The sequence below is a fragment of the Hydra viridissima genome, unplaced genomic scaffold, assembly GCF_058129835.1.
Source record: "Hydra viridissima isolate aposymbiotic clone 2 unplaced genomic scaffold, HvirCarnegie_v1 scaffold_6, whole genome shotgun sequence".
Lineage (NCBI taxonomy): Eukaryota > Metazoa > Cnidaria > Hydrozoa > Anthoathecata > Hydridae > Hydra > Hydra viridissima.
In genome coordinates, this window is record NW_028324305.1 from 6663391 (window position 1) to 6735479 (window position 72089).

General features: G+C 27.7%; 4 protein-coding genes across 19 annotated transcripts in view; all 4 read right to left on the reverse strand.

The window, feature by feature from the left end:
• Window positions 1–4380: 4380 nt before the first annotated feature.
• LOC145190332 (N-chimaerin-like) lies at window positions 4381–19185 on the reverse strand. 3 transcript variants are annotated; one of them, XM_090090690.1, is made up of 14 exons: window positions 18999–19185; window positions 17597–17706; window positions 14196–14240; window positions 14022–14074; window positions 13704–13738; window positions 12522–12635; window positions 12356–12420; window positions 11917–12074; window positions 11759–11836; window positions 11042–11126; window positions 9140–9391; window positions 5005–5142; window positions 4758–4863; window positions 4381–4604 (listed from the first exon to the last, which is right to left on the reverse strand). In XM_090090690.1, exons 2-14 carry the CDS (start codon window positions 17691–17693, stop codon window positions 4427–4429), a joined length of 1404 nt encoding a protein of 467 aa, XP_089946816.1. In that variant the 5' UTR covers window positions 17694–17706; window positions 18999–19185; the 3' UTR covers window positions 4381–4426. The 3 variants fall into 3 exon arrangements, with proteins under 3 accessions (XP_089946816.1, XP_089946817.1, XP_089946814.1); XM_090090691.1 differs by lacking the exon at window positions 18999–19185 and adding an exon at window positions 18457–18600; XM_090090688.1 differs by lacking the exons at window positions 17597–17706; window positions 18999–19185 and adding an exon at window positions 14655–14850.
• A 6056-nt stretch (window positions 19186–25241) lies between these two features.
• LOC149886794 (uncharacterized) lies at window positions 25242–32054 on the reverse strand. The gene is made up of 7 exons (XM_090090162.1): window positions 31055–32054; window positions 28073–28331; window positions 26876–27159; window positions 26567–26749; window positions 26319–26488; window positions 25896–26108; window positions 25242–25611 (listed from the first exon to the last, which is right to left on the reverse strand). Exons 1-7 carry the CDS (start codon window positions 31412–31414, stop codon window positions 25350–25352), a joined length of 1731 nt encoding a protein of 576 aa, XP_089946288.1. The 5' UTR covers window positions 31415–32054; the 3' UTR covers window positions 25242–25349.
• Window positions 32055–46066: 14012 nt separating this feature from the next.
• On the reverse strand, window positions 46067–70738 carry LOC145190282 (uncharacterized). Of its 4 annotated transcripts, none has more exons than XM_090091198.1 (22): window positions 70610–70738; window positions 66763–66901; window positions 66021–66194; window positions 59056–59089; window positions 57945–58083; window positions 57654–57715; window positions 57354–57452; window positions 56998–57170; window positions 55711–56808; window positions 55565–55614; window positions 55383–55426; window positions 55257–55306; window positions 55033–55086; window positions 54834–54943; window positions 54628–54715; window positions 54194–54313; window positions 54061–54118; window positions 53812–53970; window positions 53153–53222; window positions 52921–53069; window positions 52679–52832; window positions 46067–46262 (listed from the first exon to the last, which is right to left on the reverse strand). In XM_090091198.1, exons 2-22 carry the CDS (start codon window positions 66886–66888, stop codon window positions 46214–46216), a joined length of 3060 nt encoding a protein of 1019 aa, XP_089947324.1. In that variant the 5' UTR covers window positions 66889–66901; window positions 70610–70738; the 3' UTR covers window positions 46067–46213. The 4 variants fall into 4 exon arrangements, with proteins under 4 accessions (XP_089947324.1, XP_089947323.1, XP_089947325.1 ...); XM_090091197.1 differs by lacking the exon at window positions 70610–70738 and adding an exon at window positions 68253–68373; XM_090091199.1 differs by lacking the exons at window positions 66021–66194; window positions 70610–70738 and adding an exon at window positions 68253–68373.
• An 865-nt stretch (window positions 70739–71603) lies between these two features.
• The window catches only part of LOC149886795 (uncharacterized), a 6021-nt gene continuing 5535 nt past the window's right edge, over window positions 71604–72089 (reverse strand). For all 11 annotated transcript variants that reach the window (XR_016453573.1, XR_016453569.1, XR_016453567.1 and 8 more), the window contains 2 exons: window positions 71896–71982; window positions 71604–71773 (listed from right to left, as the gene is read on the reverse strand). The gene's annotated coding sequence lies outside the window, so the exon portion shown is untranslated. The remainder of the gene's footprint in view (window positions 71774–71895; window positions 71983–72089) is intronic.

A 72089-nucleotide genomic window follows, 5' to 3' on the forward strand; every position in this document is an offset into this window, starting at 1 on the left:
ATTATGATAAATAATTTCGAAACCAAATTATGCGTTGTTATTTAAAAAAACGCAATTATTCAAAATCTCCACCACCCCCTTCCTTTCTAGCGTGCTTTCTATCAATGTATGCATCTCTTTTGTTGATTTTACTAGATTCAAATTTCGGTCAAAACTCTTTTCCAAACGGCTTACACTTCTTATTTTTATGTTCGAATTTAAGCTGATCTTAAATAATTCTTTATCTATCTAATACCAAAAAGGTTCAGCTGAGTCCAGATCTTTTCACATCCTTGCATTTTATCATCGCGTTCAGAATTTTTGCAACATTTCTGAACGCGATGTTGGAATGCAAGGAGGTTCAAAAACTGGTGTTGTCCAATTAAAAACTATTGATATTAGTACGGTGCAAACCTTAGGTGTCGAGCAACATCAATACGAGTAAACTAAACTGGAAAAACAAACTGGAAGACAGTTTTAAATATCAAAATTGGATATAAAAGGTGCTTCCAGTTCCGTATCATTATGTCAGGATGATTTTTGGATCTAACTAGAGTCAGTTGGTGCACTCTCTCACAAGCATGAGTGGTCACTAAAAATATGCTGGGAAAATCTTTCTAAATTTCAACCAAACTTCATTTTGAAAGACCATTAGCTAACAAATAGTCCAGGTTCGAACCTCTTAGACTATTGCATAAATCTCCGAAACAAAACAATCCACTTAAATTACAACTAACATGACACCTCCTCAAGATAAATCTTTGGAAATTTTAAAAACTAATCAACCAATTAACCAACTAACCAACCAATTCCTTCTACGATTAGGAGTATTCACTGAGGAACTTTTCGCCTATCGAAATTTTCTTGAGATTCAGAATTAAATAAGGGGCTAAAATTTCTTCAAATGTTACTACAGTACAATCTCTTTAATTCGAATCTCCTTAATTCGAAAACCTCTATAATTCGACTAAATGTAAAGTCACCGTGAAATGCGCTTAAGAAACTTTCTTGTTTAACTTTCTACAATTCGAATCTCTGTAATTCGAAAACCTCTATAATTCGAATAAATTTTTCAGACCTGTCGGTAAAATTCTCTCTGTAAATCGAACTTTTTAAATTTTTAACGTTTAAAAAGCTCGTTAATCATCGAACTCTTTTTTCAAATTTCGAATCCTTTGATTTTTTGTTAAACAATTAGCGTGAATTATTTTCTTCTGTTTTAAAAAAATCATGGCATCAAGAAGACTGCATAAAGAAAACAATTTAAAGCTGAAATACGAAGCTCTACTGGAATTGGAGAAAGGAAAAACAAATAAAGAGGTTTCGAAAATCTTTGATATTCCACCAAACACTCTTTCAACCTGGAAAAAGCTTTTCGTCAAGGAAATTTGGCTAAACGGGTGAAAGTTGATACGTATTATCAAGTCAACAAAGCTGTACTTAAATGGTTCAAACGAATGAGAGCTGATAATGTCCCAATCAGTGGTTTGCTGGTAAAAGAAAAAGTTTTATATTTTGCAAAAGAGTTAAGCTTCGAAAATTTTCAAGCTTCGGGTGGATGGCTAGACAAGTTTATGAAAAAGTAAATTAATTTCTTATTTTATTCTCTCCAATTTGTATGATTAATGACTTTACAATAAATGATTATTCTTCAGCTTTTTCTTTAATTGCTTTGAAAAATAAAGTAAATATTTTCCAGAATTAGACATTCTGGAAACTTGCAAAGACGTCAAAATTAAATTCAAAGGTACGTATCGCACGTATTAGTTACGTTAAAGCAATTATAATTTTTTTTTTTTTGTAGATATGGTATATCTTTCAAAACCATTTCTGGAGAGGCAAAGTCTATTAACGATCAGATGATCGCTCCATGGCTCGAAACCACACTGCCAACAATTCTCTCTCGATACCCACTTAAAAATATTGTTAATGCCGATGAATTCGGTCTTTTCTACCAATGTTTGCTTGACAAAAGTTTACAATTAAAAAATGAAAAGTGCATAGGAGGCAAGCATAGTAAAGTTCGCCTGACTGGGATGGCCGCAGGTAATGTTAAAGGAGAAAGACTTTCAATGTTTGTAATTGGAAAATCGAAGTCTCCTAGATGTTTTAAAGGTGTGAAAAATACTCCTTGTTGCTATCGGGCCCAACCAAAAAGTTGGATGTCGGCAGAATTATTTGAGGAGTGGGTTAAAGAAATTGATCTAAAGTTTAGTTTTCAGAAAAGAAAAATTGCTTTAATTATAGATAATTATTCTACCCATCCTAACGTGCAGAAACTTGATTGGGTGGAGCCTATCTTTCTTCCACCGAATACAACTTCGATCACCCAACCTATGGATCAAGGAGTTATCCGATCTCTTAAAGCCTAATATCGCTGACTTGCAGTGAAAAAGCAAATTGCTGTCTTAGAAAAAGAGAACAAGATGCTTAAGTTTTCTATCTTAACTGCAATGTTTATGCTAACAAAAGCATGGAATTCCATTCCAGATCAAACCTTTATAAATTGTTTCAAAAAATCAGGAATATCATTAGAAGCAGTTGACAAGCATGTAAATGATGATAACGACCCTTTCTGTGGCTTAGATGTAGACGAGACTGTAATAGAAAACTTAAGAGATGATCTCGAATTGTTAAACAAAATTCGATGCAGATTTTAACCTCACGGCCGACGAGTTAGTAGACATAGATTTCGATGTTTGCATTGCCAACAAATCATCAGATGAGGACATCATTGCAGAGGTTTCTGAGCATGATGCTATTAAAACTGAAGAGGAATCCGATGATGAGTGCGTTGGTGTTTCTGACAATGCTACAAAACCAAGTCTGAACGAAGCGATGCATGCTGTCACTGTAGTCGAGAATTACAGTCTTTATTCTAACTTTGGAGATGATTTGGCGAAGGCTCTTAAAAACATAAATCGTGTTATTGAAATGGATTTAAAAGCCTCAAGAAGACAATCTACAATTACTGACTTTTTTTTGAAAATGTAAAAGTTTAAATCACATAATATATATTGCATTTAGGCCTAAGAATCACTATTTGTTTGTTTTTTTCATTTCTATTCGTTACATTGACCAGAATATTTGAAAAAAGTCAACTTTCTATAATTCGAAAATCTCTCTAATTCGAACTTTTTTTTTCCCCGTTAAATTCGAATTAGAGAGATTCTAGTGTAAATCAATAATGGAGATAAAAACTTTGCCGTGAAAGAAGAAACAAAGCATCGGTGCATATCTACAATAATGCTGTTAAAAGAAACGTGTACAGCAGCAGTTGGATCTGGCAGTCAACGACAACAACTACTTAAAGAAAGGTTTTAGCAGTAGATGGAGCGGCTTTAACTAACATTACATTTTTTAAATTATCAGTTCATATTGCAAGATCAGCTGACAGAATAGAAGCAAAATCAATTGATGAAACTTGAATTCCATGTCCTTTTTCGGAAAATTATTGAGATGGAAAAATGTCTAAGCGATATTGCAGGGGATCGAAGTAACCTATTAGATTTTTAATTTTTGGCATTTATCCTCTGTAGATCAAATCCCCATCACTCGTATTTTAAACAAAAAAAAAAAAAAGAAAAAAAAAGAAAAAAAAAGAAAAGCATACCAATATATTGACAGTTGAAAGGAGAGCAAATCAATTTAAGTCTGTGTGTCTGTTTTAATATTTTATCACATTTTTCAGCATTTTTTTTTTTTTTTAATAGATGCTTGCTAAAACTCAGGTTATAATTATTAAACTTGCGAACTTTAAATTCGCGTCAGTTATAAAAATATTGTCTAGAATTAGTTATTCTAACCCTTACACTATCCCACTAATTTAAGCCTGACTCAAAACCCTAATATCCTGTATCATAAAGGGTTACTTTTTTCTATGATGCTTAAATAAAAAATTAAAACAATCCGTAAGAACCGATGTTTGATGGACAGTCTTTTTTATATATAACGATCTAATGACACAAAAAGGTTCAAAAATTAAAAATCATCTCAAAATAAATTTACTGAAGTTTAAAAACAACCTAAGTAATAACTCTAATAGAATTCCGCAGTAAGAAAAAAGGGAATAATAAGAAATATCATTATTTTTCCCCTTCTCGAGATTTCATATCAAATCGAAAAAACTGCTGCACCTAGAACGCTACAATATATTCTTTATAGAATTTTTAGTATAAAACATTTTGCTATGTTTAACGTAAATAAACGAAGGAAATTTAGAACGAATAATTTACAAAAATTATATAAAAAAATAAAATAAAAAAATAATACTTAACAGCTAAGAAATATATTAAATAAAATTTGAAGAACCTATGAATGCAATCCGCATTCTCTAAATGTGTAAATTGGAGACGAATTAAAAAAAGTCGGTGAAAAAAAAAAAAAAAAAAAAAAAAATCCGAGTGAAGAGCTCTTTACAACATCAAGAGAGAAATTAGAAAGACTATCAGTTATCAAATAAAACATCTTGTTCTTCAATGAGTAATTGAACTATACGTTTCTGAAAGTGAATATTTCCTACAGCCATAAGAGCTAAATGATCTGGGGCACGAATTAACGTTGGTCCAAATATAATACCAAGATTTTCTGCTGACATAAGATTTTTGTCTTTATACTTCGACAACCTTGTATTTAGAAAAAAAACGAAATCTTTATGTATTTTATTAATATATTAAAAATTCATAAATGATATTTTAAAAAAGCTAATTAAATATATACACTATGAACCGCGTTTTATTATCTAACGGTGTAAAAAAAAAGAAAAGCAGCAGACTTACCGTTGCAAATGCCTGCATAAATATTTCAATGTTTCGTAATGTGCAGGAGGCAACTCTTTTATAACACTGCTTAATGAATTTATTTGATCATATACATCTTCGTGTTCTAAAAATTACGTTGCATTTATGTTAAAAGAAAACAATAATTAGTAAAAACACACACTTGCTCATCACGTGCATTATGTGAAAAATAAAAACCATCAAAAGATTAAACAACTGAGATTTAAACAACTCCTAGATTACTTACTGATTGCCTCTATGAAAGCATCGTAAAGATCGAACGTTATTATCGGTATTGGTAGCATTCGAAAATAGAGTTTCAGAAGACCGCACAAAACGTTTACATCTTTCACTGAATTAGCACTTATATCTGGTACCACGCCATCTTTAAACGTAATTTAAAAAAATAATAGTTAGAAAACTTCGATGCCTTTATCACACAAATTATCAAATCGAATAGTTAAAAGCAAATTGTGGTAACATCAGCCATATATTATTTTGGCGTCAGTTCACTCATATAGTTTAAGGCCAGTCTCCGTAAATTTCGGGTTTGTTTCGTTTATCTGAGGGTGACGTAAAATTGTGCCGTTCAGATCCCGCGGGATTTTTCTAAACGTTTATAATGAAGCGGTGACTAAAAAAGTCCGAAAAGAAAGTTTTCTAATTTTTTGAGTATATATCTTGAGTTCATAACATGTTATGAATTAGTATATAATATAATGATTTATAAAGAACCACATTTATTATTCAAATCTTGAATACTTATTATTTACAATAGATTTTTTAAATTGGATGTAAATTGTGTTAGCGTATTTTACAAAATTAGTACTCAATGTTCAGAACAGAACATAGAAAATAGAAAGTGCTCAATGTTCTTAAAGAACAAGAAAATAGAAGGACTTCTTGACGATTCTGAAAAAAGAGAAACTGGCAGCAAATATATGTGTATATACAGTATTGGACAAAACATTTGCAACCAACATCGAACAATGCTAAAAAGTGTTCCTAATTTTACATGTCTTAAAACAGTTCAAGAGTCTGGAGTCATAGCATGCCATGACATGAGCAATCAGCTGACAGGTGACAGCACACAGGCAGAATTTTGTTGACAAGTGCCATTTTGCAGCGGACAAAACAAGTGCAACTTTTTTGGTTTGTTTCATTTTATTAAGTCTGGTCCGTGTCAACGTCACGGAAGTTTTTTAATAATTAAAGGAAGTATCCAGAAGTTTCCAGAAGCATGCAGAAGCTTCCAGAAGTTTCTAGAAGAGGCATCTGGAAGCATCCAGTTGCATCCAGAAATATCCAGAAACATTCAGACGCATCCAGAAGCTTCCAGAAGCATCGAAAAGAAGCATCTAGAATCTTCCAGAACAGGTTCACACAGGTTTATTTTACTATATAAGAGACATGTAAATCAACATGTAATTCAGTCAGTATATGGAAGTCAATCAGTCAGTATTATCAAGACAGTTTATCGAAGTGAGTTTTAACAAAGTGTTTCATCGAAGAACATCAATACAAGAAGTGAAATACAACAAGTGTTTCATCACATCAATACAGTCCACATCCAACCAAGACGTTGTGTTCCACAGAGCATTATTGTATCATCACAAGGTAAATTTAATACGGTAAGCCATGAGAAGCGTGATTATTTATTTTTATCATTTTTATGACTTCAAGTGCAAAAATGGCTCCCGACAGTCTTGGATTGGAACTAAGAAAGAAAATTATTGGCGATTATGTAAGTGGAATGTCACAAAAACGTTTGTGACATTCCATTCCGTTTGTGATAAATATCGCGTGAAAAAAGAGACCGTATCAAGACTATGTTCCAAATATCGTCTACGGGGAAGTTGGCAGCAGATAACAAAGGTGGAAGACCGCGTTCCACCACTTCTAGAGAGGATTCTATGATCGTCAGATCCGTCAAGAAGGATCCCTGGATATCATCAGTCGAGATACAAAAGCAATTAGAGCTGCCTCTATCGGACCGAACAATCAGACGACGTGCTGTTGAAGCCGGATTGTTTTCTGCTAACGGTCTAGGTCCAATACATCGAAACGATGGAATAATGGACCGTTTCATGTATAAAAATATCCTGAAAGATGTTATGTTACCCTCATACTGAATGGAATATGCCAATAAAATGGGTTTTTCAGCAAGACAACGATCCAAAACACACCGCAAAAGACAAGACAACCACCTATCGGTGATAGATTGGCCGCCTCAATCTCCGGATCTCAACCCTATCGAGAATCTGTGGGAGATCGTCAACCGCAGAATTAATCGTGAAGGTGCTCGTAATAAGGATCAACTGTTTGAACAAATCCAAAAGGCCTGGGCAGCGATTCCACAAAGATTCATTGATTACCTGATCGAATCTATGCCTCGAAGATGCAAGGCTGTGATCGACAACAAAGGATTCGCCACGAAATATTGATAGCGAAATACAGCTTGGTCAACATTTTGTCGAGTTGCACTTGTTTTGTCCAGAAGGAAATCAACTTTTTTTCATACTTTTGATTAATTTATTAATTTTCGTGTACAAGTAATGAACTTTGTGATGAATAAAACTTGAAGAACTTTGTCTCTAAACAGTTACATAGTTATTTCTCTAAATTGAAAAAATGCAGCACTTTTATATAAAGAAACTAAATTAGCATTATTTGGTTGCAGATGTTTTGTCCAATACTGTATATGTATATATAATGACCACACGCTCTATTTTGTTTATTACGAATAAATTCCACCGACAGAAACCATTCTGTTTATGAGGTCATCAAAAAGCTTTTCAAAACAAAATCGTTAAGTATTACCGAGTTCTCGACACTTCAGTGTTCGTTGTCGAAAGAAATAATTAAACGTCGGATTTTCTACCCTACCTTCTGAATCAAAGTATGAAAAAACAATATAATTCAATATCGATGCCTTTTAGCTTGTAGATAATTAGAAAAGTTGTACTTAACAATTTAAACCCTTATTTTTTAAAACATTCATCTTTAAGTTTAAGGACAAAAAGCGTCATCCACTATATTTTTGTCAATATTTTTTTCAACTTAGCCCAACTTTTGCTAAGTATTATTCACCTTAGACAACAAATTTTCAAAAACAGTTTCTTTTAAAAAGAAGTTATAGAAGGTAGGACGAACTACCATAAAAATTTGGACTGGCCTTAAATCACCTGAGCAGTGACATCAAAAAGAAATTGTATAGGAGCAACATCGTTTTTTATTCTTTAATAACTTTTAGTTTTTGTTATATGAACTCACTTAGATTACATTCAAACAAGAGAAAGAAAAGAATGATCGATTGAATGTGAAGAAAAGAACATCATAAATGGGTGGAAATCGAAATGTGAAACTGTCTACCTAAACTATTTCAGATCTGTTAAATAATTTGTGAAAGCTCTGGATAAACAAGAAGTCATTTGATTACATTTAGAGATTGTTTCTAAAGTGAAAACCATTATTTTTGATGGATTATAGATAAGCTTGAATAAAATAAGTACAAAATGGATTTGTAAAAATTATCAATAAATTAGAAAAGATTAGAAATGATATTTATGCTGATATTCCTTCAAAAACCTGATAAAATAATAACAACAAATGTAAAAATTACATCAAAACAATATAATACCAATTTCCAGAGGGGTTTACTATAAAGCATAACAGGCAAATTTTATTGGGCATAAGTTTAAAATAGAAACTCTCTCCTAAAGAAACAGTTTTTGTGATGTTTTGTTATAAAACTATTTTTTAATTTTAATAAAATGCTGGTATTCTCAAAATCAGCAACTTTGTAACAAACCTGATTTTGATTGCGAAAAATTAAGATAGAAGGACATAAATAACAAAAGTTTTCTTCAAACACTATTTTAAATGTATTTAAATAACTATAATCCAATTCTAACCATATAAAAATTTAAGATTATCTTAAGGATGCTATTAAACATTCATACTGAATACCAAATAAATTAGTAGATAATGCTTTAAATTTATATATCCAATATTGTGAGCATCAAAGATTAGCAAAACCTAATAAAACATTATATATAACATAATATACATAATTAAATTATATATAAAGATTTTTAAAAAAAGACGGTTTTATTTTATTTTTTTCATTAGTGTTGTTTTCATCATTATTAATATTATCATTACCATTATTATTATTATCATTACTATTATTAAATATTATCATTATTATTATCATTATTATTAGTATTATTTTTGTTATTACTACTTCAATCATTCTATTATGATTATTATTAGGATTAGTGAGATTAACAAAAGCGAAAGTAAAAATTCACAAGTAATAAAAGCTACCACTAACGCTGCAATATATCTAATCGGAAACTATTTGAATAAGAAAATCTGACCTTTATCAATAAGATTTTGTAAATATGTTATGTCATCAGCAAATCCTGAAATTCGATATAAACCTTCAACTTCCATACCACGATTTTCTATTTCTGCAATACACAAGTCCACTACCATTGGTCTTCTAACATTGTGGGCTTTGATTAAAGTTGTAAGATCAACACCAAAAACCCGTTTAATAAGCTTTTTATCAGGTGAACAAAAGTTAGGAACCTCTGTACTGCACTGTCGATGGCAATCATAGGAGCAGTCTATATTTTAGATTGAAACATAACAAGTAAATCCAATTATATTAAAGGTAATAATCTTAATTTTCAGTGAAGTTAAGATTATTAGCTCTGATATAAAGTTTTTTAATTTGGGTAATGTAGGTTCATCCTGTATATATGTAATCTATATATACAGGATGAACCTGCTGAAATTTTTTAAGGTCATTCTTAATTAAAACTTTTTCTATTCTTAATTCATTAAGAATAGAAAAAGTTCAAAATTTAAGTTTTCTGTTCCCAAGTTTTGACTGATCAAAGGTTTAATATAATTTCTCAAATGGTTGCTATTTTGAAACTTAAAACTTTATTAAAACCTTAAGTCTTCTCAACAGAACATCCATGTTCTTATAAAATGGCACCTGTGTATTTATATTGTTAGAACAACTTGCCTTAGTTATTTACAATCTTAAAACAACTATTAATGCATTTTAAAGTTAGAAGATCCTTATTTCTGAATAAATTCAGTATGGCTAGAGCCACAGTTCTATTATAGAAGGTGCATAAATAACTGTGAGTTGATATTTTCCATTCATGTATAGATATACTAAGACATTTTGGTGTAATTTTATTTATTTACAAATTCGAAATTTATCTTAATTTGAAACAAGTATTGATTTGGAATGTAAATTTGGTGTCATGTCAATTAGTAAATGCCACCATCATACTGATAGCCGTCAGTATGATGGTGGCATTTACTGCTAGTAATGACACCAAATTTACATTCCAAATCATATTTGCTGAGTATTCAATGAGCATTTTGTAACAGTTGTTAATTCTCCTCATTTACTACTTGCCACTGGCACAAGTACTGTCTGCATAAAAAATCAAAAAAATTGAAACTACAATAAATAAAAGATAAAACTTTGCTATATGTATATTTTTAAAAAACTCTTTGTATAAAAATGTAGTAAAGGCTTCTTATCCTCAAAATGTGTTTTATTTTTTAACTTTGAGCCCTTTATCAGAACTTCCTAAGGAGTGAAAAAAACTCTTTAAACTAAATATAGTGATCTATTTACCTTCAACTTTATCATATTCATATAAATGTAATTAGTTAACTTTATAGAGAAGAAAAATATTTTTTTACAAAAATGTCCAAGTATACTTACCTAATACTTGGTAAGTATTGAGACAGTTACTTGTTACATTCTTCAATAAGAATGTGACCCAACCGTATTTACCTTTCTTTTTCTTTTTTTTTTTTTTAACTTAAAATGCATGAATGACTGTGATAAAATTACAAAAACCTAGTTCTCTCCAAATATGAATTTTGCATTCATTTAAATGTTCAATTGACAGTTCTGAGAGGTTTGGTGTACAGTTGAGAAAACTTAGAGTTTTTTTTTTGAAGTTATAATTTTTGAAAACTGCCGTTGCTTAAGTTTTGGGAAGTCATAATTATCGCTAGATGACTAAGCACAGAATGATCTGTCCTCCCTGACACCACCAGAGTAGATTTTTATAACTTTTATTTAAAAAGAGTTGCACTTTTTACCTTAGTGTTTTTAATTGCAAAATTGAATTTCATTGTGCCAAGAAATGACAATAAAAAACTTTTTGATATTGTTTTCAAACTTGATAATTTTTTCTTTTTTAAAATCATACTGCAGCAGGGTATCAAGCAAACTCTACCTTGACAACGAACTCCTTGTGCTATCAAACCCCACATAAAATTACGACAGTAATCACACCAATGAGGTCCATAGTATGTCTGTGTCTAAAAAGTTTTAACACTTTCTTGTAGAGAAAAACAAATATATAAAATTTGGTTGAAAAAGAATACAAATAAAAAAAGGAAAAAAAATTATTTTTATCATTAGTAAAATTTTTTTTAGAAAAAAACTAAGGTTATTATTCAAATTATTTCATAGAATCAAAAATTATGTCGAGACATAACTTTTAATTTCACAAAATAATTAAATCATTACATAGCTTAAAGTAGATTTTATCTAAATATATTCAGTTTTTAGATAAATTTCCTAACAAAAGGTTTTGCTCAATTAAAAAGTAAAAATAATTCTTCTATTTCTAGGACTAAAAATAGTTCATTTTTCATCTATTTCAAGGACTTAAATTTGTTTTTTTTTCAATTTATAAATCTGTTTCGTGAACTTTCAATAGGATGTCCTGACATTGACTGTCTTTCTGGTATTAATACGTCAAAAAGCCAGTAAATTGATTGAATCAAAATATATCATTAGTTGTAAATAATATAGTAGGAGAAATTAAAACTCATAGTATAAACTTCAACACCTTCTTTTCAGTAAGTCAACATTCTAAACGACCAAATTCTAGGAAGAAAAAAAAAATTTTTTTTATATATATTATAAGGTATTTATTGAAACATACTTTAAAATTATGTTTTTTTGCACATTCTGATGCTTTAAAGTTGCTTCTTTTAATTTCTTTCCTATGAGTACTGATATTCTAAAATAAGAATACATCATTTGTTAGATTGTTTACATAAACTAATAAAATGAAAATATGAGATATCAAATTAACAATACTTCGTTTTCATCTGCTGCACTGTCTGGTTCATCAATAACTTGACTTTTTGTTACATTAGTTGCCATATGTTCAATATAATCTTTTGCATAGGTATCAACATACAAAGTAATTAACCCATCAGCTACTAAGTCGTGTATAGTTTCAAACTGTTTCTCTCCTAAACAAAAATACATATTTAAGAATGGTAACAGTTTTTCTGAAACTTTTTACTTCAAAATTGTACATAATAGGTGCTTAAGAATTGGTTTTGTTTGTTACAAAAAGTGACAAAAATATAAAGACTTCATTACACAAAGTAATGATAATGATATTGCAAGAGATATTCAGTTTGATTGAGAGATAAGTACAAAAATATGGCTCAAAATTATAAAACATTAATAACATAAATTATATTTATAATAGCTAAAAAACATTACCAATTATAATAAAGCTACATACCAACAAAATGCATTTTTTCCTCTGCATCATAATATAGACGATAATTCTTGGGAGCATTATTAAACCTAAAATTGTTATATTTAAACTCTTTGGATTACACAACTGCTATTTCATTTACAGTAAAAATTTTAATGGCAATCTAGTAATATTAAAAACAAAATTTAACCTAAATGTAAGTGCATATGTTCCTGGCTGACGTTCACTCTCCCTTGTTAGATAACAACCTTCAGCTTTCATTACCAGTTTTTCAGCTTCTTCACGTGATATAGCTCCATGAAATCTTTTTAAAATATACACAATTTTACAAACAACCAAAGACATTTACAAAACTTAAAGCAAGAACATCAGTGTTTATTAAAAGACAGTATAGTTGAAACTAATTCTTTTTGTTTGTAATGATTAACTAATAATGAACTAAAACATATGCTGCTTCTTAATGACAAAATTATTGCATTTACACCATACAAGTATAATTCCATTGTAACAATTTGGTGCATTAAGCTTCAGATGTTGTAATGTTTGCATTTTTACACAACAATTCTATTTTAAAACTTTCTAAACTAAGAATTTACAAAACTACTAAAAATTGTTGTTAAGTATTGAAAATGCTTCAAAGATTCATTTTGTTATATTTATTACATATGTTTTTACATGCATTTAAGTATTGGTTTATTGATTGATAGATTAAAACTTTTACATTGATTTATGCCACATATGATGTTTTATTTATGCATGGACAATCTAAATTACATGGCTCTATTTTCCATTCAATCAGAGATAATACAGAGGAAAGAAAATGTGTGATATTTTCATTACATACAATGTGCTAAAATGTGGAGGATTTTAAAAATACTTACACAAAATTTTTTAGCAAGAATCTAAATTTAAGAAGTTATCAATTTGTTATACAGTTTCATGCTTGGGGTCATTCTATTTTATTTAGTTCTTTAAAACTTTTTTAAAAATATCTAAATGAATTTTTTGAAAGAATTGGTGGAATGGAAAAAATCATATTTGATAAACACTTATACATTTTTACTCTCATTTGATGTTTGATACTATAAAATAGAGTTACAAATGGCCTAACAATTTTACAACAATTTTATATTTCTGCTAAAATCTATTGATGACAATAATTGTTAATTTACATTTCAAAACTGTGTAAAAAAATTTGTGCTAAAAAAAAATCTACAGAACAGGAGAAAAAAAAAAACAAAAAAAAACACAAAAAAACAAGTCAGCTCAAGAGCGCAGACAACAGATGTTGATTTTAATGTTTGCATTAGCAAATACTTAATTTGCTCTTCCATTTTTACACTATTAATCATAAATATCTTCAAGCACTTACTCTTTTCCATATATTGAAGGTTTATTCTCAAGAATCTAATTAAAAACAAAAACACAATTGTTAAAAATAAAGTTTCACCAAATATAAAAAAAAAAGTTCAATATTTTTCATTTAAGTCCCTGTATAATTCTTAAAAATCATTTCAAATAAAACTTAATTTTATTTAACAGAAACTGCAAGAATTGATTTTACTCAATTTATTTGAAGATATAATCATAATAAAATTTAGTTTGAGCCTTCAAGAAAATTAAAAATATCTAATTATTAAATAAAAAATTATTAAATATCCATCTTAATACTGAGTGTTTACATTCTTACTGTATTACAAACTATTCTTTGTGGTTTTGGTGCCTTCAGTTGCATCTGATATACTGCAATAAGAATTATAAATATGTTACAATCTCTTGATATCAAGATTAATCAAAATTATAAACTTGGACATAAAATCAATTAAAAATGGGATTAACTATGAAGAGCATAAAAAGTTCTTACAGTGTGATTTCCATACTGGTTCAACCTGATTGAAAGCTATCTCCTCTAAAACCAAGTAAAATAGCTAGACATAAGCAATAAAAGAAAGTTGCTACAACTATTATTTCACTTGCATTATTTTGATTATTTAGAATAAAAGTTAGTGTTGTTACAATATCATAGTTTATTGAATTCAAAATACAATTTTTTCAAAATTTAGTAAATCTTTTTTAAACAACTAATAAAATAATAGATATTCTTATTTTTAAACTAACTAGCCTATCAGAAATAGCGTACTCACTTCAGGCACTACAATCAAATTTAAAATGTATTGCCAAATGGGCACATGAAAATTATACTTTAAATAATCTGCAAAAATGTACACAATTACAGTCTGAACTATATCAATTTTTATATAGAAAATAGAAGCAAAACATCACATTTCAACATCTTATAAGATTTTTAAATTAAAAAGCTTACCACCCTCAAATTTTATAAGAAAATTTCTTTTTGGCATCAATGGTTTCAATGGTTTTTCTGAGAGCAAAGTACAAGATTGTTTTTTCTTTGATGACTGTCGACGCAATGAACGTCTTACAAAACTTGAAAGATTACTAAAACCATTTGCTTTGTCATTCTCCTCAACCATCATTAAAATGTTAGCTTTTAGGATGAAAATGTTAGCCTTAAACACTTTTACAAAAGCATAAAAACAAAAAAAAACTTAGGCAGTTCATTTAAAAATAAGAATTTTTTTTTAACTTTTTTGAAATAATTTTAAGGAATAAAATTTAACACATTTTAATGTATTTGAGAAATTAATTTTAAACATACAATTAGATTTTTAAAACAACAATATTTTAATCAAATACGTTAAGATACAGTAACCAATCTAACTTTACAGGATTTATCAGACTTTTATGAAGTAAATTTACAAAATAGAAATTCTTGTTAAAAAGTATTTCATTTACAACTTTGTTTTTTTTTTTTTTTAATAAGATTATGTTTTAATTAAGTATTTATATTTATACTGATATTGAGTTGTTTGAATTTTTTTATTAGTATATATATTGCATCAACATGTTTCTAAGTATTTTTGCCATCTAAGAAATGAATTAGAATGACCAGTGAACACCAAAACTTCACTTTCAGAAAAGAGAGAAACAAACAAACAAACAAAAATACTCAACATTTAAGGTTGAAATAAAACACATGAATAAAGAATTGTGATTTTATGTGAAGTTTTTTAAAAGTTTTTTAAAAGTTTTTTTTATGTGTAACCAATGATATATATATAACATTCAGAAACTCCACTTTTTTCCTAAGCAGTGATTTGACCATAAATTTCATAAGAAACTTTTTTTTTTTAACATGATTTGCAGAACATTACAACTTAATATATGAAATGTAAACAGTTTTTTTTTTTTTTTTGCTTAGTAAACAATAACAAAGTTTATCTTAAGTAATACATTAACATTTTACACAATGTATTAATCAATATGAAATTTTAACTTAAAGATATTTGAACTTTCCCATAAGGCTTTCATAAACAACAACAAAAACATTAAAATCTGTTGATGTAGGAGTTCATTAGCAGAGATTATGACAAAGATTTACATAATTCATTTAAACATCAACAAAAATATAAATCTACAAAATATGTTTTGATTAGCTTAAATTTTCCAATTATGCAGGTAAGAACCTTGTTTTCTGGAAGAACATTCTTTTAGTAACTTTCTTCATAACTATTTACCGTTTTGTTTAAGAAAACACCAAAACAAATAAAAAGTTTCCAAAAGTATATCAGGCATATTAATGTTAAGAGTATTTGAAAATAGTACAACATAACAAAAGTCTCTAATTACAACTAATATGGCAAATATAATAAAAACTTTCAAAAATCCAATAAAACAAAATTTGACGTTACTGAATTAAAGTCATTAAAATTATGGCAATCTTTCAGATAGCAACACAAGCAATTAAAAAAAAAGAAAGAAAGAAAAAGGATAACCACAAACCACATATTTACATGTTTAAATGTTAAAGATAGCTTCAATATATTTTATGACATAAGTTATTAACAAAAAAATAAATAAAATTTTGGCAAAAAGACCACCAGATTTTTAAGTGTATAAAAATCAGTGAGTTGTTAAAACTGAACACAATAAATTAAGTTTTTAAATTACATTGTTTAACATTTAGAACTATTATAACGTTAAAGTTATTAAACAACATAAAAGATTCAAAATTTAAAACAGGTGCATGTTTTTTTTGAGTGATAATTTCACTCATAGTTTTTCTTTTAACTGAATACATTAACAGATGTTATTTTTACATATGCTTATAAATATGTTATCTTTATACATACATATAAATAAATATTGAACAGAAATTACATATAATACTGGTTTACAAAAACTTTAAATTATTCTTTAAACTTCTTTAAATACGAAAATATTTCTTTAAATAAATATGAAAAAAACAAAACAAAATAACAAAACAACAACAACAAAAACAAAAACAAAACATTTAGATATTTGATATTTCATTTACCTAAATACTTAAAATTTTTAAATATTTAAAAAACGGTGCATACTGTTTTAAAAATATGTTTTTATTCTTTAAAGTAGTGTTTTAATTTTAGAATAACTAATTTCATGTTTTTAGTTCACTACTAATTTCAAAATAGCTTCAATACCTAAAGAATGAATAACTATAGCAGGTTGTATTTAAAGAGTGGTAATAATTTTTTTTTAAAAAAAAAAGTATTTTCCTTACACTTTTTTATGACTACATAACATATACTTGATAAGCCTTCTATTAACTAATAAGAATGTTTTTGTGTAAACTAAACAAAAATGATGAGAAACAAGTTATAAGTTTATTAGAGAACTTTTATGATTAGAAGAAACACATATAAAAATGAAAATAAAAATTAAAAAAATTTACTGATGAAATTAACAAAAAAAATGTAAACTGTCAGTCTGATTGGATATATAAACTAGCAGCTTCACTTGTTTTTAAATTTATTTTTTTAAACAACAGTATATTTTTTAAATTCTACAAAAATATTACATAGCTATAGTAACAACACCCATAGTTGTAGTAACAACACTCTTGCTTAACTATTTTCTATTCTAGAGAGAATCTCTTTTTCTAAAAATTATAAACTTTTGTATTATTTGAATTTACTTAAATTGCTGGTACATTTTTCTTTTCTTTTTGTTATAAACAGATAAGGTGTCTTAAACTCTTCATGAAAAAAAAAATACTTTGAGTTACATACAATGAAAAAACATTATTTTTATATTATACTTAAATATTTCTGTTTTAATTGTGAAAAATTAACTTGTTAAATAAAAAAAACATTACATTATAAACTACTTGTATAAGTTGTTAGAAGCACAAAGGAATTTACTAACCTTCAGCTGCTGGTAAAATTTTTTTAAATGCTGGTGTCATTTCATTTAAAACTTCGTTTTCTTGGGGAATAGACTGCAGTCTATATTGTTTTGGCATTAGATAAAATTTCCTAAAGTATACATTAAAAAATTTAAATAATTTGATGAAAAAACTTCTATAAAAAATTAATTAAGTTAAATTAAATTAAATTTTCTAAAATACAAAATGAGTATACTACAAATGGAAAAAGCTTGCATCAACTAAAATTATTCAATAATCTTTTCTCAACAAAACTACTTTGATGTTAAAACAAAAGTTTTTCTCCCATTAAAAATAAAATACCAAGCTATAATGCTAATCACTTGCTGCTAGCTTGATACATGAGAGCAAGAGTAAAATGATTGTGTATGTGAGTTTGTAGTTAACAAACTGCATATATTTATTTACAGTCAGTTGTAAGTTTATTCACAGTAATATAATTTCAGATCCTTCAAAAATGCCAGCTAAATTAATATTTTTAGTTATTATTTCAGAATATTTTTACATGTCTGCATTTGTTTAAACACATAGATGCATATATATATATATATATATATATATATATATATATATATATATATATATATATATATATATATATATATATATATATATATATATATATATATATATATATATATATATATATATATAATATATATATATATATATACATTTATATATATACATATATATATATACATATATATATATATATATATATATATATATATATATATATATATATATATATATATATATATATATATATATATATATATATATATATATATGCATTTATAACACTGAATTGAGGAAGAACTAAAATAGCTGAAAATACCTAGTATTAGATATCAAATATTATTTTAGAGCTCAGAAAATCTAAAAAAATAGATAATCATATCAGAAATAAGAGTTTGTTCATTTAGGCTAATTGTCAATTTTGGGTGCAGCATGTCGTCTAAATGAACTAGCCCGAAACAACATAACTTAACATAATTAAAGTCGTTTAAGGATATGACTAAATAAATCTCCGAATTTAGCAAAAAGCATATCCGGAACATTTTATTGTTCAGTTTTTAAATTTTATCAATTTATTAATTACGCAATTAAATGTGGTTGATTTGTAAGCTTTTAACTTTTTAAAAAACATTTTCATAATTGATTTCTTTTTTAAAAAAAGCTTAAAATAATACAATTTAAAGTAAAGATTCGCAAAAATGAATTTTACGGCATATTTATTACCACCCAACTTGGTCAAATACAATGTTATATAAGCATCGGAGTTCGTTCACTATTTGAAACAAAACTTCGATGCTTAACTAAATCCTAAGGCTAAATGTAAGAGTAAAAAAAAAAAAAAAGAAATTAAAATTCACAAACCTATTTCTTTGTAATTAATGGTCCACAGGCTCAGATAGAAGTTAAAGTACATTTATGAAAAAGCTTAATATATCTGGTTTATGCGCTCAAACAGAATTTTATGTAGACTGGCTTCTTCTGAAGAAAAACTCGACAACGAGATTTTAAGGAAAACCCCATCTGTCTATTTGGTTTCTTTCATAAAAACGTGGAAAAAATGAACTTATTGAAACCGATGATAATGGTATATCAAAATAATCGGATGTTTAGAATACCAAAATAAATTTTTTATGAATGTTTTATCTTTTTAGTGGGGTTTCTTATGTTTTTTTACCAAAAGAAAATTTTTTAACAATAATTATAGTTGATATTAATAATGCAGGTCATACAAATAGAGAAAATACACAAGAAATAATCTTTACATTACAATTCGATATCTTTTTCAGTGAAGTTTTAAAATATTTCTCACTTTACTATTACATTACACCGTTATAAATTAGGCATTACACCGTTATAAATTAGGCTTTTTTTTTTTTTTAAAATTTGTTGATGTTAACCCTATCCCTATCCCTATCCCTATCCCTATCCCTATCCCTATCCCTATCCCTATCCCTATCCCTATCCCTATCCCTATCCCTACCCCTATCCCAATCCCTATCCCTATCCCTATCCCTATCCCTATCCCTATCCCTATCCCTATCCCTATCCCTATCCCTATCCATAACCTTATCCCTATCCCTAGCCCTTACCCTTACCTTAACCCTAACCGCCAATCTAACCAGCATTATTGTGAAATATAAATCGCACTGTCATAATAAAATAATTGCGCATGCGTGTACAATATTGCGCTCTGAGAAGCTTATGTCTATGTAGAGCGCATTGCGCTCTACGAAGACACTTCGTATAAATTATATGATTTGTATAAGCTCACAAAATAAACTCATAGGGAGAAAAATTTTCACAATGCTACTTCTAGCAAATTTAAGATTCTCAATGATATCTCTGGCTCGCATAAATTTTTCTCTTCAAATTTCAAAGATGGTAAAAATAAAATTATATTGCCAAAATCTATTTTGTTCAATCTTCATTATAGTCTGTACATAACTTGGCTTCACTTCTAATGAATTAAATGTTTAACAACTGATATTAAGTTCCTCTTTGTTATTTACTCTTTGCTTATTTGACAGTCATTTTTAACCACGTTGTAACATCAAATAGGTTATCTATGAGATTATTGAATTATTTTTCGAGCACAACATTGTGTTTTAGCATAAGATGATTTTGTAATGACATCGCGATGTTAAAAAAAGGCTACGGCGTTATTACCACTGAAAAAAGTTACTATGCTGACCAAATTCATACTTCAGTCAGAATAGAAAAGTTTTTTTCAGGGCTTTTTTTTTTCCAAAAATGTGCACAAAGTTTTTCTTATCATTAAAGATAATATGAATTGTTAAATATAGCAATAGTGTTTATAAAAGAAGCTAAAAAAAAATTCTTTTTCCCTTTTTTTTGTCACCATTTTCCTCCAGCAACAATTTCAAACATTCAAACTGAAATTAAATTTCATTTGCAGAAAACACGGGAAAAACCACAGATGTCTTACTTCAAAAATTTTTGCGAAGTGGAGTATCTATGGTTTTATCATCTTCCTTTTTCATCGTGTACTAATTCATATACTATTGCTTCTGACAATATACAAATGAAAATGCCGTTGCCAGGCTCTATTTAGATGTTTAAAAATTTTTAATATTAAAGACTACTAAAGAATTCAAACACAAAATTCCATTTTTCTCTGTAGATTTGATTTATGATCTATTGAAAACGTTAACATATAGGGGAACATGGGGCAAGATGACGAACGTTTTGAAAAGCACTTATATCTTATTCAATAACAGTTTCAATAAGTAAAACTTTATCAAAAAGTGGAAAAAAAATTATTATGCTTCACATATGTATAAAAAAAACCTATATAAAAAATAAAAATAGCCTGGAAAAAACTCATTAACCAAAGTTACCTTAAATTATCATCTTGCCCCGTATGCGGGGCAAGATGGCGATTTTATAAAAAGTAAATTCCATTATACCATTACCTTCTCAAATAACACGATATCATAAATTCTAGTTAATAAGATATGTAATACAAACGGTTATGTAATTTTTTAAACAGTCAAACTATATATTTATATAGGGCTATGCAAAAAAAAAGTCTACTAATCATGTCAAACAAAATATTTTAATGCATAATAAAGCAATATAACAATGGCTAAGCTACAAAAAAGTTATTACAGTACAAGTTTATGGTAAAATATGTAATTTGGCGAAACGACAAACGAGTCATCTTGCCCCGTTCATCTTGCTCCTAGGCTACTTAATCTTCAAAATGACTCAGAACTCTACATAAATAAGTTATCATAGCTTAATACTACTTGTATGGCTTCCAATTTAAGCAAGCTGAATGAGAAACTCTTGCTTATCTTTGGTTGGTGATGTAATGATGAAATAAATCAAATACAAGTAGATAAACTTTTTTTCCTTAATATAGGAAAAACCTTTTTAATAATTATCTTTGATTCCGAAAATAATATTTATAAAGAAAGCATAAGTAAATGTAATAGATGTAATCTACTTCCCTCTTCTCTACAGTCAGATTTCATATTTAGTTGAGTTTTGAAGATAACAATATGTTTTCATCTTGCCCCATTCGTCATCTTACCCCATGTTCCCCTACTGTTTGCGGTTGTTTTCCCTTTTTCGATCAGCCGTCGTTACTTTAGCTTTGTTAAAAATTTTTTTATAAACTAGAGGGGAGAGGGAGGTTGAGGAAAGGATTGGTCAAAGAGATCCACTGGGGTTTAGATGCTTAGTTTAACTTTAAAATTTTTATTTTAAATTTCAAAATTTATAATTACATTAAGTAGACATTTAAGAAAAGTTAAACAGAAAAATATTATACCTTTTAAAATTTCTTAATTGTATACGCGCGCGTGTCTTTCTAAACGTTTTCCACGACAATCTTTTAATGCAACAGGTCCCAACGCTCTGATCTCAGCATGAATAGTGTTTTTTTTCATAACTATCTGAGACTTGCGAACAGAATCTTTTTTTTTATTGAACCTGATAGAAAGAAAATTCAAGTTGTCAGATCTGGAGAACTCATGGCAGAATAAGGTCGCAATCAAAGATTGCCATTTTTTCGCAATTGAACTGAAGTCTTACTGTATGGAATATTGTAGTCTTGTTGAGACCAAAAGTCACCTTCTGCAATACTTTCAGGTTTTTTCAGGTTACCCATTGTTGTACTCGTTGTAAATATTAACAATTCTTTTTAAACGAAGCCCAATAAAAAGTGGTTTATAAGACTGTCAAGTTGCGTCTTCACTGAAATAAAACGTTACAATTGTTTTTATCTCCATAATTTTTTCTATTTCTACAATTATTTTTTTTACTTTCGAAAACTGAATAATATCAATTTTACTATGTTACCATATTCAACATATATTTCTTTACTACTAAGTTTACGTAGTTTTTTTAATAATACATTTAGTTTAAATCCCATTTTCTCACTTTGTAAAAAGAGAGAGCAATTCCAGGGGTCGGCAAAATGGAGCCCGCGAACCGGAAATAAATATTTTAGCCGAAGAATAGAGTATATATTTCGCTAAAAATAGAAACATTTTTTTTGTGTAATACATATTCCATTATTTATGTCTACCAATAAATCTTTTAGCTATCTTATATATTTTGAAAAAATTAATGAAAAAAAACAACCTGGTCTGAAAAGAAAGTCATTACGATAACCGCTTATTGTCGCGCCAGAGCTATTCAAACGTTGCAAAAATATCTTTGACTTATTACATCTAATAGTACGTCATATACTTATTATAAACCCAAACCACAGAAAATTCCCAGAAAGTAAAAAAAATCGAGCTTGGTTTTGGGGTATCGAGCAACTTTAGATTAATTTTGATTAAAACTCTGGTGGATTTTAGCAGTAAAAAGCTATATTAAAATGGTTTTAACAACAGAACAAAAATATTTGCATAAAAGAGTTAGTTGCATTGCTGTTTGAAAAAAAAAAAATTAAGAGAAAACGAAGACCAATTTCTCAACGTTGAACATTAAATAAATCCAGCTGCATTTTTTATAATTAAGGTTTCTTTCGTTTACTAAAAAAATGGCCGACCTCATTGCTAAGTTACTTTCAGGAAAAAGCAATTGGAACAAGTTATTGTATTGAACAAGTTATTGAGCAAGTTATTGAGCAAGTTTCGTTCAGGTACAAAAAAAAACAAACTCTTGCACACGTGGATTGTAACGAATCAAACTACAGAAATGTAGAGTTTTACTATCTACGTACAGTTAAATAGGCGGTGGGTTTTTTAAAAGAAGCAAAAAAAATTTTATGTGAAACTCAGAAAAAGTTGTTGAAAAACAAACAAACAAAAAAAGAAGCATTTGCTTTTTAAACCCGTTTTTCCTCTTTATGGAGAAAGTTTAACTGTGAACTTTTTCTTTATTACTTCTAATAAACGTTAAAAAATGCGTTCATAAACGTTTTATCTTGCAGATCGTGTTACAATCTATTTAGGGGGTAAGATATAAATAAACAAGTTTTATGACGCTTTTTTAGTTTAATTTTTTTTGTTGATGGATTAAAAAAAAAATCCTTTTGAGCTGACAATCTTGAACATTATATTATTAAGTATAAAAAGTATGCACCAGAGAAAGTATAAAAATAACATATTTACATAATCTATACATTTTAAACATAAGAATGATGAGTTTTTTTTTAAAATGCTTTATTTTAAGTTAAAAAAAGCTGATATCAACTTTAGTTCTTGTAAAAATGTGAATTGAAGATATTTTAATTCTTGAAAAAACTCGAGTTACGCATACACAAACCTTAAAAAAAAAGTTATTGATTTTCTCAAAGTTGCAGTGTTACAAATAATAACTTGACGCATGAGGGTTTTTTCTGCGGTTTTCTTCGGTTAAATTGTGTGTGTGTGTGTGTGTGTGTGTGTGTGTGTGTGTGTGTGTGTGTGTGTGTGTGTGTGTGTGTGTACACACACACCCTAAAATTATTTGCTTAAAAACCAATTAAAATTGGATACGTTGAAAATTAAGTTATTCAACCCGGATTTTTTTGATTTTTTTAAAATTGATCTTGATTAAAACAAAACTTTACATATATATTGAAAAGTTATAAGGTCTGTAATTCAAAGTTTACTTATCTAAAAGAATAGAAATAGGAAAACAACAGTATAGAAAAGCGATTCTCTTCATAATGGAAAATGATACAGGTGTCATAATTACAGCTTTCCGAAATATAAATGGAATAAGCAAATATTCATTGCAATAACTGAACAAATGAACCAATTCTTAAAGTATTGTTGATGCAGTTGTAAGACCACTTCTCTTTCGTTTACCTAGTTGAATGTCATTCAAAAATCAAAAACGCAGAAAAATTATAACCATCAATAAACTCATAAAACTTAATCCGGATTTCTAATCATGTCTTTGGGACGTTGTCTCGCCACTGATTAAGTTAGAGACGTAACTATCATTAGTTAGGCTTAACAATTATAAGATGTTCTCGTGTCCTTTTATTAACTTTTGTTTGAAGCAGTTAATACCTCATTGATGGACTAATTGCAGAATTTTTATAGTATATATTCGACTATGCTAAAAACTTCTGCTGACATGTAATAACGGGAACCAAATCATTTTATATGTACAAATTTAATTGACTTAAGGGGCTGGAAAATAAGGAAAGAAAATAAAAACACCGGTGAAATTTCAGTTTAGCAAAAAAAAAAAAAAAAAAAAAAAAAAAAGCGCCGTCAACGATTATTTAGACGTGTAAATATTTGTATGCTAAATTAGTTCCGATGACGAGAGTAACTGATTGTGCGTAAAGACTATTTGGACAGACCACCATACTTATGTTGAGACCGCCGCACTTAAGTTGTTAAATAGCAATTTGGTATTATTGCCTCGAATAAGGCCGATTTGTTAAAGAGCAATTGATATTAGGAGGATCTCAAATAACAGATTATTGAAACCTAACTTGAAGAAATACTCATAAGTTAAGATATTTTAAAGATTAACAGTAAAAATGGCTGGATAGAAATAAGTTAGTCGCCTGCTTCGGCAAATAAACCTAGCGAGTCACGCTAAACATTATAATATTTGTTAACTAATGAAATTACGATAGAGTAAAATGCAATATGGCAATCTTGAGAAAATAAAATAACAGAATTGTATTAAGCGTAGAAAATTCCTTAAAATAGATATACATAATAAATACTCTCTAGTTAAAATTATTCACACTTTTCGCTGACGCCCGTAAAACTAACTCGATCGGTGTTACCTAAAACGATGCGTATTACACGGATAATATGACCGAGGATGAAAATACAAATGAGGCGGATGCATTAAAGCTTGCCGTTGCTGCAACCGTCTATTAGCTTCTTGTATAAAGTAAAGTTCGGGACGAACAGACTCAGTTAGAACAGAATGCTCGAGAGCTTGGGCTTTTTTAAATAAACTGTGAAGCTGTAACGAAGCGAGCTCTGAGAGTTCTCTTCTTACTTTGTTAAAGTCCGTATATAAACCACTTTCCAAAAACCTAAAAAATACAACACAATTTCAGTGGGTTGCAAAAAAAGAAAGTTGCAATCAAAAAATTTTATTTCTATATTTGCTCTGGAAAATCGTCATAAAGAGATCGATATTCATATAAAGGAAATAAATTATTCCCCGATTATTATCTATAAACTAACCGATTTAAATGCGATGAATAAAATTAATGATGCCTTAATTAAAAAAAAGTTTTCCTGATATTGCGTAAAATGGATAAACTATCCGATTATTTTAGGTGTCTTTTTGTTAAATTTTGTAACACAGATATACCTTTGAACCAGGCAAGCAACAGGATCGCTACCGAGAACAGGAAAAGTGTAGTCGGGCGTCAGCATTGGAGGTCTTAAGCTTCTAATGACGACATCTCCAAGGATGGAGACTAACCAAAGGTTTTCTTTCAGCCAATGACTCAACACTTCTCGTCTCTCAAAATACATACGAAGTTTTGCAAAATCTTCTAATCGTCCGTTTTCTAAGTATTTCCTTTAAAAGAAAAAAGAAAAAAGATATTGATTATTACAATAAATTAGGAAACCTGACCAAAAGTAGCTAATAGGTAAAAAAAATATTTAAAGGAATAATCCATAAAACTTATTGATGATGATTATATTTGTAAACACTTACAGCCATATATTCTTACTTTTTTGACAGGAATAAGCATTAACATTTTTAGCTATAAAAAAAAATATTAACCTATAGCAATCATGTCTGCGGACCAACATTGAAGAACGATGTTCTTTTCTATAAGCTGTACCATGTTGATTTTGCCAAAGCCAGACTTCATGAAGTTTCTCAATAAATGGACAAGCTTTTCGCATAAATGATTCAACACAAAGTCCTCGCTCCTCTGCAACTGTAGCTAACTAAATAACACAAACATTTGTTGGATTAAAATATGCAATTTAGACATAATTAAAAAACAAAAAAATGAAAATACTCACACTTTTGTTTACATAATCCAATGCATCTCGATAATCCTGGGCCAAAATTTCACCTAAGCGTGGTGGCCACACACCAACACTTTTTTCTTCTATCCAAGATTTAAATTTTGCACAGAAATCTGCATAGGCTTTGACTGTTTGAAACCCTCCTTTTAAACTGCCATCTATATACATTGCAGTAATCTAAGAAAAAAAAAAAAAAAATGCTTTTATACATACTTATCATTTACACTGCAAGCTGTAATTTTTATTGCAAAAACTTAATTTGTTGAAAAAAATACCACAAATATACCAATTTTTTTCTCTTACCTGATGTAACATATAAATATAAGTCACTTTAGGCATATGTTCAGTAAGAGCCTTTAATGCCTCCCTATTTCCAACATCTTGATCTTCAAGGTATTGGTACCATTTTTGTCTTCGAGACGCATGCAAAGATAATTTGTAGTGCTCCTCTAAAGCCTGACGATTTCGATAACATCGTTTAAGAACATAATTTTGCATAGGAATAACTCCACCATGCTTTTTTAAGAAAACAGTATATAGGCGACTCCATTCATAATGGCAAAGAGGAAATATTTCAGGACGATCAACTAAATTTTAAAATGAAAATTTTAACTTTGTACTTGCAAGAAAATCAATATTTTTGAAAACTAATGTTAAAATAAACAAATTAGTAAATTTAAAAATTTTTCATTTTGCTCAAAATTTATGAATATTTTTTGTGTGGAAAACTTTGATAAAAAACCCTATCACAAAAAAGAACTTAATGTATATAAAAACTATTTCAGGAGCCATGATCCATATACTGCTGAAGGGGATCAAATCATGGTCAAGAAAAGAAAATATGGTTGAATAGCACTAGAAATGCCTTCTGTATTAGCTGAATATACATAAGAGTATTTTGATGCATAGCATAATATTTGCAGGATGACAATCATTCTGAATAATTCACATACAAATATTTTTCTGAATGTTTTAGTATTCTAGAAAGTCATAGCTTCTTAGTTTTAAGTGCCTATATAACTTTCTAAAAATCTTGAAAACCTATTTCAATAAGTTTTAATCATTAAGATTTATTTTCAAGTACATACAAAATATAAAAACCTCATTCAAAACAATGCTTGGCAAATGTTTACAATATGATTTCACCTTCACACAGTGTGTGTTAGATGTGAAAATTGTGAAATATAATAAACAAGAAGCTTCATACATAAATGACATGTTGTTTGCTTTATTGTGACCTTTTGGGGGTATTTAATCATTCAGAAGGGCCTAAAAACCAGTTGTATATAAATTAAACATTTCAACTTGCAGTGTATTAACTTTTAAGAAATTCAAAAATGATTTTTGTCTTTTTTAAATTAAATTTTAAGAAAAAATTACAGCAAATAAAGAATATAATAAAAAGCTTTCAAACTGATGTTAATAAAATTCCAGAGCACAAAAAATAACTGCAACAACTATCTTTTTAAGTTAGATGAATGCTAACAAAGTATTATTTACCTGTGTCATCAAAGTACATTTCTTCCAGCTCTTCCTCTGTAATTCCCCATATTGATTTTACTTGACTAGCTGTAAGATGTCCCACAACATGGCATGGAGGAATAGGATTAGTCAAATACCAAACAATCACTGATGTTTTTAACTGACTAACTGGTTTGAAAAAATTTTGGTCATCGCGAAGAGTAGCAGCTTTGGAAAACATTTCGTATAGATACAGATAAGAAAACTCAGTCCATTTTGTTTCAAGATTGAAGTCATTCTAATATTAAAGAAAGATATAAAATGTATTCCATTTTTTTGCCAAATTATAATAGAATTTTATTATTATTATTATTATTACTATTATTATTATTATTATTATTATTATTATTATTATTATTATTATTATTATTATTATTATTATTATTATTATTATTATTATCATTATTATTATTATTATTATTATTATTATTATTATTATTATTATTATTATTATTATTATTATTATTATTATTATTATTTACTACTATTATTATTATCATTATTAAAATTTGTCCATATAATGGAAATTTAACCTATAATAATGATAATAATAATAATGATAATAATGATAATAATAATAATAATAATAATAATAATAATAATAATAATAATAATAATAATAATAATAATAATAATAATAATAATAATAATGATAATAATAATAATAATAATAATAATAATAATAATAATAATAATAATAATAATAATAATAATAATAATAAAAAATAATGATAATAATAATAATAATAATAATAATAATAATAATAATAATAATAATAATAATAATAATAATAATAATAATAATAATAATAATAATAATAATAATAATAATGATAATAATAATAATAACAATAATAATAATAATAATAATAATAATAATAATAATAATAATAATAATAATAATAATAATAATAACAATAATAAACAATTTAAACATACAAACACACACAAAAAAAAATAAAAAAAACAAAACAGTACTTTATCATTAAAAGGATAAAAAGCTCGGCGAGGAAATGGGTTTAAAAAAGATCATGATTTTTAAAATAAATAAGAAGCTTTCTTCCTTTATTTATTTTTGAATAAGTTAAATGTCAAGAGCTTTAGATGGAGTCTTGTCATAGAGAGCATTAAAACCACTATTGAAAATAGTGCAGAAGCTGTTTTAACAGGATATTTGCAAAGGGAATACAAAAACATATGAGCAAATAGCAGATTTAAAAGCACATTTAAAATATCAGCAATGACTAAATCAATCTTAAAGCTTTTTGGGATGAAGACAATACTTTTTATCTCATCATATGAAATATTTGCATTTAGAATGAATTAGAGAGGTGATTCCATAATCACACTGCATTGAACTAAGTCAATATGCTTAGCCAATAAATTATAGCTGAGATACATATCAGTTTTAGAAATGTTAACGAGCTTCCCTGCAATTATAAAGATAATAAACAAGAAATTGTGGCTTTTTTGAAGGGATAAAGCTATTGACATCAGAAGGTTTGATTATTAATACAGGCAAAACCTTAAGATAAGGACCTCATTACAAATAATGACTTTAAACTTTATAATACAAAATTCTTTTAATTACTAATTTCAATCCTTTTAACTGCATTTTAACATCAGAAATAAAGATGAGTGAGTCACAAAAGAATTTTTAGAAAAATATTTTTTTTATTTCTAATTCCTTTTTTATCCTTGAATTTTAGACTTTTTAGATTGTGCTTTGAAAGGAGGCCTGTGTTAATAAAAGGCATTTGAAGCTCTGAAAATCTTATTCAAACAATTTTTGAATAAGAGTGTTTTTAAGGTCTCAATAAAAACTATTCTTTTCAAAGATTTATAACATTTATCTAAAAGAGAAAAGATCTGCAAAAACATTTGTTTTATTTATCTGTTATTTTATTTTTCTTTTACATTTTCTTATAAAAAGCTTCGTTTGAGTTTTGTGTGGATATGTTATTAGAAAGAAGTTTTTTGTGTTTTCATGAAAACCTTTCATGATTATATAAATAAAGAGAATTAAAAGTTTTTTTTTCAAAACACAACAGGCTAAAAATCAGTCAAAAGCTTCAACTTAATGTAAATAAATCATAAAAGAAAAGGAAAGCTATGAGTAAATCTATATACATCAGATAAATATCACATGGCAAAACTTTGTACTTGCATATGTCTATAACAAAAAACATAAAAGAAAAAAGAAGCTTTATGTTTTAATAGAACTGGCTTTTATGTTAAATATATATAACTAAATTTTGGCACTTTACTCCTTAAGAAATTTTTAAATCATAATATGCTTATTGACAAGTTTAAGCATCCCTACTGGCCAATACAATGTGATTACAAATGTATATAATTTAGTACATGCATTTATATTCAAACAAATATTTTTTTATATACATGTGTGTGTGTCTATATATATATATATATATATATATATATATATATATATATATATATATATATATATATATATATATATATATATATATATATATATATATATATATATATATATATATATATATATATATATATATATATATATATATATATATATATATACACTATATATGTATATATAAAATATTTTATATATATGCATGTATATAAAAAATATATATAAAATTTTTATATATACATCTATATATAAAAAATATAAGATATTTTATATATACATCTATATAAAAATTATATATATATAATATTTTATATATAAAATTATATATATATATATAAAATTTTATATATTTTATATATATATATATACATATATATACATATATATATATATATATATATATATATATATATATATATATATATATATATATATATATATATATATATATATATATATATAGAAAAAAATTTATTATACACTTAGCTAGATTTAATATAAAGACATCTAGAGTCATAGGTTAAAAAAAATATATATACACATATGTAAAATTATCCTACCTTACACCGATGCTTCCAAAGGGAATCAGTGTGACATATTCGATGAAATAACCAACATGTTTTACTAGTATTTATAAGTCCAGGAGCAGAAACATGCTCTAATATAGCTATTAAAACCTCTTCGCTTAAATCGCTAAGTTCTATCTTTCTTTCGCGAAGTTCGATATTACTCTTTTTACGTTTTACTCGACTTTTTTTTCTCGAATAAAAACTACAACTACTTTTTCTTTTTTTTCTTTCGCGAATTCTGTTTTTTTCTTCTTTCAATTTCTTTTCTTTTTCATTCATCATATTTGCAGTCATTGAGCGTGTAACGCAACTCAATCTACAAGTCTCCATTTCTTCACCTATAGAAGTCATAAGGACTTAAACACACAATACGATTTAATTTCGGTACAACATACGAAAACTGATTCAAATTATTTTTTGTAATAACAACCGTACTCTTAACTCATCTCGTGCTTTTATGATCAGTTAAAAGAATTTCGCTATCTTTTTTTAAAGTGCTAGTGGTCATAATCCTCCAAAACAATACTTATCGTTGTTTACAAATTCCGCGCTATTATTTTGAAGAACATCACCTGGCAGCTGATTGCGGAGAATATTTTTAAAAAGGTTCATAAGTTATCCATTTACAACTTATTGACTTTTGTTTATTCTCTCTAAGTGCATCTCCATTAAAAACAACTGTTACGTCGTTAATGTTTGAATTATCGGTTTTCACACGTGCGAGAACTTTACTAGTGCGCATGTTCAATTGTTGTGACAAAATATCTATTTAGAATTTAAACTGCATAGTAACACCAAAATAACGCCATTGCATTTTCCGGTTTTAAAATGTTGCAATTAAATATAAATTAATCATAAATACATAGATATTTGTTATGATCATACCAAGATTTGTTTTTACTAAAAAAAAAAAAAACAATCTTCGGTTGGAACTATTCCCTCGATCTAATTAAATCTTAACCTATAAAATCATTCAGCGGTACAAGCGTTTATTTTTCGCGTCGTTAACTTTTGCCAAAAAGCGCATGCAGAAACATATTGTGGAGGTATACTGTGAAATGTTAACAGTATCTAGTTAGTTTATCAAGATATTTAAGGTATTTACTTCGGTTCATGTTTTTATCCCGCATGAAGCTAAGAGCGATTTTTTTCACTCTATAGTGTCTATCTAATAAGATTAACCGAGCTGTTATTCTTTAAAATGATTAGTTAATTTTCAATTGAATTCGGTAATAATTTTTAAATGTTTCTTCTTTTTCTCGATCTCTAAAGGTTTTCTCAATATCGTGGCAAAATAGCAATATTTTATTAATTCATCGTACGGATGATAATAATACCGCTGGTTCAAAGGGAAAGCTCATTTGGTGCATTTTGGCAGTGGTTTTTTCTTTTTCCTTATGTCAAATAAAAAAGCGAACATTTATCCAGGGAAAAAAAAAATTTATGTGTTGCAGCTTCAAATTTAATCAGAAGAAAAAATCATTATGCGTTTAACTGTGACCACGGTTGCATTTAAACTCGTTTTTATCTGAAGTTGAAATTGTCGCTTACAGAGTTATAACTTTAAATCGGCGATGTTTTTTCCTTTTTATTCTCACCTAAATATTATGAACGAAATGATTAAACGCGGTGAAAGCAGTGAAACTTGTTGAAGAAAAACAAGAGACCGTTTAAAAATGTTATTTTACCAAAAACAAAAAGCTAAAATGATAAATATTTAAGAAACAGTGTAAAAGACTGTGCTGAATGCAACTGTACTTTTTTAAAAAAGCATGCTTAGAAGGTATGCCTGAATCCTGAACATCTAATTGCTCTAGAGCTGGTATCGTAAGAAAACAATAAAAATTAAACGAAATATCCGAAGTTAAGCACTTTTCATTTCGTCTTCCTTTCTTTCACCTGGTGAATTGCAGGCCTTTACGTGTGTGATGAACGTGATAAAAGTAGTCGATCTCATATAAACACTAATAACTTTTTAGAAAAATTACAGGTGTAAAAAATACTGATATAAAGCTACGAGGATAAATTAACGCACTTTAAGTGAAATAGTCCTTTTTCAGGTCTAGGATCTATTTTTAGTAAGGTTCTTACAACTCTGAGAAATGTTTTACACCCTGTTCCATTTGCAATAATTTATAAATGTGTTCAGTATTTTACAAGGGTAATACCTCCTTCAAATTGATGTAAACTTTAAAGTGTGCTGCAACTCTACTTCGTAATGTTTGTACTTGTAATCGACCTTGCTCGTATAAATCCCTGAAATAATCTATGAAGATATGGTTTTCCAGGATGTTGCACTTTTGGGGGAATTTTTATCCTAAATGGCTAACTGTAAAATATTCTTTGCCGATTGCGAAAAAATAATCATTTTAAAAAATAATTATATATTCAAAAGAACAGCTAAATGAACTACGAGAAAACTGTTTAACATTTTAACATAAGAAATTCATCCCAAGACACTAAGCGCATGATGCAAAACTTCCAAATAAGACATTGCAGAAAGTATATAAACAAGAAAACCAGTTGAGGGAATAAGTTTTTTAAATTTACAAGTGGCAAAATATGCTTTGAAAATCATGTGTCCGTTTTGCAATGCCTCATTTTCTATAAAGTATAGATCAAAACAACTCCATATAAAAATAAGATCAAGGTGTATTTAAGGTTTTAAGAAAACAGGCTTTAAGAAATGAAGAAAACAGGTTTTAAAAAAATCAGGTTTTAAGAAATGGAGTAGCTTCTAATTGTGATCTTTACTCATATTGTAAAAAAGTAGCATATTACCAATCTACTTCCACAAAATATTGATAATAATAGTAGATAGTGGCTAGTTTATCGCTTATGTTTTTGAATCAATATGAACACACGATAAAGAAACAACTTTAATCAGGATTTTATAATTAGCGAAAATGTCCTAAGGGTTATTTTACACTGACAACCTTATTCAAAATGTCTCAAGGGTTATTTAACACTTATTATTTTAAACTGTTACTTTTTTGAAATAGCCTTTAACCATAATTTAGTATGTTTAAAGTCTTTTACTATATTTTTCCAATTCTGGATATTATTTATGTGTTAGGATACTTACAGATGTTTTTTACACCAAATTAAATGTAGAAGTGATCTAATTATAAAAAGTTTCCAGAAGAAGAAATGCAAATTCATTTCACAAGTTTTCAAATAAAGCATCGTGTTTGATTTTATAATAAAAATCGTGTTTTAATATCCTCGGTGATAAAACCAAATTATGTTTAAATTATTTATCCAACAGAGCTTGATTATTTTTTTTTAACAATATCTTCACGTCATTATAGCAATCATTCCGCGTAGCGATTTTAATGCGCAACATGATCTTTACTTTCGAATGAGTCGAATACTTTTTCATAACTTTTATTCTTACTTTGAATAACAATAATGCACGCTTTATTCCGAGTCAAGGTCATTGACGTCAGCTGATTAGTAGGAGTATCCAGCCTCCTTTACCCATTGAGTTGTATTTCTTAGCTATTATGTTACTTTTAGTTATCTAGAATAAAATTTTCTTTTAAGGATAAAACCTCAGTTTATCAAAAAGAGGATTGATATTTGCAACATCGTAGTTTTTAATTATCAGTAATTTTACTTCTAACTTATAATTATGATTACATGGTAACGAGGCATATCTGCTACTTTACGTAACCTATCTTTAAAACGGTTGAAGCAGGTGCAACTATTAACGAGTTATTTTAAAAAAGACTTTATGTGTAATATGTTTACATTTATATGTTGAAACTTTGCACTTTTCATATGGAAGGAATATTGAAGTTGATAGAACAATTAGAATATGGCCAATAATTAAATCTTCCGAAACAGACATATGATTGAAATAGTCAACAATTAAAGTTCAGATTGTACCGAACAAACCACGGGCCGTCACTGGATTATCATCATCATCATCATCATCATCATCATCATCATCATCATCATCATCATCATCATCATCATCATCATCATCATCATCATCATCATCATCATCATCATCATCATCATCATCATTATCATCATCATCATTATCATCATCATCATCATCATCATCATCATCATCATCATCATCATCATCATCATCATCATCATCATCATCATCATCATCATCATCATCATCATCATCATGACTATTGTTATTGTTATTGCTATTATCATTTTTATTATAAATTTCGCTTATCATCCTCTTAACGCTTCCTAACAATATATGGAAAAAGCTTTAATCTTCTTTACAAACTTATACGTTTTATTTTTCCCAGTTAAAAATTTTACTAAAATACACCCCCTCCACAAACACCACTCGTTTTCCAATAAAACCTAAGTATAATAATTAAAACAACCCAGCTTTAAAAAAATGAATAATTATCATCAGAACATGGTTATTAAATTTTCAGTATGTGTTTGATTTGCTTTTTGCAATTTTTTAGTTATATTACCTACTAGCTAGTTGGAGAATTTATAACTTTGAATGATACATACAGGGTGCGGCACCAAAATTAAGACTCTCTTAAACGTGAACACATTTATTTCAACTTTGAAAAAACAGAAATAGAAAAATCAATAAAATTTTAGAAATGATTTTTTTTGATGTTTCAGGAACTTTAAACTTCATTATAGTCGCCATCATTCTCGATCATCTACTCAAGCAGTGTGCGGAAGGCCGCACAGGTATTTTTGACGAATTCTTAAAACATCAGAGTCTACTCCTTTTAACAGATGACTTTAGGCTGGCCACGCTGCTGTAAGGCATAGTACAAGCCCTACTCTCAACAAACCCCCAGATCCCATAGGTCATAGGTGTCAGGTTGAGTGAGTTTGGGTGTCACATTGAAGTTGACCAGAAACTCTTGAAGTTCTTTTTACACCGGGCCTGCGTTTTCTTGGCCTTTTATCCAAGGGCTGAGTCCTATTGCCATAGATTGTCAATATTTTTGTAATTAGCATTAATCTATGGCTTCACAACAGTTTTCAGAACTTCTAGACACTAATTCTGGGTAGTTTTGAGATCCTGAGGGAACCAGTAAACGGGGATTTGCTTACCATCATAGCCCACAACCCCAAACATTATTGCTAATGCTGGGTACTTTGTTGTATTGTATGATATTATATGTACAATATGAATATTATTCATTTCTGAAAGACTGAATGCAATTAACCTGTATTTTCGGCCATTTCTAGACTGGTCAACTGTGCAAAAACTTTCTTCTGAAAAAATTCGAACTGTGGGTTTTTGCTTCTTCATCCAGAAGAGTGTCTTTTTTCCACGAGCTAATCTTGACTATTTGGAGGCTTTTGAAAGAAGCTGGACTTTCTTAAAAACAAAGCAGTGTGTCCCAAGCTGTTTAAAAGTTCTTCTTACTGCTCTTTTATGAACCTTGAGCTTCTTTGTTGTCTTTCTGATGCTTTTTAGTAGATTGTTCTTGATATGGTATCTGATTTTGTTCTCGAAGTTTCTGTTGTGTTTTAAATTATGTTCACCACTTATTGGCTTCTAGATAAAACTATCTGACTTCTGGACCCGGAAAACAATGGCTCTGGATACACATACAGTCCCACAAACCTTTGGGATTGGCACTTGGGCGATTAGAAAATCCAGGACTTTTTTATTTTTCTAATTGCATTTTGAAGTTTGGTCGAAAATTTTTTTATTTGTTTTGATTCAAAATTGTTTGAAAAAACCGCCACTGAAAAAAAAACTCGGGAAATTTAAATTTATTTTCGTGAAAAATAACAACAAATAGAAGTCTCAATTTTGGTGTCATACTCTGTAGAATATCTGAAACTCAGACTTAGAGATACTTAGGTGAGATACTTAAGACTTAGAGATACGTAAAATTTCTATAACTTAGATGTTAATAGAGTACAACTCAACTGAAAGTCATCAAAAATATTTGTTGAATTTCACCTAATGTAGAGATGTTTGGTTGCAAAAAGGTTTTAAGCCATAGAAAAAGCTGTAATGTTTTCTACCAGGTTTTTCAATAAACTGAACTTTTTATATAACTCTAAGTAAAATCCTTTATCCGTTAAAAAATAAATTACATATAGGGAACATTTTTTGTTTGTTTTATTTGCTGTTCCATAAGATTTTTCAAATGGTTTGTAGGTGTTTCTGTGTAGGTGTTTTTCATAACTGATTTTAAATCTGAAGTAAATTGACGACATGCCGCGTTTTTTTTTACAATTTATAATTTACTGATTTTTTTTAAAATAAGCTTTTAGATATGTATTTCCTACAGTAATACTGAAAAGGTCACTCTGCTTTGTTTCAAATCTAATGATGGCACCTTCAAATAAACATAAATGCCTACACAACCCTAAAAAATTTGTCCGTTAAAGACAAAATGTTATAAATTTTGGAAAATGTTGCTAAAAGCTCTATCATGATTTTCAAGATACTGCGGACCTTAATTATAGAAAGAGTTATAACTGGACATCAGGAAAAAATAAATGTTATCAAGAAGGCTAGGACAAGCATAAAGCAACTACTGCTGAATTATCAACAGCTGAAAGTCAGCCAACGCCAATGTTACAAACAAAAGAATACGACACACAGAGCAAAAATTAAAGAATACGACACACAGAACAAAAAGAAACCCCACTTACAAGACGTTTTCAGTAAAAGTTTCCTATCGTGAAAATTATATTTCACATTTTACACACAGAAAGCAAAAATTCCTTAACTTTTTCAAATATTAAAATATACTTACTAATCTGGTAGTTATCGAAGAAGTAAAAATGTTAATCAAAGCACAATAATCAATGTTTTTCGCAAAAAGTTAAAACTCTTTACTAACAAGAAATTTCCTGTCACAATTTTCAAAAACCTAAGTACTTATATATCGTTAGTCTTGTAAGTGTTATCCATATTTCATTTCTATAAATCTAAATTGTACATCAAAAATTTAACTATTACCGTAAATATTAACAAAATTTCTGTTAACTACGATCTTTTTTTTTTTATAAAGAAAGAATAGAAATGATTTCATTTGTCATTGACCGCATTCAGGTAAATCAATTTAATAAACTGTGGCCTAACATACCTAAAAAACAATTATTTTCAGGATAACATTTTCATTTTTAAAACCTTACGAAAGATAAAATAAGATCTTTTTAATCAAGTTTTGGGAGACTGATAGAGGTAGCGGTAGAGAGGGAGGGGCAGGAAAAGGAGGAAGTAAGGTTCCTGAAAGAAAGAGAAAATATGAGAAAACTAAACACATTTTTTCTTTGTTATTGTTTGATTTTTCTGTTAATAACAAACAATAACAAAGAAAAAATACTTATATCAAACTTCTAAAGTGAATTGCTTTTTCTTAAGTTTGTTAAAATAAAACTCTTTACGATTTTAATACAGCAATATTTTTGGTGTGACAAGCTCATATTTGTACATGATTTGGTGTGACAAGCTCATATTCGTACAAGATTTCCTATTCTTGAAAAATAAGTTTAACGAATTAATCGAATAGTAATTCTGCGCTTTGTCTTGATAGGTTGGAGCAAAAGATGTAAGGTATGTGAGGTATCGCAAATTTTTTTTTGTAATCTTGTAATTTTGTATGTCAACAAAAACCATAAAACTTTAGCTTATAAAAAAAGTGTAAATACAGCCGGTGAAAAAAATAGAAGCTTGCATAAAAAAATAACAACAACAACTGTCTAATACTTCAGATATCCACATAAAAGTGGACTCAATTTTTTTTTTTATCAAAATGATTATAGAGGAAACTGTAGCACTAAATATAATCACTGGTCTTATCTATTAACAACATAAAAAGTATACAATGTACATATTTATCCCATCTTGCACAACTTCATAAAAAAATGAAAACTTTATCTTGAAAATATCAATTTTTTAAAGTATGTTAGGCCACACTATTAGAAGACTGTTAAATTGATTTACCTGAATTCAGTCATAGGCTACCAAATATCTGTATATTTAAAGATCAGTTTTGACGGAGCATCTATCCAAAGTTTTTATGAGCAGAAGTACGATACAAGTTTTATAAGAGAAGAGCTTAAGGATGACGAAAATCTTTTTAGCACAGAACTTGCATCGGTATAGCGAGCATAACTTGTAATCCAGCAAATTGTATAGATCTGGGTCTGCACAAGTGTATATACTTGTGTGTTTACCACAATAATATTGATGAGTTTGATGTATATTGCACTATGTTAACGAATCTTTTAATGAGTATGTATAATTGGTATGTTAGGTTTCCTCTTGTTCACAAATTACTACTGCAACGTTGTTGCATTCCAAGAAACTGATTTTGACAATTGGGATATATTATGACAAACAGATTCCAAGAAACTGATTTTGATAATTGGGGTATATTATGACAAACAGATTCCAAGAAACTGCTTTTGACAATTGGGGTATATTATGACAAACAGATATATATAGCAAACAGATTAGAAATGCTAATTTTCAGCGTATAGTTAAATCAATATTTAAATAACCCATGAAATCCTTTATTTGATATATAATATGTTTAAATTTAATTATTTAACAATTTTTGTCGATTTTTCATGGTTTTAATGCACTGGGCAACCTGGTTCCATGTTCTTCCATAAAAAATTTGAACTAAACCAACAACTTTTAAAGATTTTTTTTAGTTAAAATTATGTATTTTAAAATCTATTTGGTAATAATCGTCTCAGGACTTTGTTACCTCTTTTTTTCTTTCTATGTTTCATTTGGATTTTGTTAAAGAAATATTCTATTCTACAACACAACTTCTTTTTATACTGATCCTTGTCAACCAAGGTTTAGTTGACAAGGATTTGTTTAAAATGAAGCGCTATGGTAAAGAATATGAAAACAAAATTTTTAAAACTTATTACGTTCTTAAAGTTTATTGTTGTTATTCTGCAGAACAAAATTTTTTAACTAAGGCTTAGGCCATTTATGCTCTTAGTAATGCACTATCTGCTCCACTATCCCAAAAGCAAAGACAGTGAAGATGCTTATCATTACTGCTTTCTATTACCATTAGAACCATTTTAAAACCTATTACTGCACAGGTGCTTTTTTATACTCTCAAGCATTATTTTCATACTTTCATAATTTTGTTTGAGAAATTACAAAATGGGCCAAAGGAAGATAATTTGTTCTGATTGTAAGGACGGACCACCAAAAGCTTTTTATAGAACTGATATCAAGATGAAAATCAAACTAAAGCCGAAAATTGGTAATTTGGTAAACTTTGCAATTGTTAAATTACTTTCCAATACGGATTAAGTTGGCAACTGCCTCTTCTTTTTGTTTTTGCTTTTAGAAAAGTTGTTATCTAAAAATTAGAAAAATTAAGCGGAACGAGTTCGAGATAGGATAAAGTAATGTAAAATGGGAGCCGATTGTGGAATTTTAACTGTTATTGATGCCTCTATTGCTTGTAAATTTAGGTCTAACGTAATAATTATTTATTGGCTCTTTGCCTAAATTTTGAAGCTTTCGAATATTTAAAAAATTTTTTTTCCTAAGTTGTCTTTTTTTTTGTCTAAATTTTCATAGCTACTCAGCACTCACAAAAGACAACCTTAGGCCCGCTTTAAAGCAGTGGTTCTTGGTTTTCTAGGAAAAACAAGTCTGCACACCGCTTTGCGAAACAAGTCTGCACATCGCTTTACAAAATCTTTTTCTTTAAAAGTAGCTTTAAAAGACACTCTGTTTCAAAGATAATGGTATTATCTGTACTAAATGTTCAACTTTTTTTTATTGATACCACTCTTCTGCAAAGTCATTTATAACTCATTTCTAAGCATTTGTGTGTTTAAGGAAGAAACAAGATAAAATTTCAAAAAAAAAAAACTAAATTACACTTGACAATTTTTAAATTAGTTAAACTTCAATGCTAGGTTAGAAATAATTATAGTGTTATTCTATACCGGTTAGGCTTCATTTTATTACGCAATCATCTATCATATAATCTTAGGCAGTTATTGATAATTTGTTTCAATGTTTGTACATCATACAGTATTACTTTAAACTAATATGTTAGTTTAAAGTATACTTGCCAGCTGGGATCATCTAGTAATCCAAAATGCTATTTTTCAACCTTTATTAACAATTTATTGCCATGTTTATTGACATTTTTATAACTTCATTTTGGATGAGAAGGAAAGTATACTAGAGTAAATAAACTAAGTCCTAATCTAGAGGCTTGTTTAATAGAAAAATATTTCGAAAGCAAATGCCATTTAACTTCATATCCAAATGGAAAGACAAGATTAAATAAATAAATGTAAAAATGCATTTAAAGAAGTGATAATAGAATTAATTCGTTAGTTTTTTTAACAGTGAACAGCAGAAAACGGGTTTTCGAAATTTTGTTGAGCATGTAGGATAATCAGGTACCCACACCCCCCAGAATGTGTACCTGTCTATCCACAATGTTCACTTTTTTTACCCAAACTCTTGATGCTTTAGCCATAAGCATTCAAGGATTTAATGAAGTTTTAGGTATGTTCTGTAGAGGACCTATTTGTTCTACCATGGACTCTTTGAGGGTGACCAAACCATCAACTACACATCACTTAGCATTAGCGCTGTTCAAATAAAATTTTTAAGACCGCAACGGAAAAAACGGCAATTTAACATTCTTCTTTTTTTTTAATGTTTAGTTCAAATACTTGATAGCATAGCTGGTTATTTGTTAACACTTCTGATTTTAAATTAAAAAACTTGGTATAATTAATAAAGCAGAACTCTATTCAAATATGTTGATAAAATTATTAACTTTTATGAAGTAAAAATGGTCAGAAATGGAAAAAAAATTGAAAAGTAATAACTCTAATGTTAATAAAAATTTAATTATGCATTGAGAATGAATTTTTTACCAAATATGAACTCTTTTATACACAAGCTTTTATCTTACACACTTAAAAAAATGTGCCAAAGTAAATCTGCACACCATGAACAATCAAAGGACAAAGGTTTGGGCCTAAAATATTTAAACAAATAAAAGCGTATATAAACTCAAGTTTTGGCATATCAAACAGCATATATCCTCTAGGTATATGTGGCAACTGCAGAATATCATTAAATGAGCATAATAAAGAAACTAAAAATAGAAAATTACCAAAAATGCCAAACTATAAAAATATGTTATTGATAAAAGAAACTAGAATAAAAAATGAAATTGCTATGTATACATATGTATCTATGTATACATTACAGGGGCAGGAATTCTAAAAGAAGTTTGATTTCCGACATCACTGAAGACAATGTTTTACTTGCTACTGCAGAAGTTAGAAAGGCTTCTTCAAAACCTTATTAAGGTGTCGTAAAGCGGAGAATTATAAAAATTCAAGTAAATGTAGTATCTTCTTGAAACTTTATTCAATTGGGAAGTTCGAATTTTAAAAATCTTAAATTTTAAACCTGAGATAGCTAATATTTTAAACATGGTATTTTAAACCTGATGCAGCCAATAGTCAAACTTTCAAGTGAAAGTTTGAATAACTTTCAGGTAACCACAGGCATATCTTCAAATGGAAAAAAATCAAAACATCTTTAAATGGAGAAATTTACTGATTTTGTTAAACCAAACACAGGCAAAAAAGCTGTTCCCATATACACAGAACAAATATCAAAAAAATCTGGTGTTTGTTCTCTGTGATATGCAGATTCTTGTCTAACTTTATGAGGTTAGCTACTTCAATAAACCCCTGTCAATACTACTGAGTTAAACTATGATGGCTCAGAAGATTAGATATCCAGGAGAAAGAGAATATGTGTGACGTAAAGTATAAACTGGATATTTCTTCCAAACCTTAAAAAAATATATATGCCAGATTTACACACTTGTGATGGTCTGAAGAAGTATAATGGCAGATACAACTAAATAAAAAGCATTTTTATTATCGATAATGATAAACATGTTTTATATTTTTAAAAATACTTTTAGCCTGAAGGAATAAAAAATCTACGTTCATAACGGGTGACAACTGATAAACGAGACTGAATTTAAAGACACATCTCTTTTAAGGTAAAACAAAAAGAAAGAATGTTTTAGAAAGTATTTTTATTCTAGTTTTTAAATATTTTATGTTTTTTTATCTTTTTTTTTTTATAGAAAAATGAATAAAAAAATAATTTCAAAACAAAAAGAGATTAGAAAATATGTGTATGAATTTTATTTAAATTACAGAAACGTAGGTAAAAAGTTCACTTACCACCACTTTTAAACTGAGAATATACCTAAAAGTACTATTTACAAGATAATTAAACGTGCTGAATGTAAATTTGGTTACCAATGAGTTCAAAGAAGTGGAGGAAAGGCTAATAAAAATGACCACCCATTAGTAAATAGTAATAAAAAATGCTCTCTTCCAGAATTATATTTAATACAAGAACTCGAAAATCATGTTCTTAAGGAGAGTTCACTAATTTTAGGCAAAGAAAAACCCATGCTCTGATCTGATCATTCTTTGTTTAGAGTGAGATAATTGAAGGAATTGCATTTCGTACTTCAACACGCAGATAAACCTCTTGAATTTGATTTCCTTTATGAAATTAGCCCAAAAATAAAAATTGAAATTGCTGCTACCTTTAGTTTCATTATTAAAAGAAATGGATAATGTTTGCAAAGAATGTTTTGGGACTGGAAAAATTAATACTTTATTTCAGACTTTTGTAATACACATCATTCTTGAACACATAGAACAACGCTTTCAGCAACTTAAATCAAGTTAATGGGCTTGGGCTTGTATCTGAGCAAGCTGCATAGCCAATTAATAGAGAATTTCTTAAGTATTGCTCACGATGTCAAATTAAATTGAACACCGGATTTGTCATGGAGAGCGTTTGATAAAAGCTGTTGTTGGGTCCCATTCTAGTTATTTGTAGTTTTTATTTTTGCTTCATTTGTTTAACTTTTTAGTAACTGATTTAGTTTTAGTTGTTTTGTATTTTAAAATTTATTATTTTTAAAAAATCTAGGATCTGTAATCTCTACATAAAGTTTTCTTGGAGGGTCCGTAAACAATTTTTAATGGCATTTTCATTGATCTGATGGTCACTGTGTAAAGCTACTTTAAAAATGACATTTTCATTAATCTGATGGTCACTGTGTAAAGCTACTTTAAAAAAGATTAAAAACTCTGCTAAGTTGACAAAAACTCTGGCAAGTTGATGTGGAGTTACTCTTTTTTAAAATTTTCTCTATATTCTATTACATTTGTTTTGTTTTTTTTTTAATTTTCTTTATATTCTATTACATTTAGTTATCTTTTAATTTTTCTCTATATTCTATAACATTTGTTTTTTTTTTTTTTTTAAATTTTCTTTATATTCTATTACATTTAGTTATCTTTTAATTTTTCTCTATATTCTATAACGTTTGTTTGTTTTGAATGGTTTTCTAATAAGTAAAACTGATTCATGACACAATGCTTGTTTTACTATTGCATATGATAAAAATACTTAAAAAAGGAAGTTTCTCTTGATACCAGTAATTTCATTGTTTCACCTACAAAAGCGAGTTCCTTTGAATAAAACTTTTTATTTTAAAGATTATCAATAAGGAAGAAGTAACAGATGAAGTTAAAATTTCTATTGATCAGCGTTATTTTCAATTGTTAATTAATCCAACTAACAACTAAAAGTGAATAATTTTCATAGAAAAGTTTACATCAAGAAGTAAGAAAATTACTTTTAACAACTTTTCGTTCTTCATTAATAAATGACAAGTGTTATGAAACTTTCAGTTAAAATTAAAAAAACAATGGTAATTAATAATAATAAAGACAGTAATAATAATAATAACAATAATTTTAATAATAATATAACAATAATAGTAACAATGAAAATAACAATAATAATAATAACAAAAATAATAATATAACAATAATTGTAATAATAATAAAAATAATAATAAGAATAATAATAATAATATTAAATGCCAAATGTTATGAAACTTTCAGTTAAATTAAAAAAAAAACATTTCATAAACGGAGGCTGTTATAACAAAGCATCGAACTTCATACCATGTAAACGAGTCATAATGTACACTTTCAGTAAATTCAACAGTTTACTGTTAAGTAACTTAATTCATCTTTAAAAATGGAACGAGTTTTTTTTTAAAACAAAATGTATATTGGTTAAATTAAAATCCCCACTGTGATGTACATGAACTTTAAGCAAAAAACCTGCTAATTAAAAAATAAAAGTGAAACGAGTTTATCTACAAAACTCGCTCGAAAATTACATTTCGTGAAAATAAAAAAAAGCCATTAAGTTTACTAATAGTAACCGAAAATGGTTTACTGATTTCATTAAATGATGTTCTGCTGACAAATTTAATGATTTTCAAAAAAATTTGTATTTCCTTTTATTGACAAAGCCTCTTTTGTCTATAAAAGGAAGTACAATTTTTTTAAAAAAGGAAACGCACCAGCTTTCTTTTTATACATACACAAAAAAAGGAGAACTTTTAAGAACATTGAGAACTAAGCGTTTCACGAATCTTCGATAAGTTTATTCAAGCAATACATAAAGTATTTTTTTCAAAAAAAAAAAAATAAAAAAAAAAAAAAATAAAAAAAAAAAAATAAAAAAAAAAAAAAAAAAAAAAGGAGATATAACTACCTTTAAAATAGCGAAATGAAAGCATTTTTACTAATGTGCTTTTTTTGTTTAACAAAATAGAAAGTTCTTAAAAGATTATCAAAGCTCAGTTGTCAATGCGAAAAATTTTCACAGAGATCAAGAAAACAAAATTAAAAACTGAGAAATTAAAATATGAACCGCAAAGTGTTCAACATGTTTCAACATACAAAAGAAAAGGGTAATCGTTTTCTTGTTACAGCAACACGAACACCGAAATCTACATCTCAATAATATAGCTATAAATATAAATACAAATTGATTCGCAGTTGCTATGACAACAATATATGTAACAGCAACGACATCACTTATCAACATAACAAATATCAAATAAGGTATTTTAAAAAAAGGAACAAAATGAAATAAAAAAAATATATATAAAATTTATTGTTCTCTTTAAATAAACTCCAAAGTTCTATCTTACAAAGTTTAAAAGGAAAGTTCCTTTTATATAAGCTAAAAGCATTTTTTGTTTGGATTTTTTTTTCGTTCTATCCAAATAATTGTAAACACAGGATCATTTAGCTTTCTTCCATTGGCTCCTCTTCTTTGTTCCGCAAATTCGGCGTTCTAGAAAATTTCAATTTGACGAATACGTAACAAATTATAATGCGATAATCTTTAATTTATGTTTAAAGTACATCAAAAAATTATTATAATAGGAGTATGAAATAAATCGCAAAATCCTGTATGTAAGATATATTATATACGATTCTTCTTTTTGACTTCAAAAAAACGAACACTTTGATTTGAATAAAAACCAAATTCTCTTTCCTTTTTTTATTATGGAATTATTATTATTATTATTATAATAATTATTATTATTATCATTATTATAATATATATATATATATATATATATATATATATATATATATATATATATATATATATATATATATATATATATATATATATATATATATATATTACAATAATGATAATAATAATAATTATAATAATAATAATATAAAATATCATGGTCTACAAAATTTACACGGCCTGGTTTGTTTGCATTTTCTGTAAAAAATTAGGAGGCCAGCTCCTTCATGGCTTATTTTTGTATTATGTAAGATATTATGTTTGAAAGAGTTGGTAATATTAGCATTTAAGCAATGCGGCTGAGGCAATTATTATATCAAATGTTAGTATATTACTTTTTTAGTTATGTTATATATCGCATTACATTCTGGTTGATTGCCTTCTTCTATATTTCTATTGAAAGTGGTATAATAGACGGTATAAGTAGTATAAGTATTACTTTTTTTTTCAATTAAAAGCTTCACAGAACAAGTTTTTCAGACTTACTATAACAGTGTAGATTTTACTTGTGACAATCACCAAGAATGGGGATTCAAATATGAATCTTGTATGCTATAAACATGTTATAATAAATTGCAAAAAGAAACTACAGATCCAGTAAGGAAAGATCAAGTAAAAGAGTTTAAAAAAAGACAAAGAGCCAATAAATAGTGCTTAAAAAAAATTATTTCATTATTCTTTAAAAACAAAAAACTTTGTTTTTATTTTTACTGAGGAGTTGTAGGAAGTCTTTGCAATATGTAACGTTATTTTTAGTAGGATGTTGATATATAAAGCTATTTGAAAGCCTATTTCAGTATTCCGTGCGTTATTGGAATAAACTGAAGTAGGCAATCAGCTAGCGAAAAATCTTGTGTAGCAAAATGTAAATGTATAAAGATAATCTAAGTATTATCTAACAACTTTAATAAATTATGAACAAAACATTCATATCGCATAACCAAACATAACCAAGTTTTAAAACATTCTCCATAAAAAAACTGGCCTCATGACTTTTTACTTAAGATTCAATGATAAATATGCCATGACATATATATATTGTAGAAATTGTTAACATTTCCAATAGGAGTGCTCAACGTATTATAAGAAGAGTGAATTATAGTACAAACTAAATAATTTGTTAGGTTTATTTAACATAACTTAAAGTTTCATGGAAAAGCGATCATCAGATGTTATAAACTGTGATAAATGTAATGGCAAAAAATATATACAAAAAAAGGTAATGGAGTGTCTGCTATGATAGCATCAAAGTTTTAATGTTATCATAGAAGAGCAAATTCAACTGTTTTATTTTCATAAAGAAAAGAACTTTTATGCTCGTACCATCTATCTTTGAAGGTTTTCCCCAATATAAAAATGTCAAATTTTTATGTTGCAAATACAAATATGGTTTTTGTAAGGTATTTTCCATTTTTTTAAGGATAACTTTGGCAACAATCCTTAGTGCTGATAAATAAACCAAGCCAAACCTGAACTCGGAAAAGTAAGCAAAATTTTATTGGATGATGCTAATAACAAAGTGAGAAATGCTACCCTCATACACCAATGGCATAACACAAACAATGTAATAGAATGGTTCAAGTCCATACCTGATAAAAATATCTAGAACTTCCTTCAATATAATATTGATGAGCTTTACCCTTTTATTTTGAAATAAAAACTTCAAGATTCTTTAATACATGCCAAACAGTTCACCAAAATTCCTGATGAAAATATTTACCTTACCAGGTAAACTTTTCACAGGAAATATGTAAATTAAAAAATCAGGCATCCCTAATTTTGACGCCACTATGGAAAGTTTTGATGGAGCCCAATTATGCGAGTTAGTAGGCCTCTTCATAATGTATACAATTGCCAAAGAATACCACAGGATTATATAGAGACATCGGCTTTTGATGATTCCATAATATTAATGGCCCCCAATTACAAAAAAATATAGAAAAACCTCATTAACATTTTTCAAAAAAAACTCAATTGTAGCATCACTATCAAATCTAATTTTAAAATTTTAAATTTTCTTGATGTTACACTTAATCTTCCTGACAACACCATACAATCTTCCAGAAAACCAGGATATAACACTTTATATATTAACATCAATTCCAATTATCAATTCAAATACTGAAAATGATTTCTAACCACATTAGTAATATATTTTCAAGCAAATAAGTTTTTGATAAAGCTTCTTCCAGATTTAAAAAAAAAAAAAAATTAAAATACTTTCATTCAAAATACCCCAAATGTAAAGCAAGACCTCAAAAATGAGACATTTGGTTTAACCATCCACCATCCATCCATACCATCTCATATTCACTCAACGTTAAAACAACCATCCATATTCACTCAACGTTAAACCAACCATCCATATTCACTCAACGTTAAACCAACCATCCATTCACTCAACGTTAAAACAAACTTAGCAAAGATATTTTTGGGTTTTTAATTGATAAACGCTTTTGTAAAGGTCACAAATACCATGAGCTTTTTAATTGGAACAACTTAAAGATTAGTTATAGCTGCCTTCCAAGTATCAAGAAAATTATCACTGCTCATTATAAAAGTATCTAATACTACTGGCTATAACAGCCAATTATGCAATTGCCAACAAACCGCTTTATGACCACTAAATGGAAAATGCCTTGGAAAAAACCTTATTTATATTTGTAACATAAAAATTCAAAAACTTAACTCAAACAGGAAAGGGACAGAAAGTATAATGGACTTACTGAGAGAACCTTCAAAGATAGATGGTACAAGCTTAAAAATTCTATTCTTTATTATAGTAAAGCCAGCTCCACTAAACTTTTGAAATTTGTATGGGATTTAAAAACCTCAAGACCATTTAAATCAGGTGGTAAATCTTTTAATTTGTGCTTCACGGAAAAATACCACATTATTACATTGCTGAACTTTCACAATAAACAAAGTGAGCTGACATCAAATTGCTGCCACAAAAAAAATATCAAAGAAAAAAAATTAATGTTATTATAGCAGACACTCTATAGCATTTTTTTGTATATTCTTTGCCGTAACGTTTATCAAGGTTTGTAACATCTGATGATTGCTTTTGCGTGAAACTTTACGTTATGTTAAACCTAGCTAATTATTTTATGTTATATAAACCTAGCTAATTATTTAGTTTATATATAATGATAGTATATATATTAAAGTGGTTCTGAAAATAAAAAATTTTCAAACATGATTACAATATATAGAGAAATATTTCTGGGCAAATATGAGCTCATTGTGGCAATATTTAGAGGTAGCTCAATGAAGTTGTAGATTTCATAGCAACCAGCCAATAATTAATATTCATTAACCTCAATTACATAATTTTCTTTGTGAAGACTGCAGATATTTTTACTATTTGAGAATAAATTTTAATAACAATAATTTGGATGCGTTAAACATAATCAAAATTCAAGAGGCTAAAAACTTTCTTCTTGCTCAAAGAGAGAAAGACCGTCATACTATCTGGTGTTGGAGTTAACCAACTTAATGGAGTTCCCAAGCTACATTCTGATGAAGCACTGGAGAAGCACAAGCATCCACGATTGCCAAATTGCTGGAGGAATGGGGAATAGTAGACTGCATAAATGTCATGTGTTTTGATACAACAACAAACAACACTAGTCACAGAAATTGCGCCTGTGTTTTACTAGAACAGAAGCTGGAAAAAAACCTACTTTATTTTGTATGCCATTATCACATATTCAGTTAGGTTTACGGCTCCTGAGGCTAAGCAACACGCCAGGTGAATGGCAAAAACATTTTATACTTTCAAAATCTGGATATGTCGAGCACAATTTAAATTAACTTAATGTGAGAAACAAGGATTGCATTTAACCTGTATTTTTGTTGCGTATCTACATCAAAAAATGATTCACAAATTCTCTTGCTGCATCTGCACTTACTAATAGTGAATGACTGAAACCAAAATTTCATACATGATAGTGTTTTAGCTTTGGCTTTGTATTGAAGAGTTACAGTTTTATAAAAGTTTTATTGGGAAAGAATTTCAGAAATACATTATACAAATTTACAATTTTGTTAAGCTTCCTGTAAATGATAAGAAATAGTTCTATAACTTTGGACATGTTGTTTTTATACTTTTAAACCTATTTTTCTTTTTTATATGAAAATCAAAACCACCCTAATATGTAAACAAACACACACACACAGTGCTTTCAAAAAAAAAAAATCGGATTAAGGTTTTGTGGCTTAAAGCAAATTTAAAGTATCATAAAATAGAAACTAATGAAGATATTGACTTAATTTATATAGATAAGATATTTATATTTATATAGATAAGATTAATTTTTTTTTTATTTGTGAGAAAAATTTTTGCTAAACAAATCTTGCGTATTGTATGATATAATAAAACATAAAACTGAATACAAAGATATTACCAAACACAGTAACACAGTAACAAAAATTATCAATAAAAAAACTGTGATATATCAAAATAGGAGCAACAAAAATAAAACTAATCTAAACTAGTATTTAAAATATCCCTCACATGCTTTTTTGCAAGCTACACATCTTTTCTTGCATTGATTTAACAAGTTGTAAATTTCAGTTGGAACTCTTCTCCAAGGTATCTAGTTCTTGTTTTTTTTTTTACTGGATCTTATTCAGACCTTGAATAATTTTTTGTCCATCTGAGCCCAAATAAATTCAATTGGATTCAAATCTTGTGATTGAGCTGGCCAGGGCAATAAATCTACTTTATTTTCTTTCATCCATGTTTTGACTTTACGAGCTGTATGGACAGGTACCATATCTTGTTGAAACTACCACCATTCTTTTTGATCAATCAGCATGTCTACTGATGGAACTATGCAATTCTCTAGTGTCTCTACATAAGTGTGTTGGTTGATTCTGCCTGTATAAATGTTAAACACACATACTTTGTTAAAATTAAAGCAGCCCCAAAAACCAACTCTCATTGCTACCTTCCAATCTCTGTACAACCAAGCAATTACAATACTTTTCAGATTTAAATCTTTTAACAAGAACTTTGCTTTTTCTGTTCTTTACTTTAAAGTTACTTTCATCAATGAAAATTACTTGCTTCCACTTTTCCAAAGACCAATTCTCTCCTTACATCACCTTAACCTTGTGAGCCAAAATCTAGCTGTAAGCCAGGGTTTTCAAATAGCTGAATAAACACCAATGTTTTTTTTTTAAGTAAAATGTTTCTAACTGCATTTGAAGAAAGATGTTTTTCCCGGTTTTCATTGAATATGTTGGTAAGTTCACAATAACTAAACCATAGATTGGCTTTTAATTGACTAAGTATAAGACTTTTTTCGTGCTCTGTAGTTTTTTTTAACCTTCTGAATCCTGCATGACATTGGATGCCACCTGTCTTTTAAATGTTTTAAAAAATTAATCTTCTTGCTATTTCTCTGTTACTGATCATCAAGCCATCCTTCATACCTATTATTTACCACTTGTTGCTTTACTTTTTGCTTTTCAACCCATTTCTGTGTATCTTAACTTTTAGAGCTTATCAAAATATTTAAAAAGAGTTTAAATGTGACTAAACTGGTCATCACAAGCAATTTTATGCAACTTTTTGTAGGAAAGTGTCAAATTAATAGATAAATTAGCAAAATAAATACGAATAACAATTGGGTTGAGAAGAAAGTAGAATGGATATCTATTAAAAAGTTTTTGTAACATTTTCTGCTATATTTTTTATTCCTATGAAAAACTAAATTAATAGAAAAATTAAAAAAATGCACATGTTGTTGACATGCTATTTGTAGAGAAATAATTTTCCTGTATTTCAAAAAACAAACAAAAAAAACTTAATCTTTAGCAAATATGGTTAATGTTTTAAAATGTTTTAAACTGTACCTACCTAAACAATAATAATATTGGTATATATGTATATATGTATGTATGTATGTATGTATGTATGTATGTATGTATGTATGTATGTATGTATGTATGTATGTATGTATGTATGTATGTATGTATGTATGTATGTATGTATGTATGTATGTATGTATGTATGTATGTATGTATGTATGTATGTATGTATGTATGTATGTATGTGTGTGTGTTTATGTATGTATATATATATATATATATATATATATATATATATATATATATATATATATATATATATAAGAATAAAAAAAAGAATTTACTTTTCAAGTGAAGAATTGGCATTTTGAGCCACTTGCATTGAAAGTGAGGCTAAAGCTGAAACAGTATCAGCCTCTTCTCTTTCTGTCTTTACAGCTCCATGTAAGGGTGAGGTCAGGTGAGATGCAGCATGTTTAATGCTTGGCCAAAATCTACCTAAAATATTCCCCAACAAAAAACTATAATCATAAAACTGTTCTTATTTTTTAACTTTTTTTTTTTTTACATTCATTTCAGCAGGTACCTTGCAGTTCAACAACTTTCTCTAAGCATTTAATTGCATTAACATTTGGTTTTCCTTGCATTATCTCCTCTGGCAACTCTGCTGTTGAACGACCCAATAGTGCCCGTATGCAATTCTCTGAAGCATCACAAAGAGATTGCAGTACATACCTTAATTTAAAAAATAATGGCTCTGAAAAACATATTAATATTGATGCAATAAAGCTCAAAATACCAAAATAAAAATCACTTACCCTCCTTCAAGTACAAGCACAACTTTACCATTTGCATACTGCATAAGTTGCTTTGTCATGTATGAAAAACCTGGAAAAATGTTTTACATCTTTTTAACAAAATTAAATAACATCAGAATACTTAGCAGTAAACTTTTGCTTAGTTGAACTTTTTAGTTATTTAAATTACAATAACCAGTAAGGACATTCAAATTAAACCATACTATTACAGCCAAATTAGCCTTTTAAATCAAACCATACTCCATAAGTACACTAAATATTTGAGGTATACACACATAACTCTGTTGTTTAGGTGTAGTACATATATAACTTAATTACATTGAACTAAGTTTGATTTAAAAATAAATTGATATCCATTCATTGGAATAATATTAAACTTGATGTATTTATTTGAAAAGTAAAGTGGGAAAATTGCAGCATAAATAATGATTAATACTGCTATATATATATATATATATATATATATATATATATATATATATATATATATATATATATATATATATATATATATATATATATATATAATATAAAACATGAATAAGTAAAGCTATATAAATGACCACTTTGAATTTAGACTAAATTATACTATAGTTTTCAGTAAGAGATGTAATTGATAAAAAAATAATAAAAAATATTTTAAATAAAAAATCACTAACATGCAGAAGATACAGAATAACCACCAAGTTCATCAGAATGGCCTGCAGCAGCATTAAACCCAGCTGATATTAGAATGATATCAGGTTGATATTCATTTACAACAGGTAAAACTATAGTTCGAAATGCAGCTAGATACTCTTTATCCCCATATTCAAGATCTACAAAGATATCCAAGAAAATTTAAAGGCATTAAATCCTAAAGAAGAATTTTTCAGTTTAGTTTTAACATAGATGTAGTAAGAAATTACTTAATCCTCCATCAAACGGAATGTTAATATTACAACCAACTCCTATTCCTGCACCACACTAAAAGAAGCAATAATTGCATTATAATATTTATTGTTGAATGTTTCTGAGTACAATATACTAAAACAGTCCCACCTCCTCAGCTTTTCCTGTTCCTGGAAAAAATGACCCTTCATCATGACGATGAATTGATATATACAAGACTCTATCATCATCATAAAACATTTGCTGTGTACCATTACCATGATGGATATCCTTTAAATATAAAAAAGTCAATTAAATCATTATTGTTATTAGAAAAACAATTTTCTCCAAATTGACTTCTGTATTCAAGCTTATACTAATCCTGAGAACTAACTTGTATTAGAATTGTAATACCAGATGTTATTGTGCAGTTAATTTAAATTTTAAATTAAATGCAAAAATAATATTTTTGCTATGGTTGACTAAGAAGAAAAATTTCTAGTTATAACTCAATGCAGCATAAAAACTTCAATAAAATCAATTTGGCAATTTAAATCATATCTAAAAAAAAAATTTACAATTTGTATAAATTTAAAAATATTTACCCAATCAAAAATTAAAACTCGTTCAGCTACCATTTTCAAACACAAAAGCTTTGCAGCAATGGCTATCGAATTGAAATAGCAGAACCCCCTTAAAGTTAAAGGAAGATAATTAAAATGTTAACTTTAAAAGTTAGATAAAGATGACATTTAACCTACCATTCTCATACAAGCATTGAGTCAGTATAACAAAAAAACATAAATATTACATGGCTTGATGAGTCTCTGCATGATGACCAGGCGGTCTAACAATAGCAAATCCATTTTTTAATTCATTGGTAGCAACTTTAAAAGCAAGCTCAATCACACACCCTGCAGCCTTAATACAAAAATTTAAACTTTTAATTTATACTTTGTAAATTGTGGTACTTGAAAACTATTAAGTTATATGGAGTAAAAACTGTATACCATTCGAGCTGCATTAGATGTATGAGTCTCATTCCACACTGTAACTGAATCAACCTTAATACAATATTAAACTAGATATGTATGTAATTATTTAATAATACAAAAAAAGGTTTTTGTATACCAGATTAAAGGTTTTTCCTAAAACAATGATGGGAACACATGTTAAAACATTCAAAATATCATTTTTTTGTTCAACCCAAAAGGAATAATCTTAGTGCACTAACCCCAACTCCACCACATGGTAGAGTAGTAAAGCATCGTAAATTTTGAGCACCTGAAAAAACAATGATAATAAGATTTAAAATAATTTCAAATTAGTTATCATTAATTTTAGCCGAAAAATTTTATACCTTCCCTCCTTGTACCGCTACCATAAAGAAGAGTATGTTTTTCACTAAAAATAGTTAAATAATTAATAAAATATTAAAATAATGAAAACTTTTTACTATAAAAAAAACCAAATCTATATTTTTTTATAAATCCTTTAGATATTAATTTAGAGAAACCATTCTTTACTAACTATAAATTTTACCTATGTACTGTTTGAAGCTCAGCTATCGTAGCTTTGCGAGGCCGTATAAGCTATAATTCAGTGAAAAATTGATATTAAGTGATTTTTAGAAAATGAATTGAACAAATTATTTGGTTACATTTAATAATTGGAGCATAAAAACCTACCTCACATGAGTTGGCAACACCAGTTTCTTGCAGTCTTGCCCAAATGCTTTGCAATCGACCAGCTGATTCAGGATGGTTGGGATAACTTCCTCCGCATGTGCACTGATGCTTTAGCATTATAGTATCATAAACTAAGCCAGTCATATCCTTAGAGTGTTTAAAAGAAGTTAAAGAAAGATTATGTTCTTCAATATCAATATTTGATTTCTTAATTTGTTGTAATTGAGAATCATGTAAACGACTATCTGAGCCGTGAAGACGAGAATTAAGATCATGAAATTTCAAATTTGATCCGTAAATTCCTGGATATGAACCACATAATTGTGGGTTTGAGGCATACAAACGACTTGAACTATATCCATTTGAGGCATGGACAGGTAAGCTATCATCAGTTAACAAAGATGAGTCCAAAGGACGAACTTTCTCTTCTTTTGCAACATCTTCCTCAGTTTCTTCTTGAATCTGATGATCTCTTTCTAATCGAAGAAAATGAGCATCCAAAGACATAGGTTTTGCAGATGTAGCATCCAGTTTTTCTCTAAGATGTTCTTTTAAGCGCATGCGCGTTGGCTGACTAGAGTTATGAAGTGGTGAATAGGATTCTTGTGCAGGTATAAAGGGTAACCTTATATGAGAACTGCTATGTTGATGTACATCGTGTAAACTGTGTTGATCTTTTGTTGGACTTGATGACTTGATATTATGAAGAGTTTCATAAGACTGCGAGTGAATAAGAGAACTAGGAGGAGATGAATCATTTATTAAACGTAATTTAGATGCATTCTTAGAACCATCAAAGTATGAAGAAGTAGCACTAAGAGGCTCAGTTATGTGTAAATACAGTTTATTCTGAGACTCAAGTAATTGTTTAACACGCTGCACATCTGATAAAGTGGTATTATCTGACTTTGACAAATAATGTTGATGAAAAATGTCTATTTCTTTAGGGTTCAGGTTTCTCTCCTGCATGATGTGTTGTAGATATCTATGGTTTGTTGCATATTGAGTCTTCAGCATATCTAAGTATTTTGGATGGTCAGGTTGTAAAGGCGCTTTAAGATCAGGTGTAGATTCGCTATACTGATTTCCAAGAGTACTCTGAATTAAGTTAAAAAAATTAAATCTAATTTAATAAAGGCTAACACTCTAAAAAAGTAATGAATCTATTTGTAGTAAAAGCTCTAAAGCAAATATTATGTGTACAAAAATATTATGACTAAACCAGTGAGTTTAAAAACAGTGCAAGTTCAAATTAGAGTTAATTTGTTAAAAATATTTTTCATTTACCATGTGTGTTGGAAAATATAGTTGAGAATGCTTGCTGTCCATATTGATGTTTGGTAATGATGGTGATTGAAACAAAGGGGAAATTTTTTTTGAGCCTTCATGAAAGACCTTTCCTTCAATAGGCTTAACATATGGTGGAGAAACAGCTTCTCTTCTTTCATCTCTTTGCTCATCTAAAACATCAGACTTTGTAGCGATAAAAATTAGTCTCCTAACTCCTTTTTTAGGGTATGAAGTGATAATTAATATAAGTAAATAACAAGAAGAAGTAAATTTACTAATCAAATAACAAAGGCATATAATAAAGTATTTTAAAAATAAACTTAAAAAGCTTAAACAACACATAAAAAGTTTACCTGAAGAATACCTACTCTCTCCAGGGCTGTAAGTGTAGCATTGCTTAAACCGCATCCGATATTTAAATGGAGTCCTTCCTTTTAGATTTGGTTCAGAAGCTGAAAAAAATTAATTGAAGGTAAATGTTAGTATCTTATAGTTTTATGCAACCCATGCATTTTTTAGCTGCACCATCACTTGATATTTTAACATTCTTAAAAATCTTTTTAGTATTGAATCCAAGAATTTTCAGACATGATGAAAAATGTTTAATTACATACTGCAAATGTTTTAGCCCTCACTTCTAATAAAAAACTGACCTGCTTTTCGAAGAGGTATAAGCTCATCATCATCTTGGGAGTATGCCTGAGATTCAAACGCCCTGCAGTCAAAAATAAATAACAATTTTAACAAAATGAACGTTTATAATTTTACACTTTTATTTTTTTAAATAAATAACTTACATATGACACAGGTAAATATTTGGATACCATTACTTAAAAAATATATTTTTCACTTTAACTTTAAATTCATATCATGTATTGCATTATGTGGGCAACTTTAGTTAATTGATAAATCTAAATCATTCAATATTTAAAGAATTTATTTACCATCTATTAAACTCATCATGATGGCGAGTAGAAAACAATTGTGGATCAACTTGCTGGAATGAATTCTTTTTGTTTATATTTTCAAGAGCTTTCTTACGCACTTTATTTCGAACATGAGCTGAAAATGCAGTTGGTGACACTAAAAGGACAAAATATTTAAAAAGAAAACTAAAAAAAAAACAAATTATAAAATGAATTGCCTGCCCAACTTCTTTTTTAAAAAGTAAATTTAATTAAAAATACTTAACACTGTAAGGTTTTAAAACACATTTGGAATATTTTAGAGTTTTAAAAATTGATTTCAAAACACCTTGCTTAACTGTTTGTGTGGCACACAGATTTTTTTATTGATAATTTAGAGAATTTTATGCATTAAACTTTATTTTTGGGAATAATTGCATGATTTGATTCCGCTGACTCCCATGCTATTCTCAAATTTGAGCAAGAAAAATGTTGTTGTGGAAAGGTGCAACAAAATTTTCTTTACATCCCAAACATCTCTGCTCTGTCATTAAATAATACATCTCTTTTTAATTTACATATAACTTAACAATAAGAAATCCTTTTACTAAGGATGCTCAATTGCTAGTAACGATGCACAAATAAAACACATACACAAATTTTGGTATATTGCACTGAAAAACTTTTTAAAAATCTTTAATTTAAAATTTTACACCATTAACTTCAAAAGTTCACTTTCAACATTAACTTGTAAATTGGCTTGAAAAGAAAAAACAATTCCAGAAACAAATAGATTAGGGGGTTAGGGAGGAGAATTTTTAAAGAAACTTAATTTTGAACTAGAAAATACTCTTGCTAAAAATTCCTAAATGCTATTAAAAAAAACCTAAATGCTATAAAACAAAGACCCGCTGAAAAAAGAAAGAAAAGGAAAGAAGTAAGTGGAAATTCTTCTTGTACAATTGTTAAGTATAACTGCTGCGCTGGTTTTTAATTTTTGCAGAAATCTGACAAAAGATTTCAACCCATAGCATACCTGTTCTTTTTTGATTATAAAGAGGAAAAGTATTCTCATAGTGGTTTATTCTTTAGAAGATTAAAAGATGAGTTGAGTTTAATAAAATAGTAAAGAACTACTTAATTTACATACCCTGAGGTTTAATTTCCTCTATTCCTCTTTCAAACTAAAAAACAAATATCAAACAATCCTGACATAAAATTACAGATTATTTAATTTTCAACATCAAAAAAACAGCAATTGTTATTTATATATAAATAAGCCAGTATTAAAATAGATACAAGTATACATTTTTTTAACTGTGTATTTTTGTGTTACTTTTTCTGTTTAGTTGTTGTTTGTTGAATCAAATCAACAAAGTTTCTATACTTACAACAAATGGTAAATGGCTTGAATTAAATTTAATTTGAATGTTGCCATAAGTGACATATTAACTTTCAATGTGATTTTCTACTCAATTTTACAGAAAATTTAGCTATAGTTATAGAAAAAGCTTATATACATACTGAAACAAATTTAAGTTTCAGCTAATAAAGGGGAAAGGGGAAACTATTTAAGTTTCAGCAAATAATGGGGCTAAAATTCAATTTATAGCAAGTTTAGAAAAGGTATGTTACAAAAAATACAAAACTAATGACTGTAAGGTCAGATCATTATGTTTTAACCATTGATGAATTTTCTTTTCAAAAGGAAAAAGTTTTATGTTTCTTTTTTTTTTTTTTTGTTTCTTTTTTTTTTTTTGTTGTTTAAAGCCTGATACTGTGACAGGGTCAGATCATTACATTTCAATCAATTTCTAGAAAACTTTATGAGGCACCATCTCTAATTTTGCTGATTTTTACATATCAGCAAATCTGCATTATGTAAATAGGTTAAATTTACAATTTCAGAGTTCCAAGTACAGCGGTTTAGAAACTATAGCCTTATAAACATTTTCGGATGGCACCCCTCAATTTCTTGAATAATAAAAACATACAACTTTAAAGTCTTATAACATTTTTCTAACTTTCAACAAGTGACTCATTTTTTCTAGAACTATTTTCTGGATACTTCTGTTTTAGAAATAGTGATTTTTATTAACTTCTATCATATTAGCTTCCTCAACTTTGGCAAAATTCTGAAAATGCTGGAAAATGGTAAAATAAAGTTAATCGTAGTATTTTTCTATTCATCAACAATTCCTTATGTGTTAGTTTTCTGATTAGCTACTATTGTTTGCAACAAATGGGCAAAGTATAAGCAGCTTGTTACATTTTAGAAATCAAATACATCTAAAAATGTATAGTCCACTTGACTAAAAAGTCCCATTTTGTTGGGATAGCTCATAAATTTTTCTAACAATTTGTATTGATCTAATATTAACAGCAAATGAGACCATTAGACCTAACTGTATAAAAAGTTAAACATAAACTTGTCATGTTCACAACAAAAATGATAGCATTTTTTAATAACCCTACTTTTCAATTATCAGGGTTGAGGAGTGTTATTGGAGACCAGTTTCCATCCAACCTGCCTCCTGGTCCATGTGAGGGACATAACTTAAAAAAAGAAAGATATGGTTGGTTGCTTCCTCCTTAATCTGGTCTTTATACTGGATAGGGGCACAATTAAAGGGGTAACTATATAGATCCCTGCATTATTGTTCAAATACAATATTAAAAAATAATTATAATTAAACTTAAAATTGCAATTCAATCATTACTTATTACATTAATTTTTTTATAGTTGATTGAATTGCTTATAATTTAGGGCAAAAGTAAAACAGTGGATTCACGCATTACTGGCAACATGAAGTAAAACAAGATTAATCAAGCCATTATAATATTGATTTGATGTTTTGTAAAATAATTTTTTTTTTTTTTACAAAATATAAATGAGTTTCAACTTTATTAATTTAACTTTAACTATTTATTTAAAATAACTATGATTTTATATTTTTTTGCTAATTATAAATATAAGCATTTTAGTAATTCAAAATAACTTATCTTGATATTGTTCTGTTAACTTTGTAACTATGACAATAACTTTTTTATTGCAGATAACTTCATTTTTTTCCATTATATTATTTGTTTATGCCTTATTAATTGTTGGATCTCATATATATATATATATATACATATATATATATATATATATATATATATATATATATATATATATATATATATATATATATATATATATATATATATATATATATATATATATATATATATATATATATATATATATATATATATATGAGATCCAACAATATATTCCTTATGCTCTCAACCTTTTATTTGGTTCCATTTAATGAAAAAATGATATTGGGAAATTTTGGATACACATTGTTGATGTTTAGGGGTTGCTCAATCCAGTTTTTTAATTTTTCAAGGCTGCTTGAACCCTTAATACTTTATTATTTAACATTAAAACTTAATATTTTACTAATTGAACTTAATATTTTACTAATTAAATTGAGAATGTTATCAATATTTTGCATGTATATATTTTATATGTTATCAATATTTTATGTGTCATATGACAGAATTCTGGCACTCTATTTTGATACTACTTCAAGCAACACAGGTATACATTCAGGTGCTTGTACCTTGTTGGAAAAATTAATTGGAAAGTCTTTATTATACCCAGCCTGTTGACACCATGTTCATGAAGTGATTTTATCCCATATTTACAAAACTTGTTTTGGAGCATCTTCTGGTCCAGAGGTTAACTTGTTTCAATGATTTCGTGATCAGTGGAGTAAATTTCATTCTGAATTATGGCTCTTAACTGATGCAGATCTCAAAGTATATGATTCACTTGTTCCACCAGCAGTAGAATTTGCTGTAAATATGATGCAAGGATCAACACAACCTTGCAACAATTACAAAGAATTTTAGCAAATCTTGATAATTTGTTTAGAAAAAACTCCTCCAGGTCAAAGGGGAATAACTTTTCCTTCTCCTGGTGTTATGCACCAAGCATGATGGACGGCAAAAGTACTGTACTCTATTAAAATCTACTTGTTTCAACATCAACTTTATTTAAAAAAAAATGAAAAGAAGAATCTTCTGTGACTGAATCTGCCAAATATGCAAAAGTCAACAATTGTGAACACATTAATAAAAACAAGTGAACAATCAACAAGTGAAAACAAGCAAACAACCCGATTCAAACATTGATTAAAATCATATAACACTAAACTTGAATAAAATAATTAAAACTTTGTAATTATAAAAAAAAAAGTACATTCGTTTTTATGTTGACCCTTAAATCTGATAATATCATGCTCCTTGAGCAACCCCTAGATATGAAAATATCCTAATAATACAGCTTTTATAAAATTAGATAGAAGTAGGTTCAACAAAAATCATCTCAATTAAGTTTTTTTAGATAAACATCTGTACTCACCATAGGTTACAATTTATTAATTACTATTTATCATACCATAAGTCATGCTGTGACCCTCTCTATTCATTCAATCATTGTTAAAGGAAACCTGAAAACTGTCACTCTGGAGCATAATCAACCTTACTAAACCTTACTAAATATATTTTTGGAAAAAAGTTATGATTTATGTTAAACTTTTTTCATATTTCTCTACATTTCTGAAACCAAAACAGCTGCTATTACACATGAAGTACTTGCTAAACGATTTAAAAATGCTCCTGCTATCAAAAGAACTTGCTTATACCATTATTTCTCACCTTAATCATGCTGTTTAAAGCTTATGTAGCATCAATGAGTAGTACATTTTATATTTTTTACGTGCTGGATACTTGTGCTTGTATTAATATACAAAAATCAATAAATACTGATATTTATATTAATGATTGGGTATTGGTGAATTATTATGGTGAATTCTTTCCTGGAAAGATAACTGATCTTAAAGGTTCATAGTTTGTGGCTTTTTATTATTCAAGTATCCCATCATTTCAAGTATCCAATAACAACAGATATGCATTGATATCCAGTTAGTAACATTATTGCCACATTACATAAGCCTGAGCTCAAAAACACTCTAGGGTTTTACTCCTATCTTACTAAAAAAAAAAGATAAAATTAATATTTGTTATATATAATTGTTTTTAATCATCAACTACATGTATTATCATTGTTAAGGGAATACACAAAAATTTTGAAATAAAGTGATTAGTTTTTTTCTCACATAAACAACAATGCTGGCCGAGAAATGGCTTTTATAGCAACTTTGTTGTAATTATGTACAAATAGTAGATTACATCCCTCACATAGATGGAAACTGGTCTCCAATAACACTCCTCAACCCTGATAATTGAAAAGTAAGGTTATTAAAAAATGCTATCATTTTTGTTGTGAACATGACAAGTTTATGTTTAACTTTTTATACAGTTAGGTCTAATGGTCTCATTTGCTGTTAATATTAGATCAATACAAATTGTTAGAAAAATTTATGAGCTATCCCAACAAAATGGGACTTTTTAGTCAAGTGGACTATACATTTTTAGATGTATTTGATTTCTAAAATGTAACAAGCTGCTTATACTTTGCCCATTTGTTGCAAACAATAGTAGCTAATCAGAAAACTAACACATAAGGAATTGTTGATGAATAGAAAAATACTACGATTAACTTTATTTTACCATTTTCCAGCATTTTCAGAATTTTGCCAAAGTTGAGGAAGCTAATATGATAGAAGTTAATAAAAATCACTATTTCTAAAAACAGAAGTATCCAGAAAATAGTTCTAGAAAAAATGAGTCACTTGTTGAAAGTTAGAAAAATGTTATAAGACTTTAAAGTTGTATGTTTTTATCATTCAAGAAATTGAGGGGTGCCATCCGAAAATGTTTATAAGGCTACAGTTTCTAAACCGCTGTACTTGGAACTCTGAAATTGTAAATTTAACCTATTTACATAATGCAGATTTGCTGATATGTAAAAATCAGCAAAATTAGAGATGGTGCCTTATAAAGTTTTCTAGAAATTGATTGAAATGTAATGATCTGACCCTGTCACAGTATCAGGCTTTAAACAACAAAAAACAAACAAAAAAACAAAAAGAAAAAAAGAAACATAAAACTTTTTCCTTTTGAAAAGAAAATTCATCAAGCCTTTTAAATCTTCAATAGCACATCAAAAAAAAAGACTTATAGTTTCAGAACTATGTTTTTTGCTTTATATAATGTAGAACTATAATTTATATTAAAAAAAAAAGAAATCATTTTAAAAATGAATTTATATTTGTGATTGCTTAGAGCAGAAAAATAATTTAGCTATTGTTATAAATATATGAATATTGAAAACAAGAATAAGAAATATTAATTAGAAAAGCAACATAAAATGATTTAAAAAATTCATGTTAAAGCTTTTTATCTACATTTTTCCTTTCAAAAAAAGAAAATAATAATAATAATAAAAAAAATACATTCAAGAGCAATTTTTTAAAAGTATTTTGAATACTATTTTAACCAGACTACTTAAACTATCAATTCATTTTCACATTTGAAATCAATAAGTCAATTAAGTGCAACAAAGAGTTTATGAAAAAAAAACTAATTTTATATTTATTTTTAACTAATTTATTGGCAATTATGCTTCTTATTTCAAAATTAGTAGTTTGATACATTTTGAGGCATTAATACAAATTAATTCAGTAAAAGAAGAAAAAAAAAGCTTTTTATAGACTTAAAAAAAAGTGATTGATTTAAAAACAATAAGGAAAGACTTTCCTATGTGAAGTTTGTTTTTCACAAGTTCCTTATTCTTTATCCATTTTTATTAATATCCTTTGACATAAATTAGCAGTAATCAAAAAGACTGTTGCATTATACCTGAATTGTCAACATGATAAAAGTTGGTAAACTTTCCTTTTTCAATAGTCTTTAAAAGAATTTTGCAGAAGTCTTAACAAATTCTTTTGTAAACATAACTCTTACACTAATATGATATATATATAGTTAGTGTTTTTAAATATTTCAAAAATATTATTACTCCATCATTTTCTAACCCGTATAATTTATTGATAAAGAATAATTGTTTAAAAAATCCTTTGTAAACAAAAATGCATCAATATTTTTTCCTTAATTTCTATGGTTTAACTTACTGTGGTTTAATTTACATAAAAGGAAATTAAACTAAAACAATACCAAAAACTGAAAACACCAACAATAATTTTCACACACAGAAGTTTATAAATTAAATAAACATAAGATAATTAAACACAACATAACAGTAAGTGAAACTATTTATATATCAACCAACAAAGGGATATAAAACTGAACTTTCTTGCTCAAATACTGACAACAATAAGACATTGTTTCTTTCAAAAGCATAAGCGATAAAAGTTCTATAAAATTTACCACTGTATTTAAAAACACTATTAATCTGCTTATGATTCATTCAACATGATTGCATTTCCTAATCCAAACTAAAGAAATTCTTTTAAAAAAAAGCAGTATTAATTTATAAATATCACAGTTATTTGCAATCACAACAATATGTAACATAATCTCTATGTAGTGTTTTAATGCATAGACTTATAAATACATGCAAAGTTATTTATAATTGTTGTATATGCTTTTAATATCATTTTGCTTGTAAGATAGATTTTAGTTATTTTATTAGGTTTAAGATATAAAGCTATGCATACAAGTGAGTATGAGAGTTTAGTCTCTTGCTGCTAGATGTTTTTAGTGTTTCAGCATAGTTAACTAAGACAGGAAGCTTAATTCATTCAAAAATCTGATAACAAAATTAGAGTGCCAATGTCAAGAATTGCAGACTAATCAATATTTCAATGACTCATATTCAAAAAACAAATTAAAATAAACACAAAAAGTTCATGAAATAATCTTTTAAATAACAGAATTTAATATTATATTTTCCTTTAAGACAATTTTCAAAATATTAAATTTCAAAAGATGGTTGATAGTTCTTGTGAACAATGTGACTCCCATAAAGACTCCTATAATTTTTTTTTTTTAGAAGTTACTCATTTAAAAATTATTAGCAGCAATGACCTGTAAGCTCCTTATTTACATAACTTAGATAGTAATTTTCTTTGTACTATTTGAAATCCCATAAATGTAAACTTTAAAATTTAATACATATATTGATTTAATAATACTTACTTGATTACTAGTACTGATATCAGCATTATGATGATACTGGTAAGGTTTGGAAGATACTGACAAATACGAACTGGAATTTTTATGACTAGGATTTAAAACCATTTGCCGCTTATAATGCTGGTTTAATTCCTGTTCTTGTTGCTGTCGTAGAGAATCTTGTTGAGCTTTGTATTGCTGATATTTAAATAAATATAAACTTTAATTATTAATGATTTGATGATGATGATGATAATGATGATGATGATGATGATGATGATGATGATGATGATGATGATGATGATGTGTGTGTGTGTGTGTGTGTGTGTGTGTGTGTGTGTGTGTGTGTGTGTATGTGTGTGTGTGTGTATTATATATGAATATATTATATATATATATATATGTGTATATAATAAATATATATAAAATTTCAAGGTCAATATACTTAAACAACTAAAAAAACCCATACACTTCAAAAACCAATGAAAGTGTTTACAAAAAAAAAAAAGCTTCACATGACAATGATGGATGTATTAAAGATACTACTTTAGAAAGAAAACTTGGTTTGGTTTTAGTGGCAATTATAGAACCACTCTAGTTATAGTAAATATAAAAGCTCCTCCTTAAAAAATATTTGTTCTATCTAGTTCTATCAGTTTTAGTAACCAATAGTGGTAATGATTACCATACTTATCACCTAGAAGGTGCCTTCTTTAATCAACATGTAACTTATTTTATGGTAAAAAAGAAAAGCTAATCATGTTACCAGTGTTAAATGATGATATTGTTCATCTTGTTGTCGTCGAAGTAGCAACAGCTGTTCAGTAAAACTATTGGCTTTCTCAGAAGACTTTTTCTCAAGAGTCGATGAAGTCAGGTCAGAGTCAGCCATTTTTGAATTTTATCTTAAAAAAATATATAATATTTTTTCTCAGCTGATCCAAAGCACCATGCTTTAAATCAGCTAATAAGAAATCTCTGAACTTAGAGATATCTACAACATTTTTCAGCTAACAAACAAAACATCCTTTATATATAAATTAAAAATCTATTATAATTTTATAATGCTTGCAACTTATTATGAACTCAAAAAGAAACTGAGTCAAAAATCTGTGAATAGTTTTTGACTCAAATTTAAGTTCATAATTATATTTATGCCATTACAACTATAATTTCAAAGCAAGAAAATTTCTGGGTACCAATTCTAGAATTAAAATGTGTTTGATATTGTTACTGCTATTTTTTTACACTGCATATAGAGTTTTCCTTAAACTCGTTGAATAAATTGAACCATAAATACAGATGACAATTGCTCCTTGATAAATTAGATATTCTGTAACTCTTAGAATATATCAAAAGGTATATATGCAAATTTTGAAGGCAATTAGACCAAATACATTTCAAGCAACTTAAGGCTTCAATCAAATAAGGTGGAAAGAAGATCAAGTAGTGTTTGACTATTGCATAAGTTTGTTTGACATCTAAGTCAATTACTTTGCTGAATTTTATTACAGTTCTTTAATATAGCTAATGTTGTCAGTAGACTAGAAAGTTCATCAGCATTAATTCTGTAAAATGAAATTTTTACTCCACACAGCTTTTGATCAAATTTTCATAAACATTTCTATTGCAAAGATACACTAAAAATTATGTTTATGAAAACAGCACTGCTACAAGTTTAAAGTTACACATGAAAAAAAACATGAAAAAAAGTACTTTGAGAAATGTTAAGAAAATGTAAATTCATGTTTTTGTCAAAGTTATAAAAGAAGCAATAATTGTTTCATTTTTAAAGAAAGGAAAACTTAGCATTTTTTTTGAAGAATAATACCCTTTCAGCAAATGAAAAAAAACTTGTAATTTATTGAAATTGTTAAATAAAAAATAATTAACATCTTAAAGATAAGTAAAAGTATAGAAATGATGCCCATTAAAGTATTAATCTTTTATTACAGTAAACTCAGACCTATTTTATTTTTCATTAAGCAATTTGAGTATATAACTATTGAAAGTGAATTATCTGGTTCGGATTATTGGTATGTAACGCAAATTGATATACAAATCAATGCAAAAAAAATGAAAAATTTTGAAAGCAACAACTGTTGAATAAAAAAAATGTGCTTTTTGGTTTATTTAAAAGTCACAAAATTGAGACCACAAAATCTCATTTACCCCTAATTGTAAAATATTGCATAACTATCATCTAAATTCTAAAATGAAAAAATAAAATTTTTCAATTACTTCTAATATAATTACCATGCATATATTCCTTCTTTTAATGGCAGTTATTGAAATATAACTTTGTTTCTCATCTTTAAAATATTTAGATAATATAGTGGTTTAACTCTTCTTTTTTCTAGATAGCAATCAAATTGCACAAAAATATACATTGAACTATGATATAAAAATCATTTACACAGATATCACTAGACAGGACTTCAATTGTTAAACTTGAAAATGTACTCTAAGCTATAAAAAGTATATTTTTGATAAAAAATAAACTTAAAAATACACTATCAAAAAAAAACAAAACAATGATTGAGACATTTTAAATAAACAAGCTTTTAAAATAAACTAAAGACTGCTAAATTAAGTAGAGTCATATATACAAAGTAAAAAAGGCCAGGGACTAAGATTTACAGAATCTTGTAATCAATTCATAAATATGTATATATGTGTGTATATATATATATATATATATAATTATATGAATATTAAATACATATTTGTAAATTGCAAGTATTAGCTCTACTTTTTTATTGGTAAAATCTTCTGATCTAATTCAATTACATAAAAGACATTTAATTCAACATTTTAATTCTGCATTGATGGAGATATAAAAATACAAAATCATTCTTAAAACTAAAACTCAGGAGGAGCAAAAACTTTAACAACTTAAAAGTTAGCAACAAAACTTAAATCTAGAGATTAAAAAACAACAACATTTAACTAAGCTGCGTGAGCCTACTGCATTAAGATCATAATTAAGAAAAAATTTTTTAAGTTAAGTTGAAAGAAAATATCCTAAAAATAAAATCTAAGCTAAAGTTGCCAATAGTAAGCATAGACTATCAATCGGAATTCTACAATAACAATGTGATTTAGATTGATATTTATATGTTTACACAACCGGATTAAGGTTATCAGAAGTTGTCATAGCAATTAGGGTTGTAATAAGATTAATTAACATAAATTATAGAACCTCATAAAAATAAAAATGAAATTAAGCTTTAAATATAATAAATAAATGCTAAACACAAACCTATCCAGATATAAAATGACACTTTCTATAACCATATGCACATATGTATGAATTCTATATAAACTTGTTACATACATACATATATACATACATACATATATACATATATATATACATACATATATACATACACACATACATATATACATACATACATACATACATACATACATACATACATACATACATACATACATACATACATACATACATACATACATACATATATACCTTATAAATATTATTTAAAACAACTTTCATAGAACCATTTTAAAGAATAAAAGTTCATTCAGGAAACTGGTACTTTAACAAGTCCATTAGTACAAATTCTTTAGAATTTAAAATTTAAATGTACAGATAAGACACCAAACAAAATTTACATGCTGTTGTCAATGTTACAAACTAGTAAATAAACAAACAAAATATATTTAAAAATAGATGTTACAAAAAAAATATCCTATTGAGCCAATGTAGATTACGACAGCAATTTTTTGTTCATAACAAAACTAAATGGTTTTTATGGTTGGTCTATTATTTTTTGTCATGCTATTAAAGTTTTTGAAACTTAAACTTAATAGCATGAAATTATAACTAATGAGATTAAATAAAAAAACAAACTTGAAAAACTGGAAAACTTCTCTTGCAAACTTCTTATACCACTTAGAATAGTAATAAACAAAATAGAATTATTGGTAAATAATTGGTAAAACCTTGATTGAGTCTTTAAACAACAAAAATAATAAATGAAAATTTGTAAAGAACAGACATCGTTTTTTACATATATTTTTTATTTGAATACATACATAAATACATACATACATACATACATACATACATACATACATACATACATACATACATACATACATACATACATACATACATACATACATACATACATACATACATACATACATACTTACATACATACATTCATACATACATACATACATACATACATACATACATACATACATACATACATACATACATACATACATACATACATACATACATACATACATACATACATACATACATACATACATACATACATACACAGATACAATAAACACTCACTATATTTTACATGTTCATATACGACCTTAACTTGGGTTATTTAATTGGTGGCAGTAAGTAAAAAAAAAAACATTTTGTAAGCATATAAATAGTTTTAAGAATAGCTAGGCAATAAAATTGTTTCTATTATTATCCTCTTTAAAATCACAGCAGCTAATTTTTAGACGCATAGTTATATATACTAGCGATGTAGATTCACTTTGCTGGATATTTTAAAAATATATATATAAATGTAAACATATATACATTTTTAATAGAAAGCTATACATACAAAAATAAAACTTCGAGAATTTTAAACTCTTGCGTAAACAAACTGACGGCGCAATCTATGTATTAATTTCTGATCCAAATAAATGGGGTTTAATGTTTTACGCATTATTTGTCAGCCATATTTATTTATAAAAACCTGACGTTGACATTTAAAATGAATCGGTAAATATGCGACGCCGTAAATGGTTTCCAAACTGAACTCTGGAGTCAAAACCCGATGCTTTCTGTCATTAAAGGCCAAGTGTATTAGAACTTTCTTTATCAAATTTTGTTATTAGATTTTTTAGAAACGGAATTGTTGTTATTATCCAAGTTTTATTTGTTTAGCTAAAGTCTTATAAGAAAAATTAGTCAACACAGAGAAGTTCAATAAATAATAGTTTTGATAGAAGTCTATTCAATTACTTTTTTCTACAATTACTTAGACGTCTGGCGACGAAAAAAAAAGCAGGTGAAAGAACTCTATTAGTTTTTACTTATAAGTACTTAAAAGCGAGTTGAACCACGAATAATTAAAACTGAGCACTAATTAGATAATCGAGGCTATTATATCTATACTTAGAAGAATCATGCTTGACCATTGATAAAAATGGTTTTTACCAAAGAATTAAAATTTGGTTTCGCTATTTGACTTTCTTAGACCACCTAACTTTAGAAAAAAAAAAACAGTATTATTCATGTTAAAGATATTAACTCTCCGGCTAACTCTCACGGCTCGGTCCATGCTTTACCATTATCATCAAACCAGCTTGTGCTCGGCTGCGCTTTATCCAGTTTTACGATTAAGTTTTATTTCCAATTTTATGAATTACTAAAGGTTTATTTTGTTTGTTTTAAGGACTTTTTTTTTTCCATTAATAACTAACATACTTAACGAACGTGCAATTTTTAAGCCTTCAGGCATAAAGAAAACGAAACAAAGGAACTGTGTTTGAGTTACCAACTAGAGTAATTAATGAGGCGAAATTCATAAATGAAATAAAGAACAACAAATGTGAAGTAGGTAACTAAGCCGTGTTTATCAAAAAATATTTTCCAAGTTAAGGTACTGATTTCTTTTTCATCGATTTAGTGTAGATTCCTATCGAGAGCTCGCACTAGCAAATATTGATTTAACTCTCTATCTCTATAATAACAGCATCTTTCTCGGTTTTTCGAATTTGACCTAAAAAATAGTTCAAAAACATATAATACTACTTATGTGAATTTGTAATGTGTGTGTGTGTGTGTGTATAAATCTGTGTGTAAGTATTAACTGCCTACAACCAATTTCTATATTTTTCATACCAATTCTTTTCCAGTGCAAGATCATGACAGATAACTTCACTCATAACAATGTAAGGGATCGACACCAGCTACATCAAGTAATCCTGACTGGAAAAAGAGACAAGATATGAAGGAAAACTAAAAAGTATAGATGTAAGATTTTGCATTATTACTTTCAGTTATAACACATATAAACACATACAAATACAGACACA

What these genes read in the sequence shown, in the direction of transcription:
- LOC145190332 (XM_090090688.1), bottom strand. Translation starts at nt 14,826, where the DNA reads ATGATGGTTGAGGAGAATGACAAAGCAAATGGTTTTAGTAATCTTTCA. An exon ending in TGCTTTCATAGAGGCAATCA is followed by an intron (nt 4,864 to 5,004) that starts GTAAGTAATCTA and finishes CGTAATTTTTAG; the next exon opens with AACACGAAGATGTATATGAT. An exon ending in TTATGCAGGCATTTGCAACG is followed by an intron (nt 4,605 to 4,757) that starts GTAAGTCTGCTG and finishes TCTAAATACAAG; the next exon opens with GTTGTCGAAGTATAAAGACA.
- LOC149886794 (XM_090090162.1), bottom strand. Translation starts at nt 31,414, where the DNA reads ATGACTTCTATAGGTGAAGAAATGGAGACTTGTAGATTGAGTTGCGTT. An exon ending in AATGTACTTTGATGACACAG is followed by an intron (nt 27,160 to 28,072) that starts GTAAATAATACT and finishes TTTAAAATTTAG; the next exon opens with TTGATCGTCCTGAAATATTT. An exon ending in CGCAGACATGATTGCTATAG is followed by an intron (nt 26,109 to 26,318) that starts GTTAATATTTTT and finishes TTTCTTTTAAAG; the next exon opens with GAAATACTTAGAAAACGGAC.
- LOC145190282 (XM_090091198.1), bottom strand. Translation starts at nt 66,888, where the DNA reads ATGGCTGACTCTGACCTGACTTCATCGACTCTTGAGAAAAAGTCTTCT. An exon ending in GCAGAGACTCATCAAGCCAT is followed by an intron (nt 54,716 to 54,833) that starts GTAATATTTATG and finishes TTTAACTTTAAG; the next exon opens with GGGGTTCTGCTATTTCAATT. An exon ending in GAAAGTTGTTGAACTGCAAG is followed by an intron (nt 52,833 to 52,920) that starts GTACCTGCTGAA and finishes GGAATATTTTAG; the next exon opens with GTAGATTTTGGCCAAGCATT.